This window comes from Prosopis cineraria, unplaced genomic scaffold (assembly GCF_029017545.1).
Source record: "Prosopis cineraria cultivar Desert tree isolate PC_DT_omini unplaced genomic scaffold, ASM2901754v1 PC3, whole genome shotgun sequence".
Lineage (NCBI taxonomy): Eukaryota > Viridiplantae > Streptophyta > Magnoliopsida > Fabales > Fabaceae > Prosopis > Prosopis cineraria.
The window spans coordinates 15,907,869-15,979,957 of NW_026555334.1; the positions used below are offsets into that span (position 1 = coordinate 15,907,869).

At 33.8% G+C, this 72,089-nt stretch overlaps 1 protein-coding gene across 1 annotated transcript; it reads left to right on the forward strand.

The window, feature by feature from the left end:
- The first annotated feature begins 15,673 nt into the window (after positions 1–15,673).
- On the forward strand, positions 15,674–16,465 carry LOC129305418 (uncharacterized). The gene has a single exon (XM_054945451.1). It carries the CDS (start codon positions 15,674–15,676, stop codon positions 16,463–16,465), a length of 792 nt encoding a protein of 263 aa, XP_054801426.1.
- The last annotated feature ends 55,624 nt before the right edge of the window (positions 16,466–72,089 follow it).

Genomic DNA, 72,089 nt, shown 5'->3' on the forward strand with positions numbered 1-72,089 from the left:
TAGCGCACGTTTGGATCTCAGGAGTTGATAACGTAGATCTGCTTCCTCTACTGGTATCCACACAAACAGCTCTTTAATTCAAACAACATGCTAATGCTCTGAGTGTCCGTTTTTCTTTGAATGTTAATTTTTCTTTCTATAGGATGTTTCGTGACTCTCAGAGTGTTTTTACCGTTAGAACTTTTCTAACTTTCTCTTCCTTCATAAGGACGTCCCTATGTATATATAGTATATAGATAAGTGTTTTCATTTTTCACTTAAAAGCCCACGATATTTTAATTAAATTTATCTTATAAATTTAATCTATAATATTATATTTAATTTAAATTTATCTTATAAATTTAAATTATAAAACTGACTTGGCCTGGGATATTTGAATGATTCCCACACACACATAAATATAAATATAATAATAAGTTTACGATTATATCATATAATAATCAAAAGTTCATAACTTTTAACTTAAACAAGAATCGCTCCATATTTTTCTCCCAGGTCTCTCTTATTTTATAGACCTTTCTTAACCCAGCATTATTATCCATTATAGTTTTGTTAGTCTCATATCCGGTTATCAATTTCAGTTTCTAGCAAGTTAATTATTGTTAGGAGCATAAATATTGAGTACTGAAAACAATAAAAAAGAGAAATAATAAAAAAATAAATACTAAATATTTAAAATGATGAAAAAAAAGATCTGAAAAATAATTTTAAAAAAATTTATTTTCAAACAAATTTTGTAATCCTTTTTAAAATTTAAAAATTATGATTCTTAATTATGATTAATGTTGTTAGAGTTATGTGCTTGAAATGTGTGGGTAAAAGACAAGTCCCTTTTGAGCTGATGAAAATGACTTGGCCTAGGATATTTGAATGATGAACACATATATACATACATACATATAAATATATGTATCCTAGTAATTTTTTAAATATTCCTTCATCACGCACGCACACAAAAGTATGGAATCAGCTTTCCTCCTTCCACCCCTATTTAATCTAAATAGTTTAGATTAAATATATTTATTTTATATATTTATTAAAAATTATAAAAATTTTAATAAATATTTTTTATTATTAATTTAGACAATTCAGATTTAATATTAATAGTCTAAATTTAATATTAAAATTTTGTATAATTTTAATATTAAATTTTCTCTGTCCAGATAATATTAATATTATAAAAAAATTAAAACTAAATTTGAATAATCTATATTAAATCTAGAATATCCAAACTAGTGACTAGATTTAATAAATTTTATAAATTGGCTATCTAAATATACTTTAAACAGTACAAAATTAATATTAAAATGATAAAAATTTTAATATTAAATTTAGACAATTCATATTAAATCTGGGTTTTACTTTGATGAATGCAAAGTTAAAATTAAAATTAAAATATATAATCGTTTGGATAGTGCACATTTAATAGGGAGTGGGAGGAGGGTGGGAGGGTCCATAAAAGCACATTTTCTACAAGTGGAAGACGAAAGGAACCAAAAAGGTAGAGTCCTTGAAGGGGGGAGCATGGGACGTCCGGAAAAATTAATGTTTTAATGCTTTTTAAACAAAGGAAAATCAATGTTTTATATAAACTAAAGGGAGAAAATTCCAAACCTACCAACAAGCCCAATTATCAATTCCAAGTCCCTCCCTATATTTAAAAATTAAGGAAATGTCTATTACTTTAATAGTATGGCGCCTAACATTCTAACATGCCTATGTTTAGTTTGGATCATGGAGCAAGGCCATGCATCTAAACATTTGGCCCCACACTATTATTAAAGTTAGAGCCGATAATTTAGGCCAAGCCTGATAGGCCAACCTAAAACCAGCCAAAAATTTTAAGGCTGAGTTCGAATAAAAAAAAAATATTTTTTTTAATGTTTGGGCTTATTTGAGTTGCCTGAATAAGCCCGACAAAATTCGGGCCAAGCCCAAACGAGTTCAAGCTTGGGCCGAATACTCACATCACCATCTATTTTTTTTATTAGTTGCTCTTAGACACAGATAGTCAACAGCTCACTACTCAAGACTCAGTGCTTAGAGCCTTAGACCTCAATCATAGTGTCACACTCACAGAAAAAGCCAAAAAGAAAAGAAAAAAGAGAACTTGAGAGGTGAGAGCTGAGAAGCACACACGGTCATTCGGTCACACACGTCACATGACTAGCCAAAAGCATTAAAGCAGAGCAAGCACTAACAGAGAGAAAGGAGAGACTATAGACGATGGCATGACGCAGACCCTTGGTGGCTTAGATTGAGTAACTCAGATGAACGAGAGACGTAGAAGACCAAGACAGCTAAAGCCATTACTGCTAAGCCTCTCACTATGACTCAGACACTCAGAGACGATGAAGACGAGAGACCACACAGATCTGTCAATTGTGACTCTGTGACTCTCCTCCTCTCATCTTAGAAGACTCGTCTCAGCTTGTCCAGTGAGTTCAGTGACTCTCCTCTTCTCTTGGCCTGTCCAAATCACAGTTCTCATCGTATCACACCGTTACAGATCTCAGATCTCCTTGCCTTGCCATTGCCCTCTTTTCCTTCTAGTTCTAGCTTTGGACTCTTTCAGGCATATCTCCCTCGCATCACTACTAGTTATTCATGGGAGTACAGGTGAGCTTTCATCGTCTGATTTTTCAAAGGAGTCGTGAAATTTCATAAGTTGTGAAATTTCAAAAATTTCAGAGGAGAGAATTTGATAAACACACGAGATAGAGAGAAGAGAAGGGCTGAGGAGCTAGATTAAGTTATTTTGGAACGGTGGAAGGTGATTCAGATCGATAACTTGCTAGGTAAGCTATGTATAACTCTTACCTTCCATTCTACATAAATTTCTTTAAAAATGAGTTATAAGAAAATTAAATCGGTAGAATTTGAGGGGTTTGATTCTTGCCCAATAGTAATAAAAAGGTTCTCGAAAGTTAAATTAGAGCTTTGTGACTAGTTTAGAGTTGAGTGGTAGAGTTTTGAACCCAGAGGCTCAATTTTAACCTATAGAGAGAGAAAGTTAGGGCAAAAATCTGTCTTGAGTAAAATAAGACTGTTTAAGGTAATGTGAAGTAGTAATTGGGTAGTCATAAACTTAGAATGGATAAATGGAAAAGAGTTTATGGATGAATATAGCCCTAAGTAGTAAAAATGAGTTTTTAGTCAAAATGGGCCAAATGACTAAAATGTGCCAAATGTGTTCAAATTAGCATATTGGGCGCATGAGTGGAGGAAGGAAGCTTGAGATAAGCTTGTGTGATAGTGAAAATCCATGGATAACATTTCTAGTGAGAAGAGTTAAGATAACCGAATAACTTCCTTTGTTTGACTGTTCATTGTAACTGTATGTTAGTATGCTATGTAATGCGTGAAATGGTTTTAAACTAAGCATGTTTTATAGCATTGAGTGATTGTTGTGTGTGAAAAGACTTTTAGTTGAAATGAGAAATGAAATGTGTGTTTTGAAATGAAAAGCATTGTTTGTATGTAATGTGCAAGAAAATGTGATATGGTAAATGGGAACCTTAAATGGTTTGGGAAAGTATGATCATAGGGGTAGGAGTTCACCCGAGTATAGGAGATGATAAAGACCATATGGTAAGGTTTTCTTAGTACCCTGTTAGGGTGTGGTATTGGAAACAATTCTCCTTAATGCCTTAAAAGGTGTGGTGTTAGATGTGAATACCGTATTTTGTTCGGACTCTTTTTTTAATAATAATAATAAAATATAATAAATATAAAAATAAAATTTAATCCTTTTTTTAGGATTATATTTTCAAAAAAAGAATTCAAAGATATTGGAAATCAATCTTTGAGACTCAACTATTTTTAAATTTTTCTCTTTAAATCTTTTGTTTTTCATTTAAAAATATATGTTTTAAAATTAGACTTTTCTTTCTCCCCCTCAATCTAATTAATAAAAAAAGGGGCATTAAAGAATAAAAAAAAAGAAAAAAGAAGAAGAAGGAACAGGTACATGCAGCATCAGGGCTCATGAAATACATGTACACACACACACTTTTGGCCACGCAGCAAGAAAAGGAGAAAACAGTAGAAACAAGCACACCCAAGAGAGAAACAAAAACATGCAGAGCATACACATGCAACACAAAAAAGAGAACACACACGCACGCACACTTTTGGTTGGGCACAGAAGAAGTGAAACAGAGCAGAAAAAAACAGCAACCAACCGAAACACGTATGCATAAGCTTTCGGCTAGCAACAGAAAAGAAACAGAACCAAGGACGCATGCACGCATGCAGGAGATGGGACAGCAGAGAAAGCAGATGGAACAGCACATAAAAAGTGAGAAGAAATAGAAGCAAAAATGCAGAAAAAATAGAGACGGAATAGCACAAAAAAGGGAGAAGAGACAGAGGTAGAAACAAAGAAACAACAGAAATGTAACACTCACACGCAAAAAAAAAAAAGAAAAAGTAGAGCAGGAGAGTAATGATTCACCTTTTCCATTCTCTATATGAGGAGAAGCTGGGTAATCGAAAGAAAAAGCTGGGGAAAACCGAAGAACAACAGGGGCTGGACCGAAAAAAAACAGAGATTGAGACGATGAGAAAAACGCAGCAAAATAGAGACAGAGATTAGAAGCTGAAAGAGAGGCTGAGAGAGGAAGAGATTGAGACAAAGAGAGAGGAAAACTGGAGGAAGGAGGCTGAGAACGAGCGAAGAGGAGAAAACAGGAATGTTCAGTGTGAGAGAAGAGCGAGACTAAATGAATAAAAACAGAGACCGATAGAAGGAAGCTGGACAAAGAACAGACGCAGCAAGGAAGAGAAAAAAAGAGTGAGAGCCTTTTTCTAGAAAAACAGAGGCTGAGCAAACCGAGAGGAGGGAAGCTTTTCTTTCTTGAGCATGTTTTCTGAAAAAACCGAGAAGAGAGGAGGAGGAGAGCATCACGAGAGACAAGGAGAGACAGAGGAGACTGATCAAAGCGGGTAGAAGAAGATAGAAAGAAAGAGATGAGGAAAATGGTTTTTCTTTGAAGTTAAGCGTGATCCGACCAAAAGCAGAAGAAGCAACCTAAGACTAATCAAGTCAAAGTTTGAAGGAGGAAGAGACGTCATCCGGTATAGTTATTTTTTTTTTCTTTCTCTTAATAATCACTGCTAGTATTGTTGAATGAACAGGATATTATGCATATAATTTTCCTTGCTTTCTTGGTTCTAAATTTGAAATACACATGTTTGATTTAGATTTTTTTTATATAAATAAATTTCATGTTTAAATATTTGTCCCACATTTTTTAGTTTTCAAATGAAAATCAACATAATTATCATTTTTTTAAAATAAAAAAGAGAGAATGAAAAAAAAGGATAAAGAGATTGTGAATAATAATTTTTGTTTGCTATCATAACTAAGCTTAATTTGATTTTAGGCATAACCTCATTTCAAATAAACAATTAGTGTAACTATTAAACAAGGTCTTTAAATGTGTTTTTAGTATGAAAGGGCATATTAACATGTATGGGCATGATTTTTTATCTCCATTTATCCTAAGTTCCTTTACTTGTCAATAATATTGCTACTCATATCTTATGACACTCTCCTTCATGATTCCATGTACGATTTCATTTGTTATGACAAGCCTATTTTATAAAAGGCAGAGGGGAGAGAATTCGATTCTTACCCAATTGAAAAATGAAATGAATAAGAGAAAATTTATCTCTAATCATTTACTTGTCGTGCGAGATTTTAAAAATTTCTGCAGACATTTAAAATGGCCTCATTTCGTGTAAATCAATAAGATTTCGCAGGAATAGGGATCCAATTTATACGTATAATCAATAGTTTTAATTGACTATCTCTTTTAACCTAAGTAATTTATTTAAGTCCCATGTGAGATTTCAAGAATTTTCATAAGGACTTAAATCAATCACATTATCGTGTGGGACAATAAGTCCTCGTAGATATAGTGATTTTTAATCTTTATAATAAATAAATGATTTTTTGTAAACAATCATATAATACACAATTTAGAAAATTAATTAACCAAGTTAATGCATTTAAATGGTAACCATATTCACCAATTATATCTCTTAGTCATGTGAGATTTTTGAATCTTCGTAGACCCTCAAAATAATCGTATTATTGTATGAGTCAATAAGACTCTGTACATATAACGATTAAGCTTTTTAAAATATATATATATATATATATAAATTATATATTAAATTAATCAAACTAAAAAGATGTATTTAAATAAATTTAATTCCTTTATCGTGTGAGATTTTAGAATCTCCACAGATATTTAGGATAATCATATTACCGTATAAGTTAATAAGGCTTTGCAGGTATGATGATTAAGAACCTTTAAAATATGTATATACACACTTAAAATATATTTTTAACACTTAAAATATACATAAGAATAAATAAATAAATTAAAGTGCCAAACTCTTCTATCGTGTGAGATTTCAGAACCTCCGCAGATATTTAAAGCAATTGCATTACCGTATGAATCAATAAGGTTTTGCAGGTACTACAATGGAATTCCTAATTACAAAATATAAAAAAATAATTTTAAACCATTTTCTTTTCTTTAACTCAAAATTCAAAAATTGAGAAAATAATTAAAATTAAATTACTTTTTGTAATTTAAAAACACACACATCAAAATTTCAGAAATTGTTTTATTTGCAAAATGGTGAGTTATTTCTAATTAATTTCTCTTCAAAAAATATTTTTACCAACAAACTTTTAAGCCTGAACTACGTGGACTTTGATCCCCATCACAGCATACGTAGGCCTCAGAGTCAGATTATGAGTCAAGTTCGTCCTCCCTTGTAAATAAATAAACATTTCTCACTTAATTCTTATCATTTTTTAAAACATATGAATATAAAAAGGATAATTAAAATAATTATAAAACCATATTAAAAGAGCACAGTAAACTTCAGGTAACCGTTCTGACGAACGGGTGTTGTGGGGTGCCTAACACTTTCCCCATACTCAACCAACTCCCGAACCTATTCTTTGATTATGTAGATCACCCTTATCCTCCTTTTAATCAATTTCCCGAGATTTTCCTCAAAATCTTGGTGGCGACTCCTCATTCATGCGGTTCTTGCCGCAAAGGCCAGGACCTCCGCTCGCGTGCCGTTCGCGTCGCATTTTTTTGGGTGCAACAATTGGCGACTCCACTGGGGACACATTAAGAGAGTCAAGCCTATATAAGTTTGTTGTGCTCAAAATATGATATGGTTTTTCTTTTTGTTGTTATTGTCCCTTTTAATTTGTGTATGCCTTTTCCCCCCCTCTTCTCTCTTTTCTCTCTCTTTTTATTTTTTATAATATGTCTTAGGATAGATAACAATGGAACAAATCCTAGGATAGAAGACTTTTATTTGTACATATATCTGTCTCTATGTTTGAACTGATTAACAGTTGAAGGTTGGGTAGCATAAATGAATGAAGTGGCAGGCTTGCCTGCTCTCAACACTCACCGTGCACTTACACAATTTGACACACACATATTTTGGGCCCTATACCTGGGTCTATAAGTACCATAGGTTAGTAGAGGTTAGTAGTGATTTTCCTGTGGAGTTTTTGAACTCTCAGAGGTTACCATGAATACCTCACCCAAGCTGTTACTTGCTTAATAAATTTGTTCCCTGTAGAGCTTATGTTCTCGGAGGGCTAAAATTATTAAGTAAAGTCTTCACCTTCAGGTTAGGGCATCTTGGGAGCCTTTTAAGAATATACACTTACCCTTGAGTTACATGTTTTAGACAAAAGCTAGTAGCCAACCATTCTAGTAAATGCCCGATTATGAACTTAAGTCTCCTTGAATAGGACACAGAATGAGAGTATTGATCTTTTATTGCATCATTGTCATAGCATGTCATCATAAAGTATTTGCATTTTTTTAAAAAAAACACAAATTAAATAATTTCTCTTGTTATTGAGTTATTTCATTTTTAAAGTTGGGACTTTAGCCATGTGTCAGTTTTAGCTACACATAGGCTAATTTATCCCTTTCTCCCTATAGGGCAATAAGCATATTGAGGAGAGAAGGGATTTTCTCCTTACATATCTATTACCTAAATCAATTTTTTTCATTTTTTTTTCTTTTCTCAAAAATAAAATTGTAAGGCTAAACCTTTCGACATTAATCATGTAGGGGATTTAAGCCTCTTGTCAATTAATTGTTTACTCCATCTCCCTATGATGCAATAAGTGTCTGGAGGAGTAGGTTTTCAAAAAAAGGGAGCCAGATAGCTTGCTAAAATTACGAGAATTACATATTATTAACCTTTGTTTTGATTAACAGGAATCGTGAGTTATCCGGAGTCTTTGTGAAATTGGCATAAGGGATAAATGGCACTCAAAGGTAGTACAAATCTAAATCACACTGGAAAGTTATATCTGGGAAAAGGGATCAAATTATCTGTAAAAGTTGAGCTGCTAGAAACCTTAATTAAATTGAAACGTCATATCAAAGGGAAGATTATGCAAGATTTTAAAAGGGAAGATATTTATCTTGGATCTTCTATCAGTCACAATACATAATGATGCAATAATGGAATTAAGCCAATATTAGGATGCCTCATTAAGGTGTTTCACATTTCAAGACTTCCAAATGGCACCGACTTTAGAAGAATATGGAGAAATTTTAAGAATGCCCCTTAAAGAGAATATGGCAGTATATCTTTATCCTGGGTATTTACCATCTCGAGGTACGATAGCGAAAATTTTGGAAATTCCTAAGGAAAAAGTATGAATGGTTTGCCCAGGACAAGCAGAGGGAATCTTAAGAGCTGATGTAGAAGCCCACCTAAAAGTTTTGGCAGAAAAAGAGGCTTGGGTTACGTTTGGCAGAGTCTTTGCCTTATGTATATATGGAATAATCTTGTTTCCATCATCAATTGGCATAATTGATTTAGGAGCCATTAGTGTATTCCAAATGGTAGAGTACCATAACGTGAATCCGGTGCCAGTGATCTTGGCAGAAACGTACTTGACCTTAACTCAATGTCAAAATAAAAGGAAAGGAAAGGTCAATTGTTGTATTGCATTACTAGATATATGGATGCTTGGCCACTATTATGGAAAGACGCTTCCTTTCAGAAAGAAGAACGACTTAGACAGTAATCCACTTATGTCTTTTAAGGGTCAATTTGTGATTGACGGAATGAGCTACATGGATTGAAAAAGAACCTTTACACAACTCAGAGAAAATTCTATCTTATAGAAATTAGACTGGTGGTGGAAAGAGGAGGTTATTTACTGCTGTGGTGACTTTTCGAATGTGCCTTTAATGGGACCCAGAGGGTGTATCAATTATAACCCTTCCTTAGTGTTAAGGCAACTAGCTTATAAGCAAAATGTTCCTTCTAAGGAAGAGGTGCAAGACTTACACTTTCTACATGAGGAGGACGGGACAAAGTTGTCAAACTAGAATGTTAAAGAAGTATGGCAAAAGATAGGGTACAAAGGAAAGATTGAGCCAGGGATACGTGTAGTAAACTCAAGTTCAGAATACACTATTTGGCTGAAGAGTTTGATTCAAGGAGCAAATCCTTTATTCCATCCTCAAAATCCCTTATTAGGCAATGACTTGAAAGAGATTAATGGGCAGCTGGTTAAATGTTTGAAGATAAAGGAAAATGAGTTACAAGAGCTTTTTAGCTTAGAGTCCAAGAATAAAGAAGAATTGGAAAAATGCCAAAACGAGTGCATTGAGTTACGAAGGAAACTAGCAAAGGAAAGAGAAAGACATAACCTTGAAGAAACACCTAAGATTAAGAAATTGAAAAAGAAAAATGCCAAACTAAAAAGAGAAGCTCAAAGCAGTGATGACAAAGTTCACAGTACTAAAGCAAGACTTGTCAAAATAGTCAGGGAAAATGATGCATTGAAGAAGGAATTACAAGACATCAGGCCCGTCGAGGAGATGTAGCAAGAAATCAATAAGCTCACAAGAAAATTAGAAAGGAAGGTGAATGAACTAGCCAGGGTGAGAGGAAGTACAGCTGAGACAGCACAAAACTTTGTTCAGAGGCTTAATCAATAGAATGAAGTCTTAGAGGAGTGGAAATCACTTTGCCTTGATCAAACAGAAGAAACTAAAGAATGGACGTTGAAATGTAGGCATATAATTGATTTGGCTAACGATAAAATTCCAAAATTTGTAAAAGCATTTAAGCAAGCTGAAGGCATGGTTTTCCTGGGAGGAACTCCATCAGAGATTGTTGAATTCTTCCATTTGTTCCATGAAATTGTAAAAGAACTCAATATCGTGACAAAGTTCTAAATCTGTATTAAGATTTAAATCATTGTATGAGGATCCATATGACGCTTTGTGGTTGTGAAATTGTTGATTGATTTATACTACCGTCGTTTGCTTTAAACCTTAAATTTTGATGGGATCCAATGTCCTTCTAATTCAACGGTCAACTTTAAATTCCCTATGAAATAATAAATTTCTGGGGGAATTTAAAGGGTGCCAGTGTCGTGAAACCCTTATGTCTACACAATGCTGGATATCTTACAAAACAAACGTAAAGGTAAAACTTATTAAAATTAATTATTATGTTATACAGGTAAGCAAACATTGTGCCTCGAAAGAAAAACTCGACTGACCAGATTCTCGCCACTTGAACATATAACACGCGATCGCGTAGTTGTGCAATGGAAAATTCAAACGTTAATGAGTCAGCAGCCTTAAATGATTGGATGTCTGCAGCAGAGTCTGAAATAGCTGAAATAAGCGACATGGTGAAACTACTAACAGAGACTCTAAAAGGCAGGAGTGGTGATAATCCACCACAGAATGCTGTATCAAATTAGAATGCAGCTAACAGAACAATTGAGCCAAAAGAGGACTAGATCCTAAGGTACCCACGCCAAAGAAACAAGATTCTGGGATAAGGGCCTTTAACATACCAGATGGTCCTGAGGAAGATCATGCCTATATGTTTTAAATCCCACAAGTGTTACACAAAGAGAAGGAGTTGAAAGAAGAACTTGGAGAAATGAAAGATCAATTGAAGGCTCTTCAAGGATTGAACACATGGGGTTCCTTAGACTTGAAAGAATTGTGCTTGACCCCAGAAATTGATGTTTCCAAGAAATTCAAGATGCCAAACTTTGATAAATATGATGGTACAAGTAACCCAATTTATCATTTGAGGGCCTATTGTACAAAGATGTCCATATGGTCACAAGATGAGAAGTTTCTGATAAACTTCTTTCCCGAAAGCTTAACTGGAGTGGCATTGACTTGGTACATGCAATTAGACCAAACCAAGATTAAAATATGGAAAGACCTTATGGATGTTTTCATGAGACAATACAAGTTCAATCTTGATACTGCTCCGACCAGAGAACAATTGAAAGCAATAACCAAGAAATCATCAGAATCATTCAAAGAATATGCTTAAAGATGGAGAATAGTGGCTTCACAAGTGCAACCTCCAATGGTGAATTTTGAACTTTTCTCGTATTTCATCCGTGCATTGCCTAAGCCATTTTTCCAACACATGATAGGAACACATGTCACTGATTTTTCTGATTTAATGGTAATTGGAGAAAGGATTGACACAGACATACGAGAGGGGAAGATAGCCACTTCTCAAGCTGAAAGTAGTTCACGAAAGAACTATGACCAAAAAAAGAAAGAAGGTAATGTGAACTATATTCAACTTGTAAGACAAGCAGCTACCAATTCTCAAGTCCCTTATCAAATAGAGGGAAGGAATCAAAGACAGCAACAATCTGGATTCAGGCCTAACAAGCACGGGCAGGATGGAGAGAGGAGAAACATCCAATCAAGGGATAGTCGCCCATGGCCTAATTTTGGATTAACAAATACTGAATTATACCATAAACTTTTGGCAGCCCAATTATTAGGCCCACGACCTTATAAGCTTCTTGGTCCGCCTTACCCAGCGTGGTATAATCCAAACGCTGTTTGTGAGTACCACATGAGTGCACCTGGACACTCAATAGAAGACTGTGTGACGTTTAAAAGGAATGTGCTAGACCTGGTTAATTCTAATCATATCCAGCTCAAAGAAGAGGGAAGCTCTACCATTACCACTGATCCACTTCCAAATCACAAAAAATGAGTTAACGTTATTGAAGAAGAGGATGCGGGTTTCAAAAGCTCTGCAAGGATCAAGATGCCTATGAATGAGCTTTATGCTTACTTAAAGGAGTATGGCTATATGCAAGAAATGCTCCTTATAAATAATATCAATGATCAAATTCCTTGATACTGTGAATATCATCAGGAGAAAATAGGCCATGACATAGAAAGTTGTGAACAGTTTAAAGAAGCTGTTAGAAAAATGATGGTGTTAGGGATTATGTCTATAAAGAAGGGAGACACTAAAGTGTGCATAGTAGAGAAAAAGTGTATTGAGCTTGTCATTAATTCAAGCCCAAAACAGCAAGTCCAGGCAGTCTCTTTTATGATCAATAAAGCCTCTGTAGATCATACACCTTACGCAAGACAGCCAACATTAACCATAAGTATGCCTCATCCCTTTCCCTATGAAAGTGATCGAACAGTCCCGTGGAGATATCAAAGCATTGTGGAGAACTACAAAAACCCAACGTTGATTGCTGGGACAAGCAATGAAATAGCAAACCCAAGGGGTGTTACTCGAAGTGGAAAACCATACTTCCCATCTTATATTAGGAAAATGGTAAGAGAGAAAAATGCAAATATGGACAGGCCAAAGGAAGATAATCCTAAAGAAATGAAAAAATTAGAAGATGAGTTTTTATTGATTATGAAGCAAAGTGATTATAGCATTGTCGACCAATTGAAGAAAACTCCAGCGCGTGTCTCAATACTTTCTTTAATTTTAAATTCCGAAGCACATCGCCAAGCATTGTAAGAAGTGTTGAATCAAGCTTTTGTGCAACCTAATATAACCCCTGAGAAGGTGGCAAGTGTAATGAATGTTGTAAAAGCCTCCTCCACCATTTCCTTTTTGGAAGAGGAAGTTACAGAAACTGCTGTCCACCAAACCAAGGCTTTGCATATCACTTTGAAATGTGAAGGGTTCATAATCGCAAGAGTATTAATTGACGGAGGATCAACATTAAATGTCTTGCCACTCTCTACATTTGAATCATTATCACTAGAAGCTTCGAGTGTACACAAAAGCAATATTGTGGTAAGAGCATTCGATAGATCAAGACGGGAAGTATTAGGATTCGTTTATTTCTCCCTAGAGATAGGACCAAGTAGGTTTAAGGTGGATTTCCTACTCATGAATATAGACCCAAGCTACACAATGCTGCTAGGAAGGCCATGGATTCATTCTGCTAGAGCTATTCCTTCTACCCTACACCAAAAGGTTAAGTTCATCAGTGATGGGGGAATTATAGCAGTTAAAGGAGAGGAGGAAATCATGGTGAGCAAACCAAGCTCACTCCCTTATATTGAGGCTGCAGAGAAAGATCATGGAGTTTCCTTTCAAAGCTTAGAGGTTGAGGGTATTTGTGACAGTACTCATAACATCAATTCCATTGTGGCTAAAATCATGACGAAGAGTGGGTTTATGCCAGGGAAAGGTTTAGGCTCTCATTTACAAGGAATTACGTGTCCAATTAAGGTTTTGGATAATTGTAATCGCCAAGGGTTAGGGTGTGAGCCTACCCTAGAAGACCAGATGAAAGACAAAGCAAGTTTGGCGAAAGGTAAAAAGGCCAGTAAATTGGAGATTCCACACATTAAAGAATCCTTCCCAGGCCCGTCCAAGGTGATATGTGAACCAACTATCTTAGTGATCTTTTCTAACAAAGATATAGCATATAGAACAAGTGCCTCAATTGCAATTGATGATTCCAGTGAAGTTCTGGCAAATTGGGAGTTCGAAGAGGCCAATGATGTCATTAGCTTAGAGTAATTGTTTCAATTATGTTATTCCTATTTTGTTATCCACTTTTGAGCCCAGGTTTAGGTAATAGATCTTGGGTATTCTCTAATGCAAACTTTTGATGCACGTAATTTATGAAAATGAATTTCAGTTGCATTCATGTTTGTCTCTTTATTCCACCTTATCTACTTCAATACATTTTTTTCCCCATTCTATTCCTATTCCTTATTTTTATCTCTTTCCATATTCATCATCCAGGAATTTTATTTCTTCTGATTCCATCTCTCACCCAAAGGTTAATAAACCCTTTGAAGATGATTCACTCGTTGCCACTGATATGCATGATTGTGAGTCTGATGATGAAGACGTAATCCAAACTTTTTTTAAGATGCTTGAATTGAGTGATAAGGGAATATGCCCACATGAAGAAGTGATTGAGATGGTTAATATGGGAATCGAGGAGGACCAAAGAATGCTCAAAATAGTAGATAATCCTAAAAGGGAACAAATGATTGAGTTGTTCAAAGAATACATAGATGTGTTTGCATGGTCTTATAAAGATATGCCTGGGCTAAACCTAAGCATTGCTTCTCATAAAATACCATTACTTCCTAAGGTTGAGCCTAAGAAACAGAAGTTAAGGAGAATGAATACGAGGGTGTCCTTATAAATAAAAGAAGAAGTAATAAAGCAGTTAGAAGTGGGATTTTTGGAAGTAGTAACTTACCCACAATAGGCGGCAAATATTGTTCCTGTTTCTAAAAAGGAAGGTCGGATTTGAATGTGTGTTGATTATCGTAATTTAAATAATGCGAGCCCAAAAGATGATTTTCTACTACCCCACATTGATGTATTGGTCGATAATACTACTCGAAGCTATCGCTATTCCTTTATGGATGGTTATTCAGGGTACAATCAAATCTCTATGCATGAAAGAGATAAAGAGAAAACAACCTTTACAACCCAATGGGGAACTTATTGTTACTGAGTGATGCCTTATGGTTTGAAAAATGCTGGGGCAACTTATTAACGAGCTATAGTAGCGCTATTCCATGACATGATGCATAAAGAAATTGAAGTATATGTAGATGATATGGTGGCTAAATCAGCAGAGAATGAGAGTCATGTTGGAGTCCTTAGAAAGCTATTTGTGAGATTGCACGAATATCGGCTAAGATTGAATCCTAACAAATACATCTTTAGAGCTCTTTCTGGGAAGTTATTAGGATTCATTGTGAGTCATAAAGGGATAGAAGTAGATCCAGATAAAGTGAGGGCAATTCAAGAAATGCCATCTCCCCAAATAGAGAAAGAAGTTAGAAGTTTCTTGGGATGATTGAATTACATTGCTAGATTCATTGCCAATCTAACAGCTACTTACGAATTGATGTTTAAGCTGTTAAAGAAAAATTGTAGGGAGACATGGGATGATGATTGTCAAAAGGCCTTTAATAAAATTAAAGATTATTTGTTAAATCCCCTAATTTTGGTCCTTCCATCACCAGATCGTCCACTAATCCTATACTTGGCAACTTTACCTTACTCAATAGGAGTAATGCTAGGTCAACGTGATGATTCTGGAAAGAAAAAAAGAGCAATTTATTTCTTGAGCAAGAAGTTTAACGATTGTGAAGCTCGTTATCCAATGATTGAACGAACTTGTTGTGGACTAGTATGGGTAACCAGAAGGCTAAGGCAATACATGCTTTACTACACTACCTTGCTAATCTCATGAGTAGACCCACTTAAGTACATCTTTGAGAGCCCGCACATTACAGGTAGAGTACTAAAATGGCAAGTTGTGCTATTTGAATATGATATAAAGCATATGGTGCAAAAGTCAGTCAAAGGTAGTGCGATAGCAGATCACTTGGCTGATAATCCTTTAAAGGATGACCAGCCATTAGATTTTCAATTTCTTGATGAAAGCATATGCACTATAGAAGAAGGTTGTGATGAAGGAAATGATAAAGAGCAAGAATGGGAAATGTATTTTGATGGAGCTGCCAACATGTATGGAAATGGGGTAGGAGCGGTGATCGTTTCACCAGAACGAAAACAATTTCCAGTGGCCATCAAATTAAAATTTGATTGTACTAACAACATAGCAGAATATGAAGCTTGTGTTAATGGTCTTCGAGCAGCTATTACCCTTGGTATACAGTGTTTGAAGGTATTTGATGATTCTGCTCTCATTATTCACCAAGTAACAGGAGAATGGAGGACAAAGGATGCAAAATTGATTCCCTATCAAGAACTCTTAACAAATTTGATTAAGCAATTTAAGGTTGTTAGCTTTCATCACTTGACTCAAGATAAAAATCGTTTCACTGATGCTTTAGCCACTTTAGCAGCAATGATCCAACTTGATTGTGGAATCCATGTCCAACCCATTCAAGTAGAAGCTAGAAGCTTTCCAGCATACTGTCTAAATGTTAAAGAAGATCAAGAAGAATATCCTTGGTTCCAGGATATTAAGGACTATATTACTAAGAGATCATACCCAACAGGACTGACTGAGAATGAAAAGAAAACCCTTTGTCGTTTGGCTATGACATTCTTTATCAGTAAAGATGTTCTGTACAAGAGGGGTTATGATGGTACTTACTTCATTGTGTGAGTTCAAAAGAAGTAAAGAAAATCATAGTTGAGGTACACGAGGGCATATGTGGCACGTATGCGAATGGTCATACTATGGCCAAACAAATTCAAAGGTGTGGCTACTTCTGGTTAACAATAGAGAAAGATTACTTTGAGTATGTCAAGAAATGCCACAAATGTCAGATCTATGCTAATAGGATAAATGCTCCTCCAATCTCATTACATAATTTGGTATCACCCTGGCCATTCTCAATGTGGGGAACTGATATTATTGGTCCAATTAACCCAAAAGCTTTGAATGGACATCGCTTCATCCTTGTCACAATTGACTATTTCACAAAATGGGTAGAAGCAAATTCATTTGCTAGCATCATGCAAAAGACGTTCCTTAAATTCATGAAGACAAATATTTTGTGCCGATATGGGATTCCTGAAAGGATCATTATTGATAATGGTCCCAATCTCAATGGAACAGAAGTTAAAAACTTTTCCAAGAAGTTCCAAATCAAGCATCATAATTCAGCCCCATATAGACCTCAAATGAATGGAGCAGTTGAAGCAGCCAATAAAACTATTAAAAAGATTATTGGAAAAATGACAGTAACTTATAAGGATTGGCATGAGATGCTTCCCTATGCTTTACATGGTTATCGTACTATCGTGCGCACGTCCATAGGGGTGACCCCATATTCCCTTGTTTACAGAATAGAAGCTGTCACACCTATTGAGATGGAAATTCCATCCTTGAACGTATTAACTGAGGCAGATTTAGAGGAAAATGAATGGGTATAAACTCGATTTGAGCAACTCAACACGATTGAAGAAAAAAGGCTTATTGCAATGTTTCATGGACAATTGTACCAAAAGAGAATGGCAAGAGCATTTGATAAAAAACTTCGCCCACGGGAATTCAATATTGGTGATTTGGTACTTAAGAAAATATTCCCTCACCAAGAAGATAATAGAGGCAAATGGGCTCTGACCTATGAGGGACCTTATGTTGTCAAACATGTCTTTTCTAGAGGAGCACTGATCCAAGCTGACATGGACGGTCAAGAGTTAGCAAAGCCCATTAATGTGAATGCTGTCAAGCGTTACTTTGCTTCGACAGAAAATGAAAAAAAGAAAGAAGCACTCGCTGGGTTGAAAACCTGTAAAGGCAACCTAGGCAAAATTTAGAGGCAACAGAAAATGAAAAAGAAAGAATAGCTCGTTGGGTTAAAAACCTATAAAGGCAACCTAAGCAAAAGTTAGAGCAAAGAACAAGCAAAATAATGATAAGAAGAAGAAGAGTTCACCAAGACAAAAGGATATCTTAGGAGAAGAAAGAAAGGCATAAGAAGTTAAGTATCTATGTTTGGGAAAGTTGACTCCATTGTCCCTCATACTATGCATATCAATTGCAGCTCAGTGAAGCGCTTGTGGGGTTTTGAAAAGCCAAAGGACAGAGATGTGATTAAGCAGATACACATATTTGTGCTTAGGCCATTTGTACTCATAAACCAAGATATTCCCATTCCTTTATGAATTTTGGCATTAGAGAATGAATTTTCCACCCCTGCTCCTTTGAGACCATCTTTCTCCTCTTTTCATGTTATCATATTCGAATCATATCCCATATATTACAACAAGTTCACATTCAAGGAATAATATTTATTGATACATTTACTTGACGTAAAATGCTGGTATCTTTATTTTTACTTTTGGTCCTTGAGGTATCAAGATCATCACGTAGGTATAAAATGATAATAAGAGCATGTGTGCTGTCAGTATTCGGTCATAATAGTTCATCTCATTAACTTGAAGGCAAGATCAAGCGATGAGAATTTGGTCATTTGAATTTTCTAAAGAGGGGCAACGACATACTGTGATACTACACCTATTAATGAATAAAGGTTAAATAACAGACTTGGAGGTATTACCTTGTGTTCGAAATGATTTATTCAATATGCACAAAAATTTTCAAAAAGGAATAAATATTAAGATAGTTGTCAACATTAAGCCTTCCAATAAAAATTTTGCAATACATTTGCATTATTCATGCATTTGCATTAGGGCAAATAAGCGTGTCTTACCTTTTGCATATATCGCAAAAAGAAGTATCATAAATTGAGACAAACAAAGGTTCAAACCTTTTACATTGCAAATCATCCATCCATGGTATGTTGTACATATTTTTAGCACCTATGAAAATCATACATGGTGCATTGCCACATTGCATTCCTCGTCATAGAAACACACCTCATTTAGATTGGGGCAAACCAAAATAAAAAAAATAAAAACAAAAAAAAACATAAGGAAATAAGAGAAGAAATAACAAACCTTACCTGTGAGTTTCTTATATCTTCCACGTGAGATAGAACCTATTCTCACACCCCAAAGCCCAATACCGGCCAGCACAATTCTTTAAAAGCCCTGTAACGGCAGGCACCCCAAAGCCCAGTATCGGCTGGCACAATTCTTTAAAGCCCTGTAACGGCAGGCACCTCAAAGCCCTGTCATGGCAGGCACCCTAAAGCTTAGTACCGGCTGGCACAATTCTTTAAAGCCCTGTAACGACAGGCACCCCAAAGCCCAGTACCGGCTGGCACAATTCTTTAAAGCCCTGTAACGACAGGCACCCCAAAGCCCAGTACCGGCTGGCACAATTCTTTAAAGCCCTGTAACGACAGGCACCCCAAACCCCAGTACCGGCTAGCACAATTCTTTAAAGCCCTATAACGACAGGCACCCCAAAGCCAGTACTGGCTGGCACAATTCTTTAAAAGCCCTGTAATGGCAGCCACCCCAAAGCCCTGTCACGACTGGCAACCCAAAAGCCCAGTATCGATTGGCACAATTCTTTAAAAGCCCTATAATGGCAGGCACCTTAAAGCCCAGTACCGGCTAACACAATTCTTTAAAAGCCCTGTAATGGCAAGCACCCTAAAGCCCTATCACGGCAGGCAACCCAAAAGCCTAGTACCAGCTGGCACGATTCTTTAAAGCCCAGTACCGGCTAGCACAATTCTTTAAAAGCCCAGTACCGGCTGGCATGATTCTTTAAAGCCCAGTAACAGCAGGCACCATAAAGCCCTGTAACGACAGGCACTCCAAAGCGTAGTACCGACTGGCACAATTCTTTAAAGCCGTGTAACGGTAGGCACCTTCAAAGCCCTGTCACGACAGGCACCCCAAAGCCCAGTACCAGCTAACACAATTCTTTAAAGCCTTATCATAGCAGGCACCCTCCAAGCCTTGTAAAGACAAGCATCCACCAGGTCCTTTGAAACATAGGCAATTCATCTTCATTGAGGTTTTGTTTTGTTTAGTTCCTAAATCACATTTCATTTTAAATCATTTGTTTTATTTTGTTTTGTTTTGTTTAGTTTTAGCTACCTAAGCGTCTTGCCCATCCAAACAAAATACATGTTTTTCTCTTCATTCATTTCTAATATAAGAATATCTTCTCATGAAATTCTCACTTAGAAATCAAATGAAGAGGGGGCATCTAGTCAACATATATTTTGTTTGGATCGTTGTCATTTAGTCATTTTCATTCACATCACATTGCCAAAAATTTTTATCATGCTATTGTGTTTGTTATCCAATAGTTTTGCATCATTTGATCATTTTGATTTGTGTCACATTGCTAAAAAAATCATTTTATTATGTTTATTATCCTATAGTCTTGCATTCTTTTATGTTATTTGGTTATTTTCATTTGCATCATATTGCTAAAAAAAAATCATGCCATTGTGTTGGCAATAGCCTTGCATTTAATCATATCTTGTCGTGTTAGGGGCAATTAGGTCTTTTCATAGATATTGCATGGCTGACAAAATACGTGTTCTATCTTTACTTGTCACTTATGTAAGAATTCAAAAACACACTTTTTCATATACTTACATAAGAAACATTTAAAGAGGGGCAACTATGAACACCGTATTTTATCTGGACTCTTTTTTTAATAATAATAATCAAAAAATATAATAAATACAAAAAAAAATTAATCCTTTTTTTAGGATTATATTTTCAAAAAAAGAATTCAAAGATAATGGGAATCAATCTTTGAGACTCAACTATTTTTAAATTTTTCTCCTTAAATCTTTTATTTTTCATTTAAAAATATATGTTTTAAAATTAGACTTTTCTTTCTCCCCCTCAATCTAATTAATAAAAAAAAGGGGCATTAAAGAATAAAAAAAAGAAAAAGAAGAAGGAACAGGTACATGCAGTATCAGGGCTCATGAAATACACGTACACACACACACTCTTTCGGCCACACAGCAGGAAAAGGAGAAAACAGCAGAAACAAGCACACACATGAGAGAAACAAAAACATGCAGAGCATACACATGCAACGCAAAAAAGAGAACACACACGCATGCACACTTTCAGCTGGGCACAGAAGAAGTGAAACAGAGCAGAAAAAAATAGCAAGCAACCAGAACACATATGCATATGCTTTCGACTAGCAGGACAAAAGAAACAGAACCAAGGATGCACGCACACATGCAGAAGATGGGATAGCAAAGAAAGCAGATGGAACAGCATAAAAAAGTGAGAAGAAATAGAAGCAGAAATGCAGAAAAAAAGGGACGAGACAGAGGTAAAAACGAAGAAACAACAGAAATGTAACACACACGCAAAAAAAGAAGAAGAAGCAGAGCAGGAGAGTAATGATTTACCTTTTCCATTCTCTATATAAGGAGAAGCTGGGTAACTGAAATAAAAAGCTGGGGAAAATCGAAGAAAAACAGGGGCTGGATCGAAAAAAAAGAGACTAAGACGATAGGAAAAACGCAGCAAAACAGAGACAGAGGTTAGAAGCTGAAAGAGAGGCTGAGAGAGGAAGAGATTGAGATGAAGAGAGAGGAAAATTGGAGGAAGGAGGCCAAGAACGAGTGAAGAGGATAAAATAAGAACGTTTCAGCGTGAGAGAAGAGCGAGACTGAATGAATAAAAATAAAGACCGATAGAAGGAAGTTGGACGAAGAACAAATGCAGCAAGGAAGAGGAAAAAAAGAGTGAGAGCCTTTTTCTGGAAAAATAGAGGCTGAGCAAACCGAGAGGAGGGAAGCTTTTCTTTCTTGAGCGTGTTTTTTGAAAAAACCGAGAAGAGAGGAGGAGGAGAGCATCATGAGAGACAAGGAGAGACAGAGGAGACTGATCAGAGCGGGGAGAAGAAGATAGAAAGAAAGAGATGAGGAAAATGGTTTTTCTTTGAAGTTGACCGTGATCCAACCAGAAGCAGAAGAAGCAACTCAAGACTGATCAAGTCAAAGTTTGAAGGAGGAAGAAACGTCATCCGGTATAGTTATTTTTTCTTCTTTCTCTTAATAATCACTGCTAGTATTGTTGAATGAACAGGATTTGCCTTGCTAGTATCTAAACACTGCTAGTTATGCATATAATTTGCCTTGCTCTCTTGGTTCTGAATTTGAAATACACATGTTTGATTTAGATTTTTTTTATATAAATAAATTTCATGTTTAAATATTTGTCCCACATTTTTCAGTTTTCAAATGAAAATCAACATAATTATCATTTTTTTAAAATAAAAAAGAGAGAATGAAAAAAAAGGATAAAGAGATTGCGAATAATAATTTTTGTTTGCTATCATAACTAAGCTTAATTTGATTTTAGGCATAACCTCATTCCAAATAACGAATTAGTGTAACTATTAAGTAAGGTCTTTAAATGTGTTTTTAGCATGAAAGGGCATATTAATATGTATAGGCATGATTTTTTATCTCCATTTATCCTAAGTTCCTTTACTTGTCAATAATATTGCTACACTCATATCGTATGGCACTCTCCTTCATGATTCCATGTATGATTTCATTTGTTGTGACAAGCCTATTTTATAAAAGGCAGAGGGGAGAGAATTCGATTCTTACCCAATTGAAAAATGAAATGAATAAGAGAAAATTTATCTCTAATCATTTACTTATCGTGTGAGATTTTAAGAATTTTCGCAGACATTTAAAGTGGTCCCATTTCGTGTAACTCAATAAGATTTCGCAGGAATAGGGATCCAATTTATACGTATAATCAATAGTTTAATTGACTATCTCTTTTAACCTAAGTAATTTATTTAAGTCCTATGTGAGATTTCAAGAATTTTTATAAGGACTTAAATCAATCACATTATCGTGTGGGACAATAAGTCCTCGCAGATATAGTGATTTTTAATCTTTATAATAAATAAATGATTTTTTGTAAACAATCATATAATACACAATTTAGAAAATTAATTAGCCAAGTTAATGCATTTAAATGGTAACCATATTCACCAATTATATCTCTTAGTCATGTGAGATTTTTGAATCTCCGTAGACCCTCAAAATAATCGTATTATCATATAAGTTAATAAGACTCTGCAGATATAACGGTTAAGCTTTTTAATATATATATATATATATATTAATTAAACTAAAAGATGTATTTAAATAAATTTAATTCCTTTATCGTGTGAGATTTTGGAATCTCCGCAGATATTTAGGATAATCATATTACCGTATGAGTTAATAAGGCTTTTGTAGGTATGATGATTAAGAACCTTTAAAATATGTATATACACACTTAAAATATATTTTTAACACTTAAAATATACATAAGAATAAATAAATAAATTAAAGTGTCAAACTCTTCTATCGTGTGAGATTTCAGAATCTTCACAGATATTTAGAGCAATTACATTACTGTATGAATCAATAAGGTTCTATAGGTGCTACAATTGAATTCCTAATCACAAAATATAAAAAAATAATTTTAAACCATTTTCTTTTCTTTAACTCAGAATTCAAAAATTGAGAAAATAATTAAAATTAAATTACTTTTTACAATTTAAAAACACACATATCAAAATTTCAGAAATTGTTTTATTTGCAAAATGGTGAGTTATTTCTAATTAATTTCTCTTTAAAAAATATTTTTACCAACAAACTTTTAAGCGTGAACTACGTGGACTTTGATCCCATCACAGGGTACATAGGCCGTAGAGTCAGATTCTGAGTCAAGTTTGTCCTCCCTCGTAAATAAATAAATATTTCTCACTTAATTCTTATCATTTTTTAAAACACATGAATATAAAAGGGATAATTAAAATAATTATAAAACCATATTAAAAGAGCACAGCAAACTTCAGGTAGCCGTTCTGACGAACAGGTGTTGTGGGGTGCCTAACACCTTCCCCACACTCAACCGACTCCTGAACCTATTTTCTGATTACGCAGATCACCCTTATCCTCCTTTTAATCGGTTTCCCGAGATTTCCCTTAAAATCTTGATGGCGACTCCTCATTCATGTGGTTCCCACCACGAAAGTAGGGACCTCCACAAGTCCGCGTTGCATTTTTTCAGGTGCAACATTGGAGAAGATCTCTTTAGTGCATATTAAGGTACAGTGTTGGAGATGAGAGACTCCTTAGTATCTTTGGGATACGGTGTTGGAGTCAATGATGCCCTATTATGTGTATTGGGGGAAACCATAGTCCGTATTGTGTGTTAGAACATCTTTGGCTGGGTGATTCTACTACTGCAGGTGAGCTCAAGACTAATGAGAGTATACATTGATATAAGATGAGCCTATAGTTTTGTGTCAGGGTAATTTGGAGGTTTGGTTAGTAGATATCATGCTAGTATAATATGCGATATGATGAAATATCTTGAGATAACAGGAAATCCTTTGTAATTGATGAAATGTTAAGAAAGGAAATGAGACAGACATAAATGCTATTTTATGAGATTTTAATGATATACTATGTTTACTTTCATATTGTTGCATGTGATAGTTAATAGGAGTGAGTTATTCTATTACTGAGATTTTTATCTCACCCCTATAGTTACATGTTTATAAGACTAGGAAGTGATTAGGCTAAGGGAAGAGAGTCTGGACTGGCTTGAGTTGTGAAGCCGTGTACTTTGAGTTTGTGTAATGAACTAAACTCAAAGATTGTATATATAAGTGTATATGAGTTGCCATAGGGTTGCATGCATGTATTGAATTGAGTTTTTGTGAAATCAAGCTCGATTATATATATATGTGTTCTTTGAGACAAAAGGGCTTTGATTTGAGTATGTTTATATTGAATTAGTTGTATGTGTTGGTGAATCTTAAGTCAAAGGACAAATTATGATGAAATGAGTAATTTAGGGGCTAAAATTGTATTGTGAATGTGATTGCATTTGTATAAGTTGAGAAATAGCTAAGTGGGCTAAGTTATGCTAAGAAATGGCATAGTATGTTAAGTTAGTGAATTGTGAAATTGACCGTAGAAGGGTTAAATTTCAATATATGAGTATGATTGTGATTAATTGTAGTCAATCAAGTGTATTAGATTCTTTTGGACTTGGTTCAAGGCCTAGTATGGTCTAATAAGGGTAAGGGATCGATTTGAGCGCTTAGGTGCGCAAAAGTTTTAAAAAAGTGACTTTTAACACCCAAGTGTTCAAATTTTGATCAAACCATTCGATTGTGTCCAAATTAGTCTCATGAGTTAATATATGACCTAAGCTTTGTGTGAGCGCTTGAATCACTCCGATCGGATGTCGTATGAGAGATTGGCACACACTGAAAGTTCATCATTTTTGCTATCAAAATGATAGCAGAATCCCGACAGGTATGCCACAGCGCACAGTGACACATGCTATGGTGCACAACATAGACAGGGTAAGCATGTGGCTCTGTGCCACATGCTGCGGTGCATAGACCGCCCGCCACGGCACACGTACGAAGTTTTAGTTGTTATTTTGTGTTGAAATGCATGCCATTAAGATAGGAATGTTGGTGGGTTATGTCCACTATGTATTGGAGAAGTGTAGGATTTGCTTTCATTATGTTTTCTCTGATTGTATTGTATTTTTCTGTGATTGTGCTGTGAACTGATCAATTTTATAAAACAAGTCTTCAGCCGAAGCTTTTTAAATGAAATTTATTATGATGAATGACAAGAGGTAGTGGTAACATCATAATCTTTTTCTATATTAAGTGGATATAGGAGGAGGTTACATCTAGTACTTGAGGCCTCATACTAAAGGCAAATTCTAAACACACTCTAGAGATAGGTGAAGCTAATACATCACATGAAATCAAACTTAGGACTTGAAAGTATTCACTTTTCACCATGCCAAAACATCAAATTTTAGATCACAAAAAGCAACTAACTCAGCTTGAAGATATTCATCCCCATATGAATTTTTTTCTTCTGGATGTTCAATGGTATATGACCATCAAGACTTCATTATCAAGAATTGACATTTGACTTTTAACAATTTTGTCCCCATATTTTGTTTGTTTTTGAACTTGAGATAGTTAACCATCAAAGATATTATCTGAATATTTATCATATAAGCTATACAAGACATCCATAATCTTCTTTGTAACCAACTCACATTATATAAGATTAGAATGCATGTCATCAAAAGCAACTTTGATATATTTGAATTTGTATCTAGGGTCTAGCATCACATTTACTACCAATAATGAATTCATGTTATCTTCCTTGCCCTAGTACTTGTCCAACTTACTTTGTATTCTTCTCAACATGTCATTCAATAGAGAATTGGAATTTGTTGCACTTAATTTGAGCTTAGTTTGCATTGCAACTATCTGATGAAAACATGTGTTTAATGTCATGAAATTTGATATAGAAAATTTTAATGTTATGGATTAGAAAAATTCCAAGAAGACAATAAATTCCTTTGCAACACTACTCCAATCTTATGCACTAAGAGGTTCATCTCCAACTTTCTTTTTGAAGTAATCCTTGTAATCTTCTTCCTTAATCTTATTAAAGCCTTTAAGGAACTTCATTGCATTATCTAATATAAAGTATGTCAAGTTCCATCTAATAACATAAACAAAGTTTAATTAATATTAGGAAAATTAATATTAATTAATAATTCATAACAATAATTAAAATTACTTAGTGAGACAATCCATGTTAAGTACACTTTTTGAATCAATTCTTTGCTTTCCAATGAGTTCCTTGAATCTTTACTGAAGAAGATTTAACAAATTTATCGCATACTGAATGAGTTCAATAGACTTATTCATATCCTTCAGTCCGTATGAAATAATCAAATCTAAAATATAAGTAGCATACCACATTTGCTGAAACTCTCCATCACATGAAAGACCATTCCATTCTCTCAATCATTTTCCTAAATATGAAATTGCAATATCATTGGAAGAAGCATTGTCAATTGTAATTGTAAAGACTTTGTCAATACTTCTACTAAATAAGCATCACTTAATTTCCTAAAAGAAAGGCATCTTCTTTATGATTTTGAATCATAGAAATTCAAAATTTGTTTTTGTAATGTCCAATCCTCATCAAGGTAGTGAGAAATTATATATATGTAGTAGGAATTTTATATTGAAGTCCAACAATCTATAGTGAGGGATACATGGACTTTAGATTTTTTAAAATATTTATTCAGACAATTTACTTCTTCAAGATACAACTATTGACAATCCCTAGCAATTGTCCATCATAAAGGGATTGAAATCTAGGCTCAAGCCCTTGCAATAGTTCTTTAAAACCCTCCCCTTCTATAGTTCAAAAAGGCATCTATCTCATCCATTACAATAAAATTTTCATGATTCTTTTTGCATTTATATTGATTGAACACTTTAATTGTCATTGTTTTGCTAGATGTAACTAAAAATAAAGATTATGTTGTCTTGCTAGTTTTGTTTGGATTCTTTGGGTACCTTTAAAAATGCTACTAAAGTGCTTTATTCCTATAATGGGAAGGATGACTCACATAATCCAACCGATAATAGTTACATTTGGCTTGGTCCTTACTTTTAGTTTGATCAAGTGGCATCCTTGTAAACTACTTCCAAGCTTCAAATCTTTTCTTCTTTCTTTTCCTAGCTAGTACTTGTTGTTGTCCCTCATTATATATGGCATTTACTACTTGAGTAGTAGGATTTAGTAATGTGGCAGTAGCTTTAGTTTTAAGACCCTCTACAATAATGCACATTTTCTTTAAGGGTTTGGGTGTTGCTCATCTTTCTAATGAAGAAACAAAATCAAAACAATAATAGAAAGCAAGAAACTGTTAAAAAAACATATTCACAATATCACAAATTTTGATCTCTTAATTTTTGTAAAAGTATGACATTCTTAGTAATTGAAGCAAAACATTTAAAGAGTATGAAGTTTGTAACTACATGTCTCTAATAAGAATTAGAGTGGAGATTCAATAACTATTAATATATTACAAATAATATACTACATCATGGTTAACAACATTGAGATTATATAAGTATATGGTTTTCAAGGACCAAATGATATGCCAAATAAAGTCTTCCATTTCAAAAGGAAATTTGTTAGAGTTCTATAGTTTATCAAGACAAGAAAAATTTCTCATTCAAGAGAAGAAAAGGGGAAGAAGAAGGCTAAAGCCTTGAGAACTAGGCACTAGAAATCTTTAGACTTTGGTATTTTTGCAATGCAAGCTTATTTTGTGATTTTGCTAGCTATAAGGACCCTTAATTGCATGTTTAATTCACACTAGAATGAGTATTTTGTATTTGAAATTTCTTATGCCTAAACTAGTTGAGAGATTTCATTTATATTCATTATTTAAGCAATTTAAGTTGGGTTGGCTCTATTTTACCTGTTGAACTCTAATTTAAATTGAAAACACGCTTGTAAATAGTTTTTAGAAAAATTATGGTTGTGAAATGATCTTGATAATCATACATATGTGTTATTGGATTTAAATACTATGAAAGAATAAATCTAGGCAAGTGATACATACTGGCCATCGAGGTGAGTAGGTACAAGCTTAGGTGAGGATGTTACTTCTCACCAAGGTGAGTAACACACAAGCTGAGGCAAGTATGGGTTGTCTCGCTAAGGCAAGATGTTGTATTAGCTAGGGTGAGTGATGCCTCAATTTGTAGGTCAATTCGATGGTTGAAATAGGAAAGTAATTACTAAGAGCCATTTTTATGTAAGTATCCAAAGTTGATGGCAAACTGAAGTATGGGATTTTACTCATCTATTTAAGGATAGTAAGTTATCAAGGATAGCCTAAGTTGTTAAATTGAAAATGCTATGTGATATGTTAAGGGTTGTAACTAGGGTTATTACACTTGCTATACCTCAGTAAATACATGAGACTACTCCAGTCTTGATTTTGCTCAAACTGATACTTACATCACTTGTAAGCAATAAAAAACTTAAGAAAATCTCTTCCTATGATTTCAAAAATATAAATAAGACTTTCAAATTAAGAAATCCTAAAAGAGTATAATAGAAGACATTGAAAGCTTATAAACAAGTAAAATAGATAGCTTTTAGTAAAAATCAAAGAAATTGGTAAAACTACGAATATAAGCAATTAATTTGTTACCAACTCAATTAAATGAAGTTATATTTATAGTGTGTGGATGATTATAGTCATTAGAGAGCTCAACTAATCATTTAAAATCAATACATAGCATGTATAAGAATAGAAATTGAGCAAAAGCTCTTTATTTGCAAAGAACATAAAATGCTTGTTAGAACATGACAAGTCTAGTAGTTGCTTACATCTCAAAATCACTTCTAAATTGAACTCTAATGTAGCTAGGGAACAACCTAGGTAATCACCCTAAGATTTTGGGATGAGTTGCTAGTGAGGTTACTTCAAGTATTACAAGTTGCAAAGATGAGCGATTGAGTTGTTTATCTAAGTGACAAAATAGAAAAATTACTACTAGAAACTAGAGCTAGAAAAGTGAATGTGAACTCCTTATGTGTTGAAGTAGAATCCTAGAGTTTAGATGTATGGAAGAATCCTTATCATCAATTGTTTATGGCATTTTCATTATGTTTCCCTCTTTGGCCAAATTGGATGTCCTAGATAAACTAACATAGAATGATCAACTAAACTAGTTCTATTCCTTAATCCATCAACCAATGTCTTAGTTAACTTTCCTAGTTGAGTTTTAGAATGACCAAAGTATCTAGTTAATTCCCTTCAAATGAGCTGTGCCTACTAGTATTAGATTATATTACAGCACTATTTAAAATTATCTATAACCAAACCTAGATCCTAACCCACACAACTATAGAGGAAAAATCAAAGGCAATCAATGTTAGAAATACACAACTATGCATTCATTCCATTAATTTGAAAGTGTATCACATGTTCATCAAAAGGAAAATAATAAAGCCAAGCATTTTTGTAACATCCTGATTTTCTAATCCTCAAACTAATTACTAATTAGGGGTGAATTAGTAATTAGTGATTGATTAGAATTTTGGATGAAAGTTTAATATTTTGACTTTTTATAATCTTGAATGAACAGATGTGGGCGAAAAACCTGCATCTTGAAAATGAGCGTGTACATGTGGTGAGGATTTTCCTTACTGTGCTACGTGTCGTGGCACAAGTTGCCTGCATCGCAGCGCATGACACAACAAATGAAGTGATAAGAGAAAGAAAGGGTTTGGGCTAATAAGGCATCAAGTGTTGAAGCATTGGGAGAAGTTTCTGACCGGTATCTTATCAAGTAAGTCTAGTATAGCCCTTAGCCTCAATTCTACTATAACTTAGTATGAGTAATAGAGAAATTGAATGGAGAAAATTTTAAGGGTTTGTTTCTTACCCTTTAGTAGCGAAAATGTTCTTGTGAGTTAAATTAAGGCTTTGTGACTATTTAGGGATGAACGATAAATCTTTGAATCTGTAAGCTTAATTTAGCCTTAAATGAAAGGAGAAAAGAGTGGGAAATTGAGTAAAGGTGAAATGGGATTCCTAAAAGTGATACAAAGTGGTGAATGTAATATTCTGATTTTCTAATCTTGCGTTAGTGACTGATTACAGAACAAATTGGTAACTTAACTTGAGATTAGTATTCTGGATAGTGAAGTATTATATTGACTCTTTGGGAGATTATATGAACAAATATGAGAGGAAGAATGAGGTCCTATAGCAGAGCGTATGAGTATAGTGAGGATTTCCATTACTATGCCACATGTCATGGTGAAGAATGGATGCACTATGGCTTATGGTATAGAATTTTGATAAATAAGGTCATGATAGCTCATAAAAATAGAAAGGAAATAAGGAGGAAGGGGATCAGGCATGGAGAAAAGAAGGAGGTCTACTAGGGCATTGAGTTTCGGGAACAAGGATGATGTTTCTGACCTGTTACTTATCAGGTTAGTCTCGTACTGTCTTAACCTTCGATTCTACCCTATTTTCTCTTAGTTTAAAATATTGAGAAATTAAATTTGGGAGTTTTAAGGAGTTGATTTCTTATCCTATAATAATAGAAAGGTCCTCTGGGACTAAACTAGTACTTTGTGATTGGTTTGAGTCAGAACAATAAAGCTTTGAAGCTATAGGCACAATTTGCCCTAATCTAGAAAGTGAGTAGTGAGAGAAAGTTTGATTGTGAGGAAGTTAATGCATGATGTAAGTGGTAATTGGTCATAGTGCACATGAACGAGTGTGAATTTTGGAAGTAATAGTGATTAGATGTTTAATTGTGATAATTGGCACTTTTGTCAATAGTAAGATTCATTTTAGTTTGCCAATTTTGTATAGATTCTAGCTTGTGATTCGTGAATAGCAAAAAGGAGCTTAAATAGGGTTGTTGGAACACATATAACCCTTTCTAGTAAACAAAAGGGTTAAGGTAACTATATAGTTTATTGTGTTTATTAACTATTATAACTGTGTAGAAGTAAATATGAAATAGTAAATTTATTGTTTTACAAGTTTTATGCATGATTTGACATTGTAAATATTTTTAGCATGAAAATTGATTTGTGAAATGAAATTTGAAAGATTATTAGTTTTAATTGATATATATGTTATGTATAAAAGTATATGATGTAGATATGTGAAAAAGCATGATCATAGGGGATGGGAGTTCCCTAGGATATGTGGGGATGTGTGGGTGTGGAGATGTGAGTGAAAAATCTATATAGTCAGGCTGGCACTACGGGACATCCAGTGCAACATTATACAAGCTGTTACCATAGGTAATTCGGTATAGCATATTATGGGACTATTACCATAGGACATCCAGGTAATCTAGCAACTCCTTAGTGCTCGTTAAGGTGCAATTAGGAGTCAACAATGCCTCTATCATAAGTGTGTGAAATGAGGGAAACCATAGTCTGTAAGTTAGTTAGATTACCTTTAGCTGGGTGTTTCTACTACCGAAAGTGTACTCAGGTCAATTAGTGATTGATTTAATGGAGCCTATGGTTTTATGTCGGAGAGCTTTAAAGCATAGGTGGATATATGATCATTCTAAGGTGTATAAGTGTGCGGAAACAATTTATACATGAAAGTGATGATTTAAGCTATGTTATGGTACATATATATGCTATACTTTAGTTTTATTACTTTGACATGGTTGTTTATGTTAATGTATATGAATGAATTATATTGGTTATTGAGATTTTTATCTTACTCGTGGTTATTACCTTTTTTAGGTTCTGGTAGTGGTGATGTAAAGGGAAAAGACATAGGCTGAGTTGATACCTCTCACGAAAGCCTTTTGTAAGAAATTGGTGAATGAATCTGTATATTATTAGTTATGAACTTGTGTACAAGTTGCCATAAAAATTAAGTGCATGTGCATAAGGTTGTGAATATTGTGTTTTGGTGGATTTAGTTGCCTAACCCTGTGCTTATATGTGAATGATGAAAGGTTGTTGTGGGCTAGTGGATATGTTCATGAATATGTTTGTACATGTACTGAGAAATTTGGCCTCTTATAGAAATGAATGTGAAGAAAATGTGCTTTTGCCTAAATGTGTGATATGGTAGGTTTACATGCCAACTATGTGTATGTGTGTTATATTATCTATGTGAATGGTTAATCAGGTGTATATTATGCATTTAGATGTGGTCAAGGCCCTAGAAGTGGCCAATGACTTTCGGTTTTAATTAGAAATGCTCAAGCGGCAAATTTTAACTTAAAATGATCAAAATACACATAGTTTCCCAATTTTCAAATGGGATATCAAATTTAAACGAAATTAGTATCATTGGTTAGATTTTGAAATAAATTTCGTGTGGATACTTGAATCAACCCAATTAGATATCGAATGTAGAAACGGCACACTTTCAAAGATTGCACTAGAAACTACTATATGACAGTTGATTCAGGTGTGTGTGCCACAGCACATGTACCTACATGCCGCAGTGCATGCCATAGAGAGAGCAGCTATGGTCTTTGTGCTAGTATGTGGCATGTGACGGAGCACACGGTCCCCAGTTTTGACTTGATTAAGTTAAATTGCACATGTTTTTTATTGATTTTGAGATGCTAAGATATATTGCTTTCACTGTGTGATATTTCGTTGTGTATTATTTTACAACTTGAATATATTATTAAATGATTTTTAGAAATATTTTCTTTGGGATCCCAAAACTTTCAAATTAAATGATTTTAGATTGATTAGTAATATGAGAGGTGGTTTGTATGGTAAAGTCAGTAAGGGCATTATAGTGAATGAGTGGTAATGAACATAACTGGGTTAAGTGAAAGTTAATGGACGGCTAAAAATGATTTAAAGTAATAATTTAGTACTTTTGGTTAATTTTATTAATTTACTAATAAAACCAAATGTGTGTAGATTGGCATATTACATGTCTACAGTGAACAAGGAAACTTTTAGAGAAGCATCAGTAGTAGTGAAATCCACAGGTAACCTTTCTAGTGACACAAGAGTTGATGTAACTAAATAACTTCCTCTATTCAATTATCTATTATAACTGTTTGGGAGTATAAATATTATTACATGAAAAATGTTTTAGAGTGAGCATATTTGCTAAGTGAACGGTTAATGCATGAAATTGATTTCTAAAGACTTGAGTTTATGAAATTGCATGGTTTTATGGTTTTACATATGTATAAATATGATTCAATATGTGAACATATGGTTTATACAGAAGCTGGGAGTTCACTTGTAGAGAGAAGTAGTAAAAAGTCCATATGGTATATTCTCCTTAGTGCTTGATGGGGTGCGGTATTGAAGAATTCTATCTCCTTAGTGCCTATTAAGGTACAGTGTTGGAGATTATCTCCTTAGTGCCTATGAAGGGTAAGGTGTTAGATATCTAAGCTCCTTAGCATCTGCGTGATGTGGTGTTAAAGTAAAGACACCCCGATTAGTATGATAGGGGGAAACCGTAATTTGTAAGTGGGACAAAACATCTTTAGTTGGGTGATTCTACCATTGAAGGTGCACTCAAGTCAATGAGTGTGTTTGGCCTATTAAGAGCCTATGGTTTTATTTGGGATGATTTTGAGGTTTAAACAGTAGTGGTCATGCTATTAGTGGTGATTTGTGATGAGAAATGAATTTATGGTGAAAACATATGTTATATGTTATGTTTGAATATATATCTATACTACTTGCTTATAGTTACCTGTGATAGTTAATACTAGCAAGTTGTTCTATTACTAAGATTGTTATCTCATCTCATGGTTACATTTTTACAAGTCATAGTACTAAGCCGGGCAAAGGAAAGAACTCAAGACCAGCATAGTAGCTTATTGCCATGTGAATTCAAAGTTTGTATAATGAACATTACTCTCTTGTATATTTCTAAATGAAGTTACCATAGGATGCCATATGCATATTTTGAACTTTGACTTGTAGTAATAATGGAAATCTTAGCCTATGTGAATATGTGATACGTGTATTGAATCATGTGAATTAGTTGAAAATGTGTGGTGATTGTATAGTAGTAATTATGTGGAGAAACATGTTAGTTGTGACAATTATCCCACTTGTATAGAAAAGTAGAGAAATGTGATTGTGGGCTAAGGTAACTTTGTGTGTATGTTTGAACATGTTGATAGTGGTGAGTTGATGTTGAAATTGTGAATAGAATGGCCAGGAATATATCAATGTGTTTAGTAGTGAAATAAAGCCTTTTGTTTGTAAAAAGGGTGGTTGAATGGCCAAGTCTTGATTTACATGAATATATGATGTGATATGTGGTCAATGAGGTGTGTAAGGTCCTTTTGGATTTAGTTCTAGGCCCAAAAAACTTAATGAGATTAGGTGTGCGATTTGAAAACTTTGATGCACAAAAATTTTGAGAAAAGTTACTTTTGTCACTTGAGTGTCCAAATTTCAATCAAATCATTAGATCATGTCCAACCTATTTCATTAGCTAGCTCATGAAATAAGCTTCATGTAAAAACTTCAACCACTCTGATTAGACGTCATATGTGGAAATAGTGCACGTTGGAAGTTCATTTTTGCGAACTGATATTTGATAGTAGAAATTTTATCATGTGTGCCATGGCACATGGCATAGAAAGGGGAGCCTATTGATAAGTCACATTTATTACATACTTTTCCTTGTTATTATTGATAAAAAAATTATGTTATATGTACCCAACTTGCATACTTATTGCATTAATTGTGAAAAATTGCCTAAGTATAGGATTCTGTGTATTAGGGGCATTTTGGTCATAAAATTGGAATTTTGAGAAAATATTTCAAAAAAATTTTCAATATGCATTTTTAGTCTGAAAGAACAATAGTCTAATTAAGTTTCTCAAACTCATTTTATATTGAGAGTAATTAATTTTACAAGTTGACTATTTTGGAAAGTCAAAGTTTCGAGTTAACTTATTTTCTTACACTTGGGCTAGGTCATTTTTGTGCATTTGTGGGCTTATAGTTTTTAGACTATATAGCATGCCCCTAGCCTCTTTTATGATGTCAAAATTGGTTTTTATTGTTTAATTTGCATTGTGCCACATATTTAAGAATTAATTTTAATTGAAAATGCAAATTATTATTCGTAAGCTTTGAACTTTAATCTTATGTGTCACATTTATTTATGTAGAGTTACACACCTTCGATTTGGCACATGAGGACCATTGATTTGGAATCCTAAATAAGTCAAGAGACAAAACACTTGAGTTTTAGGGTGAAAGTACAAGCCTTGCATGGTCTTACACACATTATACCACATTTTGATTCTACTCACTCTCTCAATTTCTCATTGTCTTTAGCTTTATTTAATTTAATTTTTAGACCATTTTCATTTGAATTTTTGTCCATTTTACCCTAGTAAATAATAAATTATCCTAAATCATTTTTCACCTATTTGCTTAACACTAGAGTTGGGTCCATTCACCTTAAACTTGAATCAAACTACCCTAATTTTATTTTTAGCATTCATTCTCATTTTTCAGCCTCCACCCTTCTCCATTCTCTCTCCACTGCTCTTCATGTTCTTTATCTCCATCTCATCTTCTCTCTTCTATATCTCATGATCCAACCATCAAAATCCTAATTTGACTCTACTATTCTTCTTCTTCTTCCACTTCACTTTTCAAAACTTAAGCTTCATTTTTTTTGGTTTGGCTCCAAAATCCTCAAGATGTTCATGAGTATAGTTTAGCCATAGTGGAAGGTTGTGCTTAAATGGGTTCCAAAATGACTAGAGGCTAAATCTACAAGGAGTGTTAGGAAGAAAGGATGCTAGAGGAGTCTTAAAGTGCCTCAAGGATGGTTAAGGGTTATCGCCACTCTTCATTAAACCTAAGTTGATGTAATCTTATTCTTAAAATTAAGTGCATTGTTATATCTTGTTTTTATTGACTAAATTGGTATTTAACTTGTTAGTGTCTTTCCACTTGATTCTCCTTTGTGTAGTTGCTGAAATTTTTTTCAATACATTGTAATTCATATAAATATATGTTTTATGTGTGTTGAATGTGTCTTACATTGGCTATACAAAAATATGTTTAGTTGGTGTTTGATAAAATGTCTTTTATATAAAATTATGTATTAGACTTACCATAGGCTAAGTTGCACATAAAGGGAACCTAAGGAAATTTTTGATCACTTTGCACTTAACTAAGGAATTGATTAGGGACTTGTACAAAATTGTGCAAGGGCTTGATTAATTGAATTACTTAGAAAGGCACACTCATACAAAATTGTGTAAGGGGTCTAATTTGACCAAGAGAGTGAAAATTAACTTAAGCCTAATTAAAAAGGGTAGACAAGGAATCTAGTATAGCAAAATTCTTAGGACTCCACTTTAGAAAGGGTTAAAACACCCATTTCTATTTCATTAGTTAATTAAGTTTTTAATTAATTATGTCTGCTTAGTTTAATTTGCTAAAATTAATCAAGTCTTAGTGAGTTTAGCCCACTTATTTAGCTTTAATCAACCTTAGTTAGCCTTCTTAGTGAAGAATGACGTAGGTTGCCACCAGTACTATATTTGTATTAACGTAACTATTTTGGAGTGTAAGCGACATACACTCTCAAGATTTGGCGCCATTGCCGGGGAGGCAAGGCTAGTTTTATTTAGACTTAGCTAGCATTTTTATTTCATTTTTGTTTTTATGTGTTTTTGTTAATTTTTGTGAATTTTCATGTCCAAAGTGCTGAAGCCCAACTTCAAAAAATTACTGGGAAGTTTCTGTTCAGCCAAAAATTCTGAAATTTTAGTATGTTGTTTTTCTATATCTCCCCTTTTTCTTTTGTAATTTTTCAATTTGATTGGACAAGTGGGTTGCTCTAGGAAGTCTAGACAAGATAGTAGATGCAAAAACAGGACACATTTTCCAGCATAGAAGCTTCATGAGCATTTCTAAACTACACTCATATTAATTTTTTTTCAGGACTCTAGCTGGCTTTTAATGGTTTTTTTCTTAGATGTGATTTTTGTTTTTATTTATGTTTAGTTTTTCTTAAAAAATTTACTCGCTTTGCATTTTTTAATTTTGAGTCTTCTTTTCTTGCTTGAGTCTCAGGTAAATTCTATTTTGGATTAGTTTTAAGTTTTTCTTTCTTTTGAGTGTTTCTTTCTCATTTCCTTTGTATTTTCATTTTCTTGAGTCATTAGTTTTTACTTTTTGTTTCTCTTCTAGTACATGATCTGTGGGGATCTTAGGGAACAAGTTTCACTTGATCTTGAAATTGAAAGCACCTTATGGCGAATTAGGAGAGAGAAAAATTTGCTTACTTTTAATTCTAATATGGAAGATCCAAATTTTAATGGTCTAGGATAACTTGGTATGCCTCAATTTTTTAACAATGAAGTGCAAAACCCACCCCAAAACCTTGTCCAGCAAGGGGCTCAAAATGCTAATATGGGTGCACCTCATGTAAATCAAGTGCAAGGTTGAGTTGCTCCTAATGGAAATGCAAATGGGTAGTCCTACAATAATGGGATGAATGACCATTATAACATCTTGAATTTCTTAATCCTGTGATTGGCTGTTAATCAAGGGTAAAGTGATAATTAGTGTTGGATTAGAGATTCGGATGATTAGTTGATGATTTGTGTCTTTGGGATGCTATATAAATAGATAGGGGTGGAAGGATCGCGTTTTGAGTTGAAGCAAGTACACGTGGTGAGAATTTTTCTCACTGTGCCATATGTCATGGCTTGTGTTGTATGTGCTGCGACGCATGGACTAGAAAATGACCCCATAAGTTATGAATTTTGGGTGAATTTCAAAGAGAGAAATCTTAAGACATGAAAGGAGAGGAGGGGAAGCTGAGGTTTGATAGGGCAAGCTATTTAGAGCCGTGGAAGGTGCTTATAATTAGTAACTTATCGGGTAAGCTACGTATAACTCATACTTTTCATTCTACCCAAATTTCTCTGAGTATGAATTGTAAAGAAATTGAATCGATGAAATTTAAGGGGTTTAATTCTTGCCCAATAGTAATAAAAAGTTCTCGAGAGTTAAATTAAAACTTTGTGACTAGTTTAGAGTTGAATGATAGAGCTTTGAATTTGTAGGCTCAACTTGGCCTTAATTCAAAGAGATTTTAGGGTGAAAATCTTGTTTGAGTGAAATGAGACTAGTTGAAATGATGTAAAGTGATAATCAAGTAGTAATAGACTTAACAGATAAATGAAAAAGAATAGATGGCTAAATATAGCCACAAGTAGTAAATATGTATTTTTAGTCAAATTGGACTAATTGACTGAAATGTGCCAAATGTGTTTAGATTAGCATATCACGTGTGTGAATTGAAAAAGGAAGCTTGTGAAGAGCTGTAGTGGTAGTTGAAATCCATAGGTAACCTTTTTAGTGATGGAAGGTTGAGGTAACCATATAACTTCTTCTATTTGGCTATTTATTATAACTGTGTGTGAGTATGCTATCTATTTTAAACTAAGCATGTTTCATAGCATTACATGAATGTTGCATAAAAATGGCTTTTGATCAAATAAATAGTAAGAACATGTGATTTCATACTTTACATAAATAAATGCTATGTATTGAGGATATACATACGAATGAGGAACCTATGAATGGTTTAGAAAGCATGATCATAAGGGTGGAAGTTCACCCGTGTGGAGTGTGGTGATAATGGTGTGTGATGTTAGATAATTATACTTCCTTAGTACCTTTTGAGGTGCGATGTTGGAAATGATCTCCTTAGTTCCTATTGAGGTATGGTGTTAGAGATTTAGACTCCTTAGTATCTATGTGATATAATGTTGGAGTTAACATTGTGTGTATTGGAGGAAACCATAGTCCAAAAGTGAGATATAACACCTTTGGCCGAGTGATTCTACCATTGAAGGTGAGCTCAACCTTAATGAGAGTGCATATTGGTTTAAGACAATCCTATAATTTTGAGTTGGGGTGATTTAGAGGTTTGGATGGTAGAGATAATGCTTATGCTAGTAAAGTAGTGAAAAGTGGTGTAGAGAGGTGAAATGTGAAACATTGATGTGATTTAAGTGAAACTTGTGATATATGTTATGTTTAACGGTATATATGTGTGCTTTGCTTTCATATAGTTATATGTGATGGTCAATAAGAGTGAGTTATTCGATTATTGAGGTTTTTATCTCACCCTTGTGGTTATATTTTTACAAGACCAAGCAGTGATAAGGGCAAAGGAAAAGAGATAGGACTAGTATATGGGTGCCATTATCGTGGAAGTCTTTAAGATTGTGTAATGGACTGAAAGCTTATGTATTTATATGTAAATAAGTTGCCATAGGGTTGCATTCATGATTTGAATGGTTGAGTTGTGTCTTGTTAGAAAGGTAGAAATTGTAATGAATGTTATTAGTTTTTGGTGAATCTTAGCCCATATGTGGAAATTATGAAATGAGTAATTTTAGAGTTAAGATTGAGTTGTGATTATGTTATGAATGTAGATATATGTGATTTTGTGGTGAGAAAAGGGCCAAGTGGGCTAAGTTGTGCCAAATTATAAGAATTGAGAAAAGTTGAGAAATGTAAAAATTGGCCATTGAGGGGTCAAATTTTAGTATATGTGTTGTGTTGTGGTCAATCAGGTGTAATAGGTCCTTTTGTACTTAGTATAAGGCCTTGTATGATCTAATGAAAGAAAAGGGATCGATTTGAGCACTTGGGCGAGCAAAATTTTTAAAAAAGTGAATTTTCGCACCTGGGTGTTTAAATTTTTATCGGATCATTAGATCACGTCCAAACCTATTTCATTAGCTAGCTTATGAAATAAGCTTTGTATGGACACTTGAATCACTCCGATCGGATATCGTATGTGAAAACGGCGCATGTTGAAAGTTCATCATTTTACTGTCAAAATGATAGTAGAAATTTCAAACTGGTATGCCGTGGAGTATGACACAGAGAGTCAGGTGTGTGGCTCTATGCCACATGCCACGACGCACGTACTGCATGCCACGACACATGGCTCAAAATTCTAACCTTGTTTATTTGATTAAATGCATGCAATTTAAGATAGGAATACTTACAGGTTGTGTCCACTGTGCGTTATACAAATGTATTGTGATTTTGATGATTTCACAAAATGAGTCTTGGGCTCATGCCTTTCAAATGAGGCATTTGATTGTGTTTTGATTAAGTGTGTGTGGTGATTTAGTTAATTTTCTCCTGTATTTGGAGGATATGGGAGTAGGTTACAACCATCAAGGGATTCAATTTAATAGAGAGGGAGAGGGACATTATAACCCCCTCGATGAAGTCATAATTAGGCAATTGACTACACCTAATTGACATGATAATCCATATGGTATGTATGTTCCCCTAAATGATGTGGGTTTTAAAATTAAGCATTCTTTTATGCAATCATTGCCAAAATATCATGGATTTCCTAGTGAGGACGTTCATAGATTCTTATGGTTCCTATATCTTATTTGTAGCATAATGAAACCAGTGGGGGTGCATGTAGATGAAGTGCAAGCTAGATTGTTTGTTTTTTGCCAAGCCCTAGATTGGTACATGAATCATTTTCCTCATATTAAGGTGCATACATGGGACCAACTTAGGACATTATTTCTTGAGAAATTTCTTCCTTCTTCTAAATTATCTAGCACAAGAAAAGAGATCATTAGTACGGCGTAAGGCTTTGACAAGTCTTTCTTACTATACTAGATTTCAAGGATTTTTAGCAAAGTGTCCTCATCACCAAGTACCTAGCAAGCATCTTGTGCAATATTTCTATGATGGTTTAGTAGATAGAAATAAGATCATGATAAATGCTGGTTCCAATGGTGATTTGGTTGACTTGTCACCTAATAGAGCTTAGGATTTGATAGAGAAAATGGCTCAAAGTGGTTCCCAATTTGGGACAAGAAAGTCTAGGGTAGCTTTGATTAATACTAGCCCTCTCATTATTAGCCCTTTTCAAGTTGATGAGATAACCTATAAGGTTGGCAAAATGCTTAGTCTTACATTCAATGCTAATATAGCTAATGTGTCAAATTTGAAGGTGCCTTCTAATAGTTGTGATGCTTTTGTACCCTTGTCTTGTAACATTTGCAATTCTTCCATACATGTAGAGGCATGTTGCCCTATGAAAGACAATTATGCTTATGATGTGAATGCTCTTTATAGGGGAAACTAAGGAAATCAAGGAGGACAATATGGCAATACTTATAATACAAATTAGAGGACTCATCCCAATATTTCTTATAGGAATCCACATGGAGCTTTACAAGAGACAAGTCAAGTAGGGTATAACACTAACTAAGGCCACAACACTCATTATGGTCAAGGTAGTAATTCTTCATACTATCTAAGCAAAGTTAGTACTTTTAACCCTCCAAACTTGAATATGCCACTTATGCCAATTGATGGTCTATCTTCTTCTTCTTAATTCTCTACTAATTCTAAATTAGATATTATTATTAATGAGATGAAGAATGATAAGCAACATTTCAATGCACAATATGCACATCAATGAGAGTTTAATGCCGCCACCTCTATTAGGCTTAATAAGTTAGATGAAGTGCTTTATGCACTTTATAAGCATGTTTGTTTTTCTACTAATCAAGTTGCTTCTAGTAATATTGTGGTTAATCCCAAAGCCCTTATAAATGCAATTGAACCTAAGATTGGTTAAAAGGTTGGTAATGATGGTAGTGATGTTATTTTGAATGATGTTGTTGATGCTAGAAAATCTAAAAAAATTGAGAAAAGTATGATAATTGATGATCCTTCTTGCTCTAATATAAGTAAATATGGTTGTGATGATAGTGATGATGATGTGGAGCAAGTCTATAAGGAACCAATGCCCAAACATGGCTAAGATAAGCTAGTGGAAGGTGCTGGAAAAAATTTCAGCACAACTGTCCATGCTAAAAGTCATTTGGCCAATGATCAAGAAAGGGAAGAAAAGGCTTAAGTGGATGTTCAAAGCAAAGAGATAGTGAGGAAGCTTCCATTTCCTCAAGCCTAAGTGTATCAGCCTCTAAATTTCATAAATGTTCATGATAAGGAGGTAACAGATTTCTTCCCTAAAATTCAAGTAAATGTGCCTTTGTTGGATGTTTTGAAGAACTTCCTTAAATATACAAGTTCCTTAAATATTTTTGCACTAATAAGAGGAAGTTCATTCCTAATGCTAGAGCACAATTACCTCATGCTATTAGTGCAATCATGAAGCCACAATTACCTGTTAAGTGTGAAGACTCTGGATCCTTTACTATTCCTTACATCATTGGTAGCTTGATATTTTCACATGCTTTTATTGATTTGGGTATTGTAATCAATGTCATGCCATATTTTATATATATATCTCTTAAACTTGATAGCATACATCCTACTAACATGATTTGCCAACTTGCAAATAGGCGTGCTAGGAAGCCACATGGAGTTGTGGAAGACTTGATTATTAGTGTTAAGAATTATTATTTCATGTGGACTTCTATATATTGGATATGAATGATAAGGATTATAGGAAAGATATCTTGATATTGAGTAAACCATTTATAGGCACTACTAGGACTATCTTTGACATGGAAAATGGTTCTCTTGTTTTGAAATGTGGTGATGAATTTGTGAAGTTTAATATTTAAGATGCCATGAAACATCTATATGAGAATTACTCATTTCTTGGTGTGAATGCTATTGAATGTGTGATGGATGACATTGTTGATGAACATGCTTTTGCCTTAACTAGTTCTTCCATTACACCATCTTTTGCATCTTGTATTTCCTGTTCTTGTGTGGATGGTTCATTTTATGATATTTGCAAAGAGATTGCTAGCTACTTGCTAGATGATAAATCCCCTTTAAATCCCTCTCTTGTTGATGACTTTGATTTATCTCAATTGATGATTTTGCTTGATCAAGAGAAGGGTATCTTCTCTTATTTTATAGGTGGTACGGGAAGGCTTACCTCTTCTTGGCTTGATGTTCCAATGATTCCCAAGTTTAAAGAGGGTAGCTTTTCAGAAAAATGATCATAGGCCTTGCAAACTACTCAACAAAATAGAGATTTGTGCCAAAGGAAGGAGATGACTGAAAGGTTCCTTGTGAGCCAAGCAAATGGAAGTTCATGCATTATTAAGGAAATTTCAATAAGTGTAAGTAGCACTAATCTCGGCCAAGAGGGAGAAAGTGAAGAAAAGAAAGCCAAAGTGGAGATGTATAAAGACTTGGAGTAAAGAGCTCATTCCCTCCACTATTAAGCTACCCACTCTTGATTTAAAGCTACCCACTCTTAATTTGAAATACGTTTTCCTTCTTGAGGGTAAGAAATTGCCTAAGGAAACTAATTTATTGTTTGTGCTTAGAAAGAATATTAAGGCCATTGGGTGGACTTTAGGAGATATATGTGGGATGGATCCATTCGTATATGCTCATAGGACCTTACTTGAGGATAGCACCAAACCTATCAGACAGCCCCAAAGGAGGTTGAATCCTTTAATCCTAGATGTGATTAAAAAGGAAGTAATTAAGCTTTTGAGTGTAGGAATCATATGCCTATTAGTGATAGTGAGTGAGTCTCTCCTACTCAAGTTGTGCCAAAGAAAGGGGGTGTGATTGTTTTGAAAAATGAGAGCGGTGAGTTAGCATAAACTAAGGTATAAAACTCTTAGAGGGTATGTATTGATTATAGAAAATTAAATGATACCATTAGAAAAGACCACTCCCCTTCCCTTTCATTGATTAGATGCTTGAGAAGCTATCTTGCAAGTCTTACTATTTCTTTTTAGATGGGTTTAGTAGATACTTCTAGATTCTTATAGATCCTATAGACCAGGAAAGGACTACCTTCACTTACTCTTTTAGTATCATTGCCTATAGGAGAATGTCCTAGCACATTTCAAAGATGCTTGATGAGTTTGTTTTTTAATTTTATTAAGAAATGCATGAATGTTTTCATGGATGACTTTACTATTTATGGTGAATCATTTGCTTCTTGCATGACTGCTTTGTATAATGTTTTGCAAATGTGTATATAATAGAAACTGGTTTTAAATTTTAAAAAGTGCCATTTTATGGTAAATCAAGGGATTATTTTAGGGCACCTTGTCTCCTCTAAAGGCATTGAGGTGGATAAGGCTAAGGTTGAGGTGATTTCTTCCTTCCTTTCCCTACTTGATTGAAAGAATTGAAATTCTTTTTAGGACATGTTAGTTTTTACAGGAACTTTATTAAGGGTTTTAGTTAAATTGGTTTACTTGTGACGAGATTGCTTCAAAAGGATACACTATTTGTGTTTGATGATAATTGCAAAAAGGCTTTTGACATTTTGAAAAAATTTCTTTGCACACCTCCCATTTTGAAATTCCCAAATGGTCTCTTGATTTTAAATTATCTTGTGATGCGTCTCACTATACTATGGGTGCTATGCTTGGTCAGAAAGATAGTAAACTTTCACATGTGATTGCATATGCATCTAGGATACTTGATAGCTTACAGATTAATTACACCACCATAGAAAAAGGGTTTTTTGCTATTGCTTTTGAGTTGAATAAATTTTGATCTTACTTGATCTGTTCCAAGATGGTTGTGTATAGTGAATATATGGCTTTGAGATACTTAATTAAGAAGGTTGAGTCTAAGCCTAGACTCATTAAATGTGTGATCTTGATGCAAGAGTACAAGATAGAGATTAAGGATAGGAGTGATTTTACAAATCATGTGGCTGATCATTTGTCTAAATTACCTTACCTTGAGGAAGCTATGCTAAACTCTAACCCTCACACGCTCGTGTGTGATTCTTTCTTTGACGAGACCTTATATGCTATTTCCACTCATTCTCCATGGTATGCTTATCTTGTAAACTTCATTGAATGTGGAGTATTACCTCTTTATTGGTTTAGGTTTAAAATTAAAAAGATGAAAAGGGAGGCAAAATATTACTTGTAGGAACCTCCTTTATTGTTTCAAATTTGTAATGATTGCATTATTAGAAGATGTGTGGATGATGTTGATTTTGATTCTATTCTTAACTGTTTCCATTCATATGCTTATGGTGGACACTTTAGTGCTAATAGGATTGCTAAAAAATTTTTAAATTGAGGATTGTATTAACCTAGTTTGTTCAAAGATTCATATAAGTTTTGTAAAAGATGTTTGAAATGCCAAAGGTTCTCTTCTTGGGGAAAGAGACATGAGATGTCTCAAAACCCTATTATGTTTTGTGAGATATTTGACATGTGGGGCATTGATTTTATAGGACCATTTCCCTCTTCCTTTGGTTATAACTATATATTGCTTTTGTATGGATTATGTGTCCTAATAGATCAAGGCTATGCCTACTAAAGTTTATGATGTTAAGGTTATCATTAAGTTTCTCAAGACTCATATTTTTTATAGGTATGGGGTTCCAAGATCATTAATTAATGACCAAGGCTCTTACTTTTGTAACAAGCTTATGAGAAAGCTCTTGCTTAAGTATGAGGTGAAGCGTAAAATATCTACACCTTACCATCCCCAAACAAATAGGCAAGCCAAGGTATCCAATAAAGAGATCAAGTCTATTTTATCCAAGGTTATCAATACCAATAGAAAGGATTAGTATCTTCATTTGGATGATGCCTTATGGGCCTATAAGATCGCCTACAAAATCCTTATTGGGATGTCTTCCTTTAGGTTAGTTTACAAAAAGTTGTTACTTGCCCGTTGAGGTAGAACGTAAAGCATATTAGGCTATAAAAAAGCTCAATTTTGATGAGGAAGCCAAAGAAAGGTTGTTTCAAGTTCAAGAGCTAAAAGAATTAAGGCTAGACTCCTATAAAAACTCAAGGATTTATAAAGAGAAGAACAAGATCCTACATGATAAAATGATAATAAGGAAGGATTTTAAAGAAGGAGACTTAGTTCCGTAACATCTTAAATTTCTTAATCCTGTGATTAGCTATTAATCGAGGGTAAAGTGGTAATTAGTGTGGGATTAGAGATTTGGATGATTATGTGATGATTTAACTCATTGGGATGTTGTATGAATAGATATGGGTAAGAGGATTGTATTGCAGGTCAAAGCAAGTGCATGTGGTGAGCATTCTTCTGATTATGTCACATACTACCGCTTGTGTTACATGTGCCGCGATGCATGGACTAGAAAGTGACTTCTTAAGTCGTGAAATTTCAAAAATAAGAAATTGAAAACACACAAAAGGGAGAAGGGAAAAGTGAAGGGTGTGATAGAGTAAGAGATTTCAAATCATGGAAGGTGCTTCTGATCAGTAACTTAGTATGTAAGTTACATATAACTCTTACCTTCCATTCTACCCAAATTTCTCAAAATATGAGTCATAAAGAAATTGAATCAGTGAGATTTTAAGGGTTTTATTCTTACCCAATAGTAATAAAAAGGTTCTTGGGAGTTAAATTAGAGTTTTGCGACTAGTTTAAAGTTGAACGATAGAGCTTTGAACCTGTAGGATCAATTTGGCCCTAAATCAAGAGGAAATAGGGGTGAAAATTTAGTTTGAGTGAAATGAGACTGGTTAAGGTTATGTAAAATAGTAATCGAGTAGTAATGGACCTAGAATGGATAAATGGAAAAGAATAGATGGATGAATATAGCCACAAGTAGTAAAAAATGTACTATTAGTCAAATTGGACTGAATGACTAAATTGTGCTGAATGTGTTTAGATTAGCATATTGAGTGGCTGAGTTGAGAAAGGAAGCTTGTGATAAGCTATTATGGTAATTGAAGTCTACAAGTAACCTTTCTAGTGATAGAAGGGTTGAGATAACCAAATAACTTCCTTTGTTTGACTATTTGTTGTAACTGTGTGTGAGTATGCTATGTAGTGCATGAAATAATTTTCAACCAAATATGATTTATGGCATCTTGTGAATGTTATATGAAATAGATTTTGATCAAATAAAAGCATTGAAAAATGTGATTTCATATGGTATGTAAATATATATATGTTATGTGTGAGAAAGTATATAAAGTGGTGATGGTAAACCTTTGAATGGTTTGAAAAGCAAGATCATAGGAGTGAGAGTTCACCCGAGTAGAGAGGTGGTGATAAGACCATATGGCATACTCTTCTTAGTGCTTAACAGGGTACGGTGTTAGAGAATTATACCTCTTTAATACCTTTTGAGGTACGGTATTGGAGATGATCTCCTTAGTACCTATTGAGGTGTGGTGTCAGAGATTTGGGACTCCTTAGTGTCTGTGTGATATGGTGTTAGAGTCAATGACACCTCATTGTATATATTTAGGGAAACCATAGACTAGAAGTGAGATAGAACACCTTTTGTTGGGTGATTCTACCACTAAAGGTAAGCTCAGATCCAATGAGAGTGTACATTGGTCTAAGGTGAGCCTATGGTTTTGTGTCAAGGTGATTTAAAAGTTTGGTTGGTAGTGATCATGCTATATACTATATTAGTGAAAAAGTAGAGAAAAGCAATGAAACAAGTGTAAAAGTGATGAACTAATTGATATAAGTGATATTTGAAATGAAACATTTGATTATGTTATGTTTAACGGTATATATGATTTACTTTCATATAATTACATGTAATAGTTAATATGAGTGAGTTATTCTATTATTAAGATTTTTATTTCACCCCTATAGTAACATTTTACAGGACAAAGCAGTGATCGGGGCAAAAGAAAAGAGTCAAGATCAGATTAAAGTTATTGAAGTTGTATTAGCTTAGAGTATTGTGTAATAAACTGAGAACTCATGTATATATGTGTATATAAGTTTTCATAGAGTTACATGCATGCTTTAAATGTTTAAAATTGAAAAATGTAGTGAATTTCTAGTGGATCTTAGCCCATACATGAAAATTATGATGAAAAGAGTAATTTGGGGCTAATATTAAGTTATGATTATGTTGTGGATATGAATAGATGTGATTTTGATGAGAAAAGGGCCAAGTGGGCCAAGTTATGCTAAAATGTGTTAAACTATGAAAGGTAAGAAAGGTGGAAATTGGCCATTGAGGGGTTAAATTTTAATATATGTGTATATGTGTATTATATTTTGGTTAGTCAGGTGTAATAGGTCCTTTTGGACTTGGTTTAAGGTCTTGTGTGGTCTAATGAGAGAAAAGGATTGATTTGAGCGCTTGGGTGGGTGAAATTTTTATAAAAAGTGATTTTTTGCACCCGAGTGTCTAAATTTCAATTAGATTGTTAGATCATGTCCAAACCAATCTTTTTAGCTAGCTTATGAGATAAGCTCCATGTGGGAGCTTGAATCACTCCGATCGGACATCATACGTGAAAACGGCATACATCAAAAGTTCATCATTTTGCTATCAAAATGACAGCAAAAATTTTAGATTGAAGCGTCATGATACATGGCATCTCACCCCGCGACACGTGACACAAAAAGTTTGGGTGTGTGGCTTTGTGCCATATGCTGCGGTGCACGTATTGCACGTCATGGTGCACGTATTGTATGGCTTATGTATGAGTTTTTTGTTTGCTTGTAGATTTGTGACTAGAAAACTTGGTTATGATATGTTGTTTTGATGGATTTACTTAGTATACCAAATTTTCACTACAAGTAAATGTTTATTTTGGTATATAAGTGATTCTACAAGCAAATACAAAGTGGTTATATTGCAAATGGTGTGCTATAGACAAACATACACCTTGGATAGAGAGAGTGGATGCATGGTTCCCATAGAGATATTTAAGCCAAGTGTTGCTTAGTGTGTGTATTCATATGTGTATATGGTGTTTGGAATAGTTTTTGGCTACTCTTGTGTGATTTGTAAATTTTAGGGGCTTAGGGTCCATTTTGGAAAATGACACCCAGCTAGTTAAATTTTGATATAAGGGATTTTTTTATTATTTAAATATTCTATCAGGTACTCCTAGTCCTATTTAATGTGTCTGAAGTGTTCCCATAGGTTTGTGACCATTAGGATGATATTTGGACAATTTTGAAAATGGTTTTTACTAAAAAGCTGCTCTTTTGCATTTGAATGTCTAAATTTCAATCCGATCGTTAGATTTTCCTAAAATTTGGATCACAGGTAAACAATTTTATAATCTTCGTCTGGGTTTTAGAATCACCTCAATTGGACATTATACAGAGAAACGGTGCACTCCGAAAGTTGATCTATAGGTGCTGTCATGGCGGCTATTTAATACTATCATAACAACAAAGTTGCTAAATTTATAACATAAACAAATTTTAATCTGTCTATTGTATTTTTTCAAAATGTGGTATTCTAGTAGTAGTCTTTAAAAGTGACATGTGGGCTCTGGAATCACTCCAATTGGAGGTCAAATGATGAAACTATGTACTCTAAAAGTTAGTCTAAAAGTGCTGTCATGACAGCAACTTTGTCCAATCTTGTAGAGTGTCCAAATTCTAATTTGACAATTAGATCTTTTTAAAACTTGGTAAACTACTAGTATTCATTAAAAATGACATGTGAGCTTTAAAATCACTTTAATTGGAGGTCGAATGATGGAACGGCCCCTCCCAAAAGTTAGCCCAAGAGGGTTGTCATGGTAGCAATTTACTGCTGTCATGACAGCATCTTTTTACCTAGCTTTTGCTTAACTTGCTTTCGTGCGCTATAGGTAGGACCTATAATTTTTTTTCTAAATTTTTAAATGTTAATTTTGCAATGGTGTATTTGTTTAGTGATTTAAATGATTTATTTCTTAAGCTGATTTTAGGATCAATTCCTTAACCACACTTAGTTTATTTGGATTGTGTGATTTTTAGATAATACTAGAGGCAAGTGTTGTAGTATCTATCCAACTCACACCCTTTATTTGCTTTGATTGTTTACTTAGCACACATGTTGAGAACTTTCTGGTATACGCCTGTTGACACTTGTGCACACATATGGATCACTTGATTCTTGCTTGTGATTGTGCTTTGTGGTATCCATTTTGAGATTTAGGTATGGGGGGAGATATGACCCTTTCCATTAGGTTTTTTTCTTTGTTTCTTTTTTCCAATAAAAGGATTTTTTATTCTTGAATTAGGTGTTTAGTCTTTGTCTAGTGTTGTTCTTTAGCCTTGAGTCTTGTCCTGTTGAGTCTTTCATTCATAAAAATTTTTCCTCTTGCATTTTTCATACATTCTTTTGTGAAAACATTGTCTAAGGATATGTATGTGCATATGTTGAGGACAATGCATGGTTTAAGTGTTTTTTATTTTATTTTTGCTTTTTAAAAAATTTAGAAAAAATTATAAAAAATTTTTTGTTTTGGTTTATCTTGGATTATTTAAGAAACTTCTTTTGGATTTTTGGAACGTAAACTCTTAAAATGATTTTACCTTAGTTGTTTTACCTTCTTAAACAAGCTTTCTTTTAGATTGTGTGCAATTGATTAGAGAGGTGAAAACCCTAGTTGGAAGAAGCCTAAACACTTTTGTGTGGTTTGTCTTCAGCATTTATGCCCTTTAGAACTTGTTTTTCCCCTTAATCAAGGCTGTATAATTATATTTGTTGTAGGGAAGATGATAATGGCATTCATTAAAAATAGTTAAGAGACTTAAAAGGCCAACCTTAATGGATTGATCACCCTTTTTGTTAGCCCTTTGAGCCTTTTGTTTATTTTGTTCATTTCTTAAACACTACCTATTTTACCATGGATTGCATGTATTATTTTCAAGTGTGTTTCAACATTTTGATCTTTCTTTGGTTTAACTTAATGGATACAACTCATTTTCTCATTCTTCATTCTTCCATCATTTCATTTCATTCAAAGAACAAGTGCATTATTCTCCTATTATTTGATACTCAAGATGACTATAAAAAAATAAAAACAAGAAAAAAATAATGAGAAAATAGAAAAAAAAGAGAAAAAGAAAGAAAAGAAAGAGTTTGAATAAAAGGATTGATACTTGGGGATAAAAGTCATATATTTTGTTTTTTTTTCTTTTCACATCCATTCCACTTACATTTTCATCCATTTTTCTCTTTATATTTACTTAAGGAAGTCTTAGAAATATTTGAATGTTATTGCATATTTACATTGTGCCAAGACTTAATTCTTTGAGCTAAAACCTAGCTTTCACATGCAAATCCAAGAGCATCCATTTCATAGCCACATTACATCCTATTAAAGTCCATTTTATTTTTGAGAACATTTGCATGTTAGTAGTGGAGATGTAGAGGGATTATGAGCTTATGGTAGGGTATTTTTGCTAAGGACTTTGAGTGAAACTGTTAAACCCTAGACACTTGAGTGCTTGAGTGCATACACTATTCTTATGAGGCTCTCTATATGAAATTTTTTAATGGTTTGCTTATAGGTGATGAGGTATTTTAGCTAGGGCAACAACATCTCTTGTATTTTTGTGAAAAGTTTTCTTGACGTTTAACTTGATTACCCTTGACAAGTTGTTTTGTTTTACTTTGTTGTTGTTTTGGGATTTTGAGAGACTTTATTTTTTGTTTTAATTTTTCTCAGAGTGAAAAAGGTAAGTGTGGGAGAATTAATAAATCACATTTATTACACACTTTTACTTGTTATTATTGACCAAAAATAATGTTATATTTACCCAAATTGCACACTTCTTGCATTAATTGTGAAAAACTACCGAAGTGTAGGATTTTATGCATAAGGGCATTTTGGTCATAAATTAGACTTTTGAGAAAATTTGTCAAGATGTATTTTTAGTCCAGAAGAACAATGATTTAATTATATTTTTCAAACTCATTTTATATTGAGAATAATTAATTTCATAAATTAACTGTTTTGGAAAGTCAAAGTTTTAGGTTGACTTATTTTCTTTTACTTGAGCTAGGTCATTTTTGTGCATGTGTGAGCTTATAATTTTAGGCTATATAGCACGCTCCCAACCTCTTTTACGATGTCAAAATTATTTTTTATTATTTAATTTGTATTGTGCCGCATATTCAAGAATTAATTTTAATTGAAAATGCAAATTATAATATATCAAATTTCTATTCCTGCATTAATGCTAATTAGGGATTGAATTAGTGATTTAATGTGAGATTAGGGTTTTGAATTGTGAAGTGTTGTATTGATTCTTTGGGGTGTTATATGAATAGATATAAGGAGAAGAATGAGGTCCTGGAGTAGAGCGTGTGAACATAAGTACCATGCACCGCAGTGCATGGTGCAGAATTTTCATAAGTACCTTCATGGAATAGCTTATGAAAATATAAGAAGGAATAAAGAAAAGAGGGTTTGGCATGGAGAAGAGAAGGCGCATCTGCTAGGGCAAGTAATATCGGCAGCAAGAGCAACGTTTCTAACCTATTACTTATTGGGTAAATCTTGTACTGTCTTAACCTCAGATTCTACCTTATTTTCTCTTATTTTTAATTAGTGAGAAATTGAATTCAGAAGTTTTAAGGAGTTGATTTCTTACCATATAGCAATAGAAAAGTTCTTTAAAACTAAACTAGTACTTTATGACTGGTTTGAGCTGAAAGATAAAGCTTTAAAGCTATAAGCACAACTTACCTTAATCTAGAGAGAGCAATGAGAGAAAGTTGATTGTGATGAAGTTAATGTAGGATGTGAGTGGAAGTTGGCTGTAGTGATTGCGAATGAATATGATTAAGGAAAATGATAGCGATTAGGTATGTAATTGCAATAATTATCACTTTTATCAATAGTAAGATTGATCTTGGTTTGCCAATTTTGTGTCAATTTTAGTGTGTGATGCATGAATTATGAAAAGGAACTTGAGTAGGGTTGTTGGAATACGGGTAACCCTTTCTAGTAAACAGAAGGGTTGAGGTAACCATATAGTTTATTATGTTTATTAACTATTCTAACTGTACAATAGTAATTGTATAATTATGGTTTAGTTAGTTTTTATACATCACTTGTTATTGAAAACAAATTTAGCATGAAATGGATTTATGAAAAGAAGGTTTAAGGATTTTTGGCTTTGAATATATATATATATATGGTGTGCAAATGTGAAAAAGGTAGTGAATTATGTAAAAGTATGATCATAGAAGGTGGGAGTTTACCTAAGATATGTGGGGATGTGTGTATGTGGAGATATGTGAGTGAAAAATCCGTATACTAGGGCTAGCACCATAGGACATTCAATGTAGTATTATATGGGCTGTTACCATGAGTAATCTTGTACAGCATACTATGGGATTGTTACTATAGGACATCCAGGCAGTTTGGCAACTTCCTAATACCCATTAGGGTGCTGTTAGGAGTCAATGATGCCTCTATCACAACTGTGTAGAGAGGGAAACTATAGTCCGTAAGTAGGTCAAATTACCTTTAGCAAGGTATTTCTACCATCAAAAGTGTGCTTGAGTTAATGAGTGATTGATCCAGTAGAGCCTATGGTTTCATATCAAGGAGCATTAGAGGTTCAGTGGCTAGATGATCATGCTAGTATGTATTTATGTGGAAATATTTTGAAAAGATGAAATTTCTTCATACTTTGATAAATATCTAATATTACCCTAGTTTTGTTACTTTGCCATGGCTATTTGTGATAATAGACATTTAATGAACTATACTGATCACTGAGATTTTTATCTCACCCATGGTTGTCTATATTTTTTAGGTTTTGGTACTAATGGTTCAAAGGGAAAAGACATAGGCTGATTTGATATCTCTCACTAAAATTTTTGCACAAATTTTGTGTAATGAATTTGTATATATAGTTATGAACTTGTGTATAAGTTGCCATAGGAATCGAGTACATGTGCATAAGGTTGTGAGTATTATGTGTGTGATTTTGAATTCTTAGCCCTTTTGTGTGTAGATGTGTTTAAATGGTGAGAAAGACCATGCGGGCTAGTGATTGAGTATATATGGTTATGGCATAATTGTATATAAGATAAGTATGTAGAAATAATATGACCTTATGTAAAATTGAAAATGAAAGATGAAAATTTGTCTAAGTTGTGTGATATGGGTAGTTTTTCAGGCCAAATGTGTGTGTGAGTTATGTTGCTTAGATAATTGGTCAATTAGGTATATATTGTCCATTTTGACCTGGTCAAGGTCCTAAAAGAGACTAATGACTTATAGTTTCAATTGGTGATGCTCAAGTGGCAAATTTTGACTTAAAATAGTCAAAATGCACTTAGGTGTCCATTTTCTAAATGAAATATTAAATTAAAATAAAACTAGTGTTATTAGTTAGAATATGAGACAAGCTTTTTGTGGACGCTTGAACCACCCCAATTGAATATTGGATGTAGAAACGGCACACATTCAAAGTTCACACCAGAATTCACAATATGATAGCAAATTTAAGTGTGTACACTGTGACACACAGCACAAAGAGTCACGTTGAGGACTCTGTGTCACATGCTACGGTGTATGTGGCAGTGCATGGTCCTAAATTTGACTTGATAATGTTGAAATGCACATGTTTTCTTGTTAATCTGAAAGTGCTATTGCACAATGCTTCCACCGTGTAATATTTTATTATCCGAATATTTATTATTATATGATTTTGATAATGTTCTCTTGGGATCCCAAAGTTTTCAAATTAATTGATTTGAAATTGATTTGTAGATTGTTAGGAGATTTGTATGGTAATGTCAGTGAGGGTATTATATAAATTATCATTCACATGTTTTGAACTTTGATCTTATATGTCACATTTGTTTGTGTAGGGTTACATACCTTAGATTTGCCACATGAGGACCTTTAGATTGAAATACTAAATTTCCCTTTTTCTTTAGCTTTATTTAATTCAATTTTCAGACTATTTTCATTTAAATTTTCGTCCATTTTACCATGGTAAATAATAAAGTTATCTTAAATCTTTTTTCACCCATTTGCTTAACACTAAAGTTAGGCCCATTTACCTAAAACTTGAATCAAACTACCCTAATTTTATTTTTAGCATTCATTCTTCCATTCACTCTCATTTTTTAACCTCCATCCTTTTCCATTCTCTCTCTATTGTTCTTCATGTTCTTCATCTCCATCTCATCTTCTCTCCTCCATATCTCATGATCCAAGTATCAAAATCCTAATTCAACTCTACCATTCTTCTTCCACCTCACTCTTCAAACCTTAAGTTTCATTTTCTTGGTTTGGCTCTAAAATCCTTAAGGTGTTCATAAGTATGTTTCAGCCATGGTTGAAGGATTGTGCTCAAGTGGGTTTCAAGATGATTAGAGGCTAAATCTATAAGGAGTGTTAGGAGGGAAAGATGCTAGAGGAGTCTTGAAGTGCCTCAAGGAAGGTTAAGGGTTATGGCCACTCTTTATTAAACCTAAGTTGATATAATCTTGTTCTTAAAATTAGGAGCATTATTATATCTTGTTTTTATTGACAAAATTGGTATTTAACTTGTAGGTTTAGTATTTTTCACTTGATTCCCCTTTGTGTAGTTGTTAAAAATTTTCTCCAATACATTGTAATTCATATAAATATATGTTTTATGTGTGTTGAATGTGTCTTACATTGGCTATACATAAATATGTTTGGTTAGTGTTTGATAAAATGTCTTGTGTGTAAAATTATGCATTAGACTTACCACAGGCCAAGCTACACATAAAGGGAACCTAAAGAATTTTGATCACTTTGTACTTAGCTAAGAAATTGATTATGGATTTGTATAAAATTGTGCAAGGACTTGGTTAATTGAATTGGTTAGGAAGGCACACTTATACAAAATTATGTAAGTAAGAGATCATATGTTTCTCTGAGTTTCATCATTGACCGACATTGGTAAGTCTACAAGGGTTAAGAAACTAACACCTCGATATATAGGACCATACCAAATTATGAATAGAATAGATCCTGTAGCATATAGGATCACTTTACCTCCGTCGTTATCCGAAATACATGACATGTTTTATTTGTCACAGTTAAAGAAGTATCAACTAGATCCGTCACACGTGATTGAGTCAGAAGAAGTTGAGCTTAAGAAAATCTCTCATACCGAACTGAACCACAATAGATAGTGGATGTTAAGGAGAAACAATTGTGAAACAAGACTATTTGATTGGTTAAGGTGTTTTGGCAAGGAATGGCTCTAAGTGACATGACGTGGGAGATGGAGGAGAATACAAGGAAGCAACACCCTCATTTGTTCCCATAAAGTAAGTCCGTGATTGTGTTTAAATTTTGGGAGGGAAAATTCCTTTAAAGGAGGGAAAAATCATAACATCCTAAATTTCAATCCCAAGAACTAGTTATTAATCAGGGGTACATTAGTAATTAGTGAATTGATTGTGGTTTGGGTGTTAAGTTACTGTTTTGTGTTGTTTGGATGTTGTATTGATAGTTTAGAAGGGTAGAATGGCAATCTAAAGCATAACACGCGAGCATAAGTGAGATTGGACTAGGGCATGTGTCGCGGTGCATTATCTAGAGATCACTTAAAGCTGACGTGATCAGCTCATGAAATCAAAAGAGGAAGTGTGAAAAACTTATCTGGAGGGGTGAAGAAGTTTAGCTCTACTAGGGCAAGCAATATCTAAAGCTCAAGAGTCTGCTTCGATTAGTAACTTGCTAGGTAAGTACCGTGTAATCCTAAACTTCATTTCTACCCCATTTTCATTGAATTTCATTAGTTGAGAAATTGAATCATGAAGTTCTAAGGTATTGTAATCTAAAAGAAAGGGTTAAAATAGGATACCGAATATAGAACTAAGGTTTTGTGACAAGTATGGAATTGAATGGTTGACCTTTGAGAGTTTAAGCTCAAAATAGCCTAAAAGTTAGGTTAATAGTAAGATTTTCATTAAATAAATGAGTTAGGAAGTTGTTATGGTCATTTGAATAACCTATAGAACTAATGACTATAAATAATAGACTTGTGAATTTAAAAGGTATTAATTGGGCCATTATCTGTGTTAAGGGAATCAGTTTAGCCGAATCAATGCTTATATGGAATGTCGAGAATTGACTGAGAGGTACTGTGTTATGTAGATTAAGCACTTGTAGCATTACTCGTGAGGATCTATGCCCCTAGGAGCTTAGTGTGATTGGTAACTGTAATGTCCACCTTGACATTACCAAAATTCACCACACAATCACAACAAACAATCATAATTAGGAGCAAGGATTGCTCCTAAGCTCACATTATATATATAAGGGTTAAAACTAATAATCTTTTAGAAATAATTTTAGAATATTTGGGATCCCATAAAAAAACCCTTTAAATTTGTAGTTTGAGCTCAAATTTAATGATTTATAAAGGTATTGGAAACATAGAAAAGTTTTAGAAAGCAAAACACTTGAAAACAAGGCCAAAAATGCCATTTTTGAGTATTTTGGTACCACAGCTCATGGTCTATGTGCCACATGTCACAAAAAGGAAAATTTGGCCACTATACCATGCATCGAAGCTTGCACACAATACGTTACGGCACACGTGTCCATGATAGCAACATGTTGTCATGACAACTTTTTGGGACAAACTTTGAACACGTGCTATTTTTGCATCCAATATCCAATTAGAGTGATTCAAGATCCCACGTAAATCCTATTCAATAAGCTAAGAAATGGTATATGTTTCATTACAATTTGACACCATATGAAAATTTTAGACATGAGGATGCAAAAGTTAATTTTCAAAGCGATTTTTAAGCATCCAAGTACCCAAAACTTAAAACTTATACCATTAACCCATTTTAAGGCTTGCACCAAATCCAATGGATCAAAATATACATGATTAAGCATTTAAACACACAAAAATATACCAAACATAAAATTTGGCCACTTAATGCCAATTTCACCCAATATGACTAAAATATAAAATCAACACCACATATGTATTATCATCATGTGTATACAACATTCCTTACACTTGTATTAGTATTTTAACACCACAAAAAATTACCACATATTTACATCATATACAATATTAGGGTAAAATACAAAATGACATAGTACGATACAAGTTCAACTAGTCAAAATGATATGCACTCCTAGTTAGCAACATATAATATCATATCACAAGTTTATGTATACCACTCAAACTAAAATCAAGAATTACTATTTGTAATGTAGCAAATCTAGTAGTCCTTACTTGATTCCTCCCTTTGCTCAAACTCAATGGTAGAACCTGTAAAATGATAACCACGAGGTGAGATAAAAATCTCAATAACTAAGATAATCTATATTATTGATTAACATGCCAAGTTATAAGCAAGCCTTAAAATAAGCATAATAAACACACCATATACAATTACCACAATTCAAATGCATGATCACTAATCATTCGGTCCTCCAGTACTCTTAATTGAACTAGTAGGCTATTTCATGGAACCAAACTATATGTATGGTCCCCAAGCTTACCATCCATGGTAAGACTTTTAACCTCCTCTCATATATCCACTTTATATAAGAGAAGACTACGGTGTTACCATTATCTCACATTAATTATGATAATAAATTTTCATTTCAAAAAGCTTCGACTGAAGACTTACTTACAAAATCAATTAAATCACAATACAATCAGAGAAAACATAGTGAAAATAAATCATATACTCCTTAAATACACAGTAGACATAACCCACTAGCATTCCTATCTCAATTGCATGCATTTAGCACACAAATAAAACTGAATTTTGGTACGTGTGCCGTGGCGGACGGTCAGTGCACCATGGCATATAGTACAGAGCCACATGTTCACCTTGTCTATGTCATGCGCCATGGCATACATCACCATGCGCCGCAATGCATCTTTCTATTTTTTTGTTGTCATTTTGACAGCAAAATGATGAACTTCAGGTGTGCACCATTTTCTCATACGACATCCGACCAGAGTGATTCAAGTGCCCACACAAAGCTTAGCTCGTATACTAACTAATGAGATAATTTTGGACACAATCTAATGGTCTAATCAAAATTTAGATACCTGGGTATAAAAAGTCACTTTTTCTAAAAATTTTGCGCACCCAAGTGCTCAAATCAATCCCTTTCTCTCATTAGACCACACTAGGCATTGAACTAAGTTCAAAAGGATCTAATATATCTGATTGACTACACTTAATCACAATCATTCTTATATATCAAAATTTGACCCTTCTATGGCCAATTTTCACGATTCACTAACTTAACATACTATGCTATTTCTTGGCATAACTTAGCCCATTTGGTTATTTCTCAACTCATACATATGCAATCATATTCACAATGCAATCTTAGCCCCTAAATTACTTATTTTATTATAATTTATCCTTTGGCTTAAGATTCACCAACACAAACATATTTAAATCAAAGCCTATTTGTCTCAAACAACACATATACACATAATCAGGCTTGATTTCACAAAACTCAATTCAATACATACATGCAACCTTATAGCAACTTATATACACTTATATATACAATCTTTTAGTTCAGTTCATTACACAACCTTAGAGTACATGGCTTCACAACTGAAGCCAGTCCAGACTTTCTTCCCTTAGCCTAATCACTTTCCGATCCTGTAAACATGTAACCACGGGGGTGAGATAAAAATCTCAATAACAGAATAACTCACTTCTATTAACTATCACATGTAACAATATGAAAGTAAACATAATATATCATTAAAATCTCATAAAGTAGTAATTACATCACATATATCATTTCATTTCTAACTTTTTATCAATCCCAAAGGATTCCATGTTATCTCAAGATATTTCATCACATCATAAAAATACTAGCATGAGCTCTACCAACCAAATCTCTAAATTACCCCGACACAAAACCATAAGCTCATCTCAGACTAATGTACACTTTCATTAGTCTTGAGCTCACCTATAGTGGTAGAATTACCCAACCAAAGATGTTCTACCGCATAATATGGACTATGGTTTTCCCCCAATACACACAATAGGACGTCGTTGACTAAAACCCGTATCGTAAAGATACTAAGGAGTCTCTCATCTCTAACATAGTACCTTAACAAGTACTCAAGAGATCTTCTCCAACATAACACCTTTCAAGGCACTAAGGAGAATTGTTTCCAACACCACACCCTAACAGAGTACTAAGGAAACCTTGCCATATGATCTTTATCATCTCCTATATTCGGGTGAACTCCCACCTCTCAGATCATGCTTTCTCAAACCATTTAAGGTTCTCTTTTCACAATTTAACACTTTCTTGCACATGAGATATATATATGTATATATATTACTCTTTACATTAGAAAAACACAATTTCAATGCTCATTTCAATCAAAAGCCATTTCACACACAACAATCACTCAATGCTATAAAACATGCTTAATTCAAAACCATTTCACGCATTACATAGGATACTAACATATAGTTATAATATACAGTCAAATAAAGAAAGTTATTCAATTACCTCAACCCTTATATTACTAGAAAGATTACTCGTGGATTTCCACTATCACACAAGCTTATCTCAAGCTTCCTTTCTTTACTCATGTGTCTAATATGCCAATCTGAACACATTTTAGTCATTTAGTTTATTTTGACCAAAAACTCATTTTTACCACTTACAACTATATTCATCTGTAAACTCTTTTCCATTTATCCATTTTAGGTTCATGACTACCCAATTACTACTTTACATCACCTCAACTAGTCTTATTTCACTCAAAATAGATTTTTGCCCTAACTTTCTCTTTCTAAAGGCCAAAATTGAGCCTTCAAGTTTAAAGCTCTACCGTTCAACTCTAAACCAGTCACAAAGCTCTAATTTAACTTCTAAGAACCTTTTTTATTACTATTGGGCAAGAATCAAACCCCTCAAATTCCACCAATTCAATTTTCCTATAACTCATTTTTAGAGAAATTTGTGTAGAATAGAAGGTAAGAGTTATACGTAGCTTACCTAGCAAGTTACCGATCTGAATCACCTTCCACTGCTCCAAAATGACCTAACCTAGCTTCTTAGCGCTTCTCCTCTCTCTGTTTTATTGTTTCTCAAATTCTCTCTTCTAAAATTTTTGAAAATTCATGACTTATAAAGTGAATTTATGGTCTATGCGTCGCGGTGCATAAAGCACAAGCCACGGCGCATGGTACAATGAGATTTATTTTCACCACACACACTTGCTTTGACTTGAAACACACTCCTATCACCCATATGTGTTCATACAACACACAAACAAGTCAATATACTAATTAATCATCCAAATCTCTAATCCTACTTAATTTTCACTTCACCCTTAATTAATCTCTAAATTTAGGATTAAGAAATTTAGGATGTTACAAGACTACCTGGCCAAGGTGTTCTAAACCACTTTTGGACTACTAATTTTAAGGAGCATATTCTCCAATTTCACACCCTTTTGGGTACTAAGAAGAGTAAGTCTCCAACAACATACCCTTTTCTGGGCATTAAGGAGAAATATGAGCTGTATCTAGCGTCCTGAGGTGCCAGTAGTACCGTATGTACTTAATTTTCACTAACTCTACTAGGGTGACCTTCCACCCTCTAGTATGCCACATTTCACTACATGTCTCCATTTAACCATGCATAAACCACTTTCTAAACAAATATAATAAATCTTACCACTTACTTCAAAAATATGAAATTTTACAAATCAATACTCTACTCATTTTCTAAAATAGTTAATTTTTAAAAAATTAATACATATATACATAACAAATCATAGAAATACAACTTAAGAGTAACTTATACAAGGTAATAAATAATGTAAATTATCTAGTTACCTCAATCCTTTTGTTACTAAAAGGGTTACACATGGTACTAAATCTCTTCTTGTGTCAAGGCAAGTTTTTTCACACCACAATCTACATCAACAAGTACTATTAGCTATCTATAACATCCCAATTCTCCCACTTCTAACTCATATTCTCAAAAAATAGGCTTGTCAAGATTACAATTTTCTCACAAAATCCCTTCAAGTCTCCCTCTAACTCTATCACAACATAACACTTAATATCTCAACTTGTCACACCTCAAAACCCTATAATCAAGCTAGGGCTTGATCCAACTTTCATCAAACAACAATTTAATTTCATGTTACCACTTATCCAAGGTTCAGAAACTTAAATCAAACCTTTAGAGTCAATAGAAACTTTTAAAACATAGACTCATAGCTTAATCCATTCAAAGAAAATTCCCCCACTTCTAAATCCCATAGAAAATGAGATGAAAAGGTAAAAGAGAAGGGTAGGAAACTTACTCAAGAGTTTGAAGGCTTAATTTATCTTTAAAATCCTCCCAAAATGATGCCCTATTAGTGCCTAAATCTTCCTCTTTTGAGTTCCAACCTTTCTTCCACCAAAAATGACTTTTTCATATCATTTTTGCATTTTATGCCTGTGCCATAGTGCAAAACACACAAGCTGCGGCTCACAATGTAGAGAGTAAAAACTCACTTTTGCTGCCCCTCAATGCCACCCAATTCGATCCTACTTTCATCCTAACTCTATTTAAAGCCAAATATGATCCAAAAGCCAATTAGCTACCTAAAAACATAATTAAATTAATTAATCATCTTTTTAACTAATTTATCCCTTAATTAGTCAATTTATTCTAGATTTGAAATTTTTGGATGTTACAGTAACCCTTAGTAGCAAGGGTTAAAGGTAACTGCAGTAATTCTTTTACTTGTTTGTTTGTGAAATTGTTTACAAATATTTTTATATAACTATGTGCATTGTATTGTGAACTGATAGAGTAGCAGCATTGTGAAAGAATATAGATGCGGGTGTGTGAGTAATGATTGAAATGAATTTAAGGTGACATGTGCATTGACATACATTGCATCCAAGAGAATACCTTGGATTATGGTGGGGGATGTGGCCCTATTGTGAGGAGGTCTAAGAAATCTTAATGATCCAGAGCGTAGAGCTTGACTCTACCAGCATGGACCTAGGAGAAGAATCTTGATGATCCAAAGTATAGAGCTTGATGCCACCATGATGGAATTAAGACATTGAATGATCTATGAGGTTTAGGGTAGAAGGTCGTGTTGGAAATTATACCCTAGGGCCAATCATTATGCTATGCACATTGTTATTTAATGAATTTCTCTTTTGTTATCATATCAATTGCATGTTCAATTGATACCTATATCCTTGAACAAACTATAATGATTGTCCTAAATGTCCCTAGTTAGTCATCTATGAGGAATCATAGATAAAATAAGACCAGTATGACTTTGATTAATTATAAAAATACAAATCAAAGTTATAGGAACTTGAAAGAGTACAAGGTACTGGACCGACCTATTATGAGAAAGCTACATAGTACAAGTCATAAGCTTATCTCATATGTAACTATATCACTAAGCCCTTTGACTTGAGATCATCATGGATTCCTATATGATGACTACTAAAATTTGACCTAGTCAAAAGTCACCTTTGACCGGGTGACCATAAAGGCTATGATTGAGTTTAGTGATATTCATGCAAAGGAATATGAGTGATCAAGTTGGAATTTATCCCTCATATTAAGTGAGAGATATTACTGGGCCCCTCGATGAGTAAAACTAAGAAAATGTATGGCCATACTACAATAGAAAGGGTTTTTCCATTACTACAGTCAGTTTACTCAAAGATCGAGAATGTAACAGTCAGGTAAAGGAGAATGACAATTCCATGTCTCATACTTGACTGAAATATCACATGAAAAAAGGGATGTGATATAGTTGCATGATAGGTTACATCGAATCATCGATCTCCATGTGAATTGGGTAGTTGTAATGTCTTGCTAGAGGCCACTTGTGACTTGTGGGTTAATAGTGTAATTAGCATATTACCAATTTCATATGAGCTTATAGGGTCACACACAAGAACAGCCTAACTCAAGCTATAATGTCCAAGTTTATTGAATATGAAATATGTCTAGATTTAATGAGTGTAATATAACGTGAATGAATTATATATATATTTTTATATGTGTGTGTGTATCTGATAGATATATGTATATGCATATGATATATAACATTAAATAATATATATATTCAAAATATATATGTATATATATTCGTATATATAATATAATATGTATATATGATATATATTATATTATGTTATATTATGTTATGTTAAATTTAAATTTAATTTTATATGATGGATTAAATTTAATAACTAACATGATATGAGAGAATATCATGTCAATTTTATAATTTAAATTTATAAGATACATTTGAATTAGATATGATATAATGAATTAAATTTATGAGATAAATTTAATTAAATTTTTGTGGGCTTTTAAGTGGAAGATGAAAACTTCGATCCATATACTATATATAGATAAGGTTGTCCTTTATGATAGAGGAGAGAGTTAGAAAAGTTCTAACAACAATAATACTTTAAGAGCCACGAAACACCCTATAGAAAGAAAAACTAACATTTAAAGAAGAACGGATGTTGGGAGCGCTAGCACGCTGTTCGAGTTAGAGAGCTGTTCATGTGGATACTAGTAGAGAGAGCAAATTTACATTGTCAGCTCTTGAGATCTAAACTCTTTGAAGATAATGTGTGCCAAGTTTAAAGAATTAAAAGGTAACTCTTCTATCTACCTTGACTTAAACGAGTTCGTTCAGTCCATATCAGCATAGGGATTTTAAAATTTTAATCTTCTGCTGCGCCTCCCTATCCAATAGGTCATAAACCTACTCTATATAAAGCTAGGAAATCTTGATGATCCAGAGCATATAGTTTAACTCTATTATGACAAACCAAGGAGACCACCTATTATGATTTTGCTTGCTAACTGATAATTGGGGTTACCTCCAAGTTACTAGGACGTATGTCTCACTTTGTTACTTTTGAATATAGGTGAACAGAGTGTGGGAATGCCAAGAAAGGATAGCTTTATTTGATAATGGTATGACTACCATATGTATGAATGAATGCATAAAGTTGTTTATAGAGTTTGAGTTGCCAACTAGGATGCATAAGTGAATGTGTATATGAATTGTATTGTGAATCTTGCTTGTATATGTTTATGATGTTGCATTTCACGGAGGGTGCCCTAATGAAAGGGTACATGGGTAGGCCTAGATGCTAATCAAGCAAATATATGATATTGTGTAACTTGTTCCACTTATGTATACATATGTTGATTATGTATTGATTATAAATTATGTTGTTATATGAAAACTTGACACAAATGGTGAGGTGGAGCCCTATTTAGAATAATCAAGTATATTGTGATTCCTGACCATATGGTAAGGCAAAACCCTATATGTAAGAGTCGGAGGGTTAAAAGTGGAACAAGTCTAGTTATATATATGTGAATATGTGTTATATGTGTATTCCTCATATAAGTCCACGATTGTATAATGTGGCATTGAGAAGCTCAAATAGGCAATTGATGTGATACTTGTGGTATCAGGTGTCAATCAGGTGTATGTAGGCTTTTGAGACTTGGTTCAAGGCCCGAAGTGGTCTAATAGGGCAAGGAATGAGAATTGAGTGCTTAGGGTGCAAGTTTTTTTAAAAAAGTAACTTTTTACATTTGGGTGTCTAATTTTAGATTAGACCATCAGATCAGGTCCCAACTTATTCTATTAGCTAGTATATGTTATAAGCTTCATGTGGGTGCTTAAATCACTCCAATCAGATATCAGATGTAGAAATGGCACAGGTAAAAGTTTATCTTTCGAGTTGTTAAATGATAGCAGAAATTACTATCATACGTGCTACAACGTACAATATACCCACCACAGTGTATGTCACAGATAGAAACAGAGCTCGTTGCTCTGTACTACATGCTGCGGTGCATGTGGTCAATGCCATGGCATATGGCCCTTTTTCAAGGTTGAGAAGTTGTATCTTTTTAAGTCATTTGGCTTTGTTTATGCTTCTGCTAGCCCTCTTATTTGAATATATGTTTTAAGAAGTTAGGATCCTGTGATTTGAAAAGAAATAAAGGGCTATTACTTTGATTTTGATTTATTCATTATGTGATTGGGGATGGTAAAGCCTGGTTTGAGCTTTCTTAGTTACCTCAAACTTTTGGAAGGTTAAAAGTTTACTCCTCATTATTATGCTTCTAAGCTTGACTTTCCCAAGCCAAAATGGCATTCAAGAGCTCAATCTGCAATTGACCAATTTAAACTTCATCAATAATGTCAAACATACATTTTCAACCCTTAACATCCACTTCTAGATTACCCAATGCCTATTTTTTTCATGGTTAGGATAACCTATTAGGTTTATTAACTCTCTTTAATCCCTATATCATTAATGAGCCATTAAATTCCTATTAATGGCATTACCATTCTTCCAATGAAACTCATTAATATAAATTTTGGATATTTATAAGGTCTACCAATTAAATTTATCAAAACTCATTTTTTTTACGTTTAAATACTCTAATCTAACCCCATTAACTCCATTTGAGTCAATAGATTTGGATCCATAACCTATATAGATTGAAAATCATCTCCTATTATCAAACCCTAACCCACAACTTCATAAATATGGAAGAGAAAGAGAGAGAATATTTACTTTAAGTGTTTCTAGCTCTAAAATACTCCCAACACCCTCCAAGTATGAACCTTAGCAGAGCTCAAGTTGCCCTCTTCATGTTCTCCTTCTTTTTCTTATGTTTTCTGCCTTAGTTGGCAACTTAAGTTTTACAGAAAAGGGCTGTGCACCACGGCACACGTTGCATGTGACACGACGCATGGCATAGAGAGGCCCTTCCTGCATCAATAGTCATCTGTGCACCATAGTGGACATGCTGTATGTCACAGTATGTGGCACAAAGATTTACATTTTCCACCTCCTTTTGATGTTTGAATGGCTCGACTTCACTTCGGATCTAAAATTACAGTTGAAACACAACCAAAATTAATCATTTGACCTCCTTGGCCACACATCACCTCAATTATCATCATTAAACTTAATTAATCCCTTAATAATCCAATGATTAAAATTTTATAATGTTACACATGTGATATTGTAATAGCGAGAAGAAGTTTGAGTGAAGTTGTAGAACACGGGTAACCCTTTCTTATGAACAGAAGGGTTGAGGTAACCATATAGTTCATTATATTCTTTAGCTATTATAACTGTGTAGAAGTAAATGTGTAAAACTATGATTTCAATGGTTGTGAGTTTTCTGCACATGATTTTACATTACAAATGATTTTGGCATGTAATATGATTTTGAAATTCTTACTAAATCATTTGTTGGATCTCAATTTATGTGCATGCATATATAGATATATATTGTGGAAAATACGAAAGTAATAACTGATGCATGTGAAAAGCATGATCATAGGGGGTGAGAATTTACCAAGGGCATGTGTGGATATATGTGTGTAGAGATGCGTGTAAACAAATCCATATGGTCAAGTTGCCACAATGGGACATCCGGTATAGCATTATATCAGGCTAGTACCATAGGACGTCTAATAAAACATTATATTAGGACTGTTATCATAGGACATTCGAACAGTTTGGCATCTCTTTAATGCTCGTAAGGGTACAATTAGGAGTCAACGACACCTCTATGACAAATGTGTGAAATGAGAGAAACCATAGTTCGAATGTGGGATAAAATATCTTTGGTCGGGTGTTTCTACCATTAATGGTGGGCTCAAGTCAATATGTGATTGATCCATTAAAGCCTTTAGTTTTATGTCAGGGAGCTTTAGAGGATCGATAGATAGATAATCATGCTATTGAATGTGATTGCGTGAAAATGTTTAGGTAAAGGTAAACTATGATGCTATTGGTATATGAACTAGTTTTTGGTTTTGTTTACTTTTATATAGTTATTTGCACTAGTGGACATTAAATAAGAAATTTTGGTTATTGATATTTTGATCTTACTCGTCGTTATATACATTTTTTAGGTTCTGATAGTGGTAGTGCAAAGGGAAAAGAATTGGGTTGAGAGTAGAGATTTCTCTATAAAGCTGATTGTAAGATGGTGTAATGAATTTGTATATTAGTAGTTTTGAATGTGTATATAAGTTACTATAGGAATTGTAATGAATTTTTTTTGTTGTAAATGTAAACATAGTTTTAATATCCTAGCCCATTATGTGTATATGTGCGTATATGGTGAAAATGACAGTGTGGGCTAATGGATGAGTATATGTGTGTGTAGAAATGTATTATGTGTGTTATGTGTAAAGCTTGGCCAGCTTTGTGGATTGAAATGAGGAAAATGGAATTTATGCCCAAATGTGTGAAAAAGGTGGTTTATAAGCTAAATGTGTGTATGTGTATTATATTGCATATGTGATTGTTCAATTAGGCATAAATTGTCCATTTAGATGTCCAACTTTTGACTAAGATATCAAATTGAAATAAAACCAATGTCATTGGTTAGATTGTAAAACAAGCTTTTGTGTGGGCACTTGAATCACCCAATCAGACATTGGATGAAAATGGTACATGTTTGAAGTTCACATCAAAAACTACTATTTGACAACAAATTTTGGTGTTTGTGCCACAACACATATGTCAACATGTCGTGGCGTATGGCTCATATTTTATGCAAATTTTATTGTTTTAAAATGGTTTCTTTTGAGATTTACATATTCTTAATTGAATGCTTTTGCTATATGCCGTTTGATATGACTTAAATCATTTTCATGAAGTGAGCTTTATATTGGGATCTCAACCCTTTAAAGAAAATGGTTTTAAGTTATTTCATAGGTTGTGTGGAAAGTTGAATGCCAATGCTAGTAATGGCATTACATTGGTGGCATTCTGAAAGGCCTTCTGATGGTAATCAGCTCAGCTAGGAGCAGTTCAAGGAAAATTTCTTTGACTACCATTTCCTTATGGTATTCAAAGATGAAAAAGAAGCTAAATTCTATGCTTCCTAGGGGGAGACATGGATGAGGAAGCCTTTATGAAGAAATTCAATCAGCTTTCTAAATTAGTGACTTATTTGCATGACTGAGATGAAAGCAAGTGGAAAGTAAAGGGATTAATTAAGAAGATGCTCCCAAAGTATAGAAGGCAGATAGCCTTATTGAGTTACACTACTTATGAAGAGACGTGCAATTTACACTGTATAGCTACAAGGTGGGTTTCAGAGGCAAAGTCTAAAAAGATGAAAGACAATTACGGTCAATTTATAGCTCCTCTAGGGTTATCAAGAGGAATATTGATAGGTCAATTTGTTACGCACTTTCGTTAGGCATTTAGGACCACATTTCATGATAGAAAACCCTAAAATGTGCATTCTAGGTGTTAAATTAGGGTTTTAAGCCCTAGTGCGAAAGTATGCATAATAGGGGCATTTTGGTCATTTTATTTTTTTGGGAATTCAAGGAAAAATTTGGAATTTTATGTGTGCATTATTTTTAGTTCCATTTGGGTTGAAATATTTGGTCTTAAAAGTTGCATTTAGACTTAGGGTTAAAAAGTTAACATTTTAGGTTGACTTACCAATTTAGCTAGGTTGACCTAATTTGCATGCATGCATTGCCACCTTAATTTTCTTATGTGTGTTTATGAAGTTTTGAATGAATTTAAAAAATATGTGCAAAAAATATCAGGGTTTGAATATTTTCATAATTATCACATGTGCAAAATAACTTAGTTAAATTTCATATTATTGTCTTTGGTGACACTTTGCATGGAATAGGCTTTGGTTCAAGACATGGATCGGCACATAGGGGAGGTATTGAGCATGAAATTTTAGACTTGAATGGGCTTCAAAATGGTGTGATTTGTCAAGACTAATGAGGCAAACAAGAGATTTACCATGCACTTGCACATAAGGGATCAAGTTGACCTGTCAAAGCTCAAGATAGTTGTAATGTTTTTGAGAAGCTTTGAAGAAAAATTTAGATCTGATCTTGGGGCATCTTGGACATGGTTTTCAAGGTGTTTAAAGGGAACACAAGTGCTTAACATGTCCATGCACATATGGGATTAAAAGAGTAACATTAGAATTATCACCCAAGTTGACTTGCAACCTAGACTACCCTTAACCTCACTTAACCTAATGACTTGTTTTGTGTGTTATGGCAACTTGTTTAGTAGGTAGCCATCAAACACATTCGATTAGGCTTAGGATAAGTTTTTTAGATCATTCACTCACATTTTGAATCTTTATCTTCATGTTCTTCAAGTTCTCTCACTTCTCTCTCTACACTTCCACTCTGTCTCCTCCATATCTCTCAATCTAACCATCCAAATTCTACCAAACCACCACCATTTTCCTCCTCTCTTATTCCTCTACAAAACCTAATAGCTTTCTCAAGGATTAAATCTTGTCTTCATTGGGCAAAAATGATGAGGAAATCAGCCATAGAGTTGAAGCTTCATCTTGAAGATTGCTTGAAGATACAAGGCTAGATTCTTGAAGGAGCTATTATGTGGAGGAGAAAACCTTGAGTTTGTATTATTTTCTAGCTAGTTTTGAATTTCTTCTCTCTATTTTCTCTCTTTAGAATTACAAATTTGTATGACTCTTTGATCTTGTAATTTCAGGTGATGATTCATATGATTGAGAAATGCTAGTTGCAACTTGAGTTTTGTTACTTTGAGCTCTAGATTTTGGCCTCTTCAAGTTAATTCATAATCTTGGTTAGCTTGATGAGTTTAACATATTTTCATGCTTGTCATAATCTTGCCAACTTGAATGCATGTGAATATCTTTAAGTCATAATTTTGAGCATGTTCATTCCTTTATATGTGCTTGATCTAACTGACTCATGTTTATAACATTTTGGTTAGGCTTAATGCTAGCTTTGTTTTGGATTAGAGTTGGTCAAGGCATTAGCTAAGTCTCGGTTTATATAACTAAATCACTAAAACTAAAGAGAAGAGAGAAGAAACCAAACTAGCTAGGTTGTAATCAAACAAGGATAGGTGACCAAATCTACATAGGTAGTGGCAAAGCCAGGATCCTGGGTCAGGGGGCAATGATGGAGCTAGAATCCTCAATAAAAGGAAGACATTTTTGTCTCTTTCAAATTAATTATTTCTCTTTTCTTCTTCCTTTGTTCCCTATTTAGTTTTCAATTGTAGATTCATAAGTGCAACAAGCTAGTGAAAAACATTCACTTAATTTACTCTTAAGTTTTGAATCTTCATTATTTATCATTGCCTTTTTTTTAGCTAGTCCCTAAGTAGTATTCAGAATGAGGAGCAAGTCTATTTAATCATATTAGATTTTTTTTCTATTTTTAAAACATTTAATAAATAATATTGATATTTAGGTATAGTGAAATTGTGGGCTAATATTCATGAGGCTAAGTTAAAAATTTGAATAGATCTGGGCTAAAAAGTAAGATTGAAATGGGTTTGAAATTTAAAATAAGAAAAATAATGGGGTGCAAAGTATAATAAGTAAAAGGTACAAATTGTAAAATATAAAAACCTATACTTCCAAACATGTCATTTTCCCCAAGTGAGGGAGGGCATATGCCCCCCTCAATTACATGTGGCTCCGCCATTGCACATCGGAGTTCCTACTTCTAATAAAACTCACACATCCACTTTATTCCCCCGAGAAAATTAGCTTAATTAGTTTTGAGTTTAAATAAGTCCCATACACCTTTTAACTTGTAACACACTTCAAATCTAAATTTTTAACTAAGCCTCCTCATAGAAGAATGACCTAGGTTCATACTATCACTACATTAGTGTAACTTAGTAATATTTTACTAGGGTAGTGACAATCTTAGTCAAAATTTAGCACCATTGCCGGGGAGACAAGGCTACGACTTGTTTAGGGTTGATTTGTGTTTAATTTATCAATTCTGTGATTTTTGTATTTTTTTTGGGTGAATTTTCGTGATTTTTGTGTGACTTTTGAAGTTTGGGTTACTAAAGGTGCAACTCTGTTAAAACTGATTTTCTGGCTTTCCTAGATGAATTTTGAAAATTCGCTGGGAATAGCTCTATTAGGGAAAAAAATATGAAACTTTGTGCACAAAAATATTTATATCTTAACTGTTGAAAAAATTTGGTTTGGTATCATTTGAATTCGTAAAAGGCTTTAAGTGAATGTTTGAAGTACATAAGGTTGAATGCACTTTTCTGAAGAAATTCAGGACTCTGTATCCATATTGTATGCCCATAACTTTTTCTCTAAGTGTCCAAAAGTGTCCATCCAAAGCTAAAATTTCTCTTCAATATCTTAGATTCATTGTTTGTATTTTGAGGTTTTTGTGATTTAGCCACTAACCTGTT

Coding starts and splice junctions, on each gene's coding strand:
- LOC129305418 (XM_054945451.1), top strand. CDS start 15,674: ATGGTGCAAAAGTCAGTCAAAGGTAGTGCGATAGCAGATCACTTGGCT.